The 60,948-nt window shown below is 31.2% G+C and overlaps 2 protein-coding genes and 1 pseudogene across 3 annotated transcripts; 1 reads left to right on the top strand and 2 right to left on the bottom strand.

The window, feature by feature from the left end:
• The first annotated feature begins 14,071 nt into the window (after nucleotides 1-14,071).
• On the top strand, nucleotides 14,072-14,560 carry LOC111286709 (uncharacterized). The gene has a single exon (XM_022876849.2). The coding sequence runs from the start codon at nucleotides 14,072-14,074 to the stop codon at nucleotides 14,558-14,560; it is 489 nt and encodes a 162-aa protein (XP_022732584.2).
• An 880-nt stretch (nucleotides 14,561-15,440) lies between these two features.
• On the bottom strand, nucleotides 15,441-20,879 carry LOC111284276 (uncharacterized; annotated as a pseudogene). The gene is made up of 6 exons (XR_016342767.1): nucleotides 19,361-20,879; nucleotides 18,259-18,450; nucleotides 17,909-18,148; nucleotides 16,931-17,151; nucleotides 16,482-16,728; nucleotides 15,441-15,798 (listed from the first exon to the last, which is right to left on the bottom strand). The product of XR_016342767.1 is annotated as an uncharacterized LOC111284276 (transcript).
• Nucleotides 20,880-21,015: 136 nt separating this feature from the next.
• LOC111285345 (E3 ubiquitin-protein ligase RSL1-like) lies at nucleotides 21,016-25,114 on the bottom strand. Its single transcript, XM_022874752.2, has 3 exons — nucleotides 24,214-25,114; nucleotides 21,977-22,749; nucleotides 21,016-21,603 (listed from the first exon to the last, which is right to left on the bottom strand). Exons 1-3 carry the CDS (start codon nucleotides 24,946-24,948, stop codon nucleotides 21,486-21,488), a joined length of 1,626 nt encoding a protein of 541 aa, XP_022730487.2. The 5' UTR covers nucleotides 24,949-25,114; the 3' UTR covers nucleotides 21,016-21,485.
• Nucleotides 25,115-60,948: the final 35,834 nt, after the last annotated feature.

Raw genomic sequence — 60,948 nt, 5'->3', positions numbered from 1 at the left:
GCCACAAGCGTCTTCAGCAACCCATCAACCTTATACTAACACTTTTGTTAAGTTGTCCTTTGTTCACATGAATATCAATCTCGAGCCTAGTCTTTATGATCCTATTGTGATACCTAACCTAGATGATCCTAAAAAAAAAAGTTAAAAAAAGTACTATAACTAGTTGAGAATACCAAGTTTAAAAGCAAGTACAACTTGTTGGAAAAGAGACTTAGGGTTGTAGAAAAAAAATGGTGTCTTTAGGAAAATTGATGTTAATGAGCTTAGCTTAGTTCCTGACCTGGTTATCTCTACAAGGTTTAAGGTTCCAACATTTGAGATATATGATGGAAATGGATGCCCTAAGATACATTTGACTCGATACTATAATAAAATAGTTGGGTATGCCCATAATGAATAATTATTTATTCACATTTTTCAAAAAAGTTTGACATAACGGTTGTTAATTAGTATTATAGTTTGGAAATAGGTTAAATTTGTACTTAGAGGAATTTATCTCGAGTAATTTTTAAGCGATACTAGCACATGTTAAAAATAACCCCAAACCGATTACCACTTCAAAACATGAAAAAGGATCTTAATGAAAGCTACAAAGAATGTATCACTGGATGAAAAGAGGTAGTATCGTAAGTACGACCACCCCTCAATAATAGGGAGTTGAATTTCTTATTTATGGATACTCTTCCTTCTTTCTTCTATGATAGGATGATCAGTAATGCTTTTTCAAAATTTACAAATTTACTATTTATTATGGGTAAAATTGAAGATGGAAAAAAAAATTATGGATGCCAGTGCAAAGATTCATATTGAAAGGAATGGAGGTATTTCTAGGGAACATGGTCAAGATTTAATAGTTGAAAGGCAAAATGAGGAAAACTTCAGCATGATATATAAAGATTTGGTAGATGGTCATTGGTCACCACATTTGCCCTAACCTTTTTACAATTGACACCTTAGGCCAATGACTTTCCTTAATCATTTCATCCATATGTTCAAATGCTCTTTTCCCAGAATCCTTCACCATAGGTATTCATAAAATGAAAAATCAACTTAGGCCATCCATAGAGCAACAAAAAAAAAAAAAGAGTCAAAATACACAATTTGCTTCGAATATCCTACACAGAGCTTTTCTCGTTGCTCGTCACTAATCATATGATTTTTCCTATTCTTGTAAAGCCTAGAAAGCCTTCTTACCCAAAAGGTTACAATCTCAGTGTTAAATGTGAATATCATGATGGCGTTAAAGACATTCCGTACAAAATTGCATTACCTTCAAAGATATGGTTTAGTCTTTGATCAATGCAAATCCTGCAAAGTTTAAAAAGCTGGTTGACGGCTTTGATAATTGATAGTGGCAGAATTAATGGTCAAAATTCTAAAGCTGAAATGCCAAGTAGAGGATTTTTTTAAGCTTGTATATTATCTTAAAAGTGCTATTAAGAATGTGAATTTTGAATTAGGTTGAATGTTTGCATTGAATAAATGGATATAGTACATCATATTGTCTCATAAATTTGTTGACATTGAAAAATTTTAATTTCTTTCAAGTTTTAAAAATTTTAAGTTTTTTTCAAAAAAATATTAAAAAATAAACAATTTCTTGAAATTGAATAAAGACTTATAAGTCATAAAAATAAAAATGCCCTAAAAAAAGGAACGGCTTTTAATTTTTGGATTTTTATTGATTTGTAAATTTTTTTTCTAACTCTTGTGTGATATAAATTCAAAAAAAATTGATTTGTAATTGTTTAAGAATAAAGTCTCATATAAGGATTTTCAAGATCATTAAAAAAACTTTTGGAAAAAAAAGAGGCCTTTTCAAAAAGAAATATATGTTTTTAAAATGGTGAGAATGTCAAATTAATTGGTAATTATTATAAAAATAAACTAATCCAATACTTTCACACATTTTCTTGACTAATCCTATGTTTCAATTCTTTTGAATAGCTTTACTCACTAGTCATAATCTTTTAAAGGCATAGACTTCAACATGCGAACCTTGTCATCATTTGACATATTGAGATTATAATATTTTCTTGGGCAATGAACAAAAAAGGCCATTTTGAAAATTCATTTTGATTTTCAAAACCAAGCAAGATACTCTTTCAAAATTTTAATTGGTAATTCAATTTGTGTCAAATTTTGTCAATATGATTGAACCATTTAAATTCTTTCAATGACCATAGACATGAAAAATGCTTGAACTTATTTTCTCAAGTAGCCTTTATTCATATCTTAAGACACATTAACTAAAAGAAGCAAAATACTTTCTTGCTTAAGATAATATATTTCATGCAGTAGTACATTTTCTCTTCTTTTTACTAAAATACCATACAATTTAGAATAAAAATGAACCTTTTTATGAACCATGCGTTCAAATTTAGGACATCTATACAAACAAATTTTCACCATCATAAAAACCTTTAGTGAAAAATAAGATAGGGCATCAGTCACGTAAAAACAATTGATGCTTATAACATAAAAATAAAGAAAAAACAAATAAAAATAAGCTTTTTATCTCTTTCTTTGAATAATTTGCTCTTTTAACTAAGTGATTGTGTTTGAAATGATGAATGACCATCTTTCTTTATCCTTTGTATATAGAAAAATTATCCACTTACTACTCATTTGAATCTATTAAATTTTTTATTCCAAAATAAACCTCAGCCAAGGATCATCTTTTACCTTGAGAACAAAATAATAATATCTTTAAGAGATCAACTTTAAGAAAAGTGTTTGATATTGAGAGCGTCTAACATGCAAATCGGAGATGAAAGTTCGAGGTAAAAAGTAAATAAAGTTTTAGTTAGAATTCTAAGAATTCAAGAAAGTAGTTTGTTAAAGATGAAGTCAAATGTTTCAAAATAATAATAATAATAAAAGATAAAAGATAAAAAAAGCAAAAAAAAAAAATAAAAAACAACAACAAAAAATAAAAAATAAAAAGCAAAGAAAGAAAGATATGCACCTTTGATATAGAGTTCAGGGCAAAAAATGAATAAAGCTTCAATTTGAATCCTAAAAATTCAAGAAAGTAGAATACTAAAGTTGAAGTGAAATGTTTCCAAAAGAAAGAGCAAAGAAAGAAAGACACACGACTTTCCATCCAAAGAATGCTTCATAAGATTTTTAGCCTAATTACTTCGAATAACATATTTTGAGCCTATTTATCTATTATTTCAAAATCTTATATCTTAGCCTGCATTATAGACCTTAAAAAGTATATTTTGATCAAATGTAGATACTTGAATTAAAGAGCTCTATCCATGAAATTTTGTATAGACTTGTTATTAATTAGTAAGATGTTACGAAGTTCTTCATTATTAGAAAATATACCTTTAAGGTGAAAACCCAAAAAAGGTAGTTTAGAGCTAGAGACACTCTTAAGGCTATAAAAAAAATTTAAAAGTTTCAAAGTTTTATCTAGAATAGAAAGTCTTGTTGTAAAAACTTTTAAAAACTTTGCATTTCATTAAATAGTGAAAATAAAAAATCAGCCCTTTTTTTTTTCCTTTTTTTTTTTTTAAATAATGGTTAGTTTTGACTGACATTGAAGTGTCATGTTTTCAATAAAAGAAAAGTATTTTAGAAAAATTATCTCTTTTGTGGGTCCAAGAGAAATCTTTCAACCCTCGTCGAGCCTTCATTGAAATAAGCCTACTAGTGAAAAATTGAATTGTCAATTACCCTATCCACAAGTATTTCAAATAGTAATCATCAATTTACAAGAGATTCAAAAGTTATATGGTTTTTAATTTTCTTTATTGATTACAAAAACATTTTATGTGGAACAATTTGTAATTACTTTTGAAAAGTTCGAAGATTATTTGAGTATTTTGTACAGAATACTAAGATCATTTTAGTGAAAAGTAAACATTGAAAATTTAAACAAAGATCTAGCAAAAATAAAAAATAAAAAATAAAAAATAAAACACAAAACACAAAAAGTCTTCACATTTGCATCACTTTCATTCATATTTACATCATGAGAAAAACATTTAACCTGCATGTCGCAAAAACAAAAAAAAAAATTTGCATTTGCATCACATGCATTCATACTAACATGTGTATCATGAGAAAGATATTTAACCTGCATGCTGTAAAAATAAAAAGGACTTTTGTATTTGCAAAAAGTTTTCGCATTTACATCACTTGCATTCATATTTACATCACTTGCATTGATATTTACATCATAAGAAAGACATTTAATTTGTATGCTAAAAAACAAAAAAGACTTTTGCATTTACTTCATTTATATTTACACTTGTATGTGTACCATAAGAAAAACATTAGCATTCATATTTATATCATAAAAAAGACATTCGTATTTGTATCATTAACATCTGTATCATGAGAAAGATATTCACATTTACATCATCTACATCATAACTAAGGCATTCGCATTTGCATAATAAGAGAGACATTTGCATTTGCATTATAAAAAAAGTATTTGTAAGGGTATTTATATGAAAGGAACATTGACATTTGCATTATAAAAAAAGTCACTTGTATTTATTTTGAAAGGTAAAAAAAGATAATGAAGTTTATCATAAAAAAGATAAGAAAGAATTAAGAAAAAGAGAAAATAGTTTAACAAGAGACCAAAATGTAAAAAAGGTTTAAAATGTTAAAAAAAAAATGATCTACAAAAAGCGAAGGGATTATTGAGAAAATGAATGAAAAAAATGAGATATGATGCAAGATAATACTAAGCCCATCAAGCTAGCACCCAAATCAGATTTAAGCCTAGATTAGCTAGCAATTAAGTTCAGATTAGATGGCACCTAAACCCATATTAGCTAGCACTTTAAGACCAAATTAATTGGCATCTAAGCTTAGATAAGTTAACATTTAAAGCTTAGATCAGCTAGCACCCAAGCCTAATTAGTTGGCACTTTAAGCCTAGTTTAGTGAGCACTAAAATCAAACTAAACCTAGTTTAGTTGGCACCTAGATGAAACTAAGCCTAAATTAGCTAGTACTTTAAGCCCATACTAGCTAGACGTTAAGCCCAAATTAGTTGGCATCAACAAGATTTAAGCTCAATTTAGTTAGCACTCGGATTTTAAGCCCAATGAAATTGGCACCAATTAAGAAAAATTTTGTGATTAAGTTTTCTACAAAATTAGTTGGTGGTGATATCCAAAATTCAAGAAATCTTAAAATTTGAATGTTTCCTTTTTTACAAGTAAATTTTTTAAAAAATATTTGTAAGTCTTTTGAGGAAAATCTTAAATTTTTGAATGATTTTCAAATACCTGTGGGCAGAACGTTTAATTTTTTTTTTTTTAAGTTTCAAGGCCTCTAGTAATAGGAACATTTTGATTTGATCATTAAAGTTGTTGAAGTTTTATTGAGATGAGCTTTCTTTATCAAGATTCATAAGTCTTCCCGGTAAAATATTTTAAAATTTCAAAAGTTGTCGAACTTCTACTTAGAAGAGCCTTTTAAAGTTTTCAAATGTAGTTGAGTCTTTACTTAGATAAGCTTTTCAAAGTTTTCAAAAGTTATCGAGCTTCTACTTAGAGGTACCTTTAAATTTAAAAAGTTATCGAGCCGTTACTTAAAGCAGCTTTTTAAATTTTTAAAAAAATTATTTAGCCTCTATTTAGAAGAGCCATTTGAATTCTTTAAAGTTATTGAGTCTCTATTTAAATGAGTTATTTAAATTTTCAAAGTTATCGAGCCTCTAGTAAGAAGAGCATTTTGATTTAATTTTTAAAGTTGTTCAGTCTCTAATGAGAAGAGCTTATTGATTTGCAAAAAAAACCAAAAAAAAAACTTTTGACTTTGATCAAAATTATTGTTTTTGTCTTTACCCTATTCTTGATTTTTAGCAGTGCGTAAAAAAAAGCAATTGTAGTCATTGAACTTTGTCCGAGTTCTCTAGATTAGGCCTCGATTTTGGATTTTGTTTAATTTTATTAAAAAAAATAATATTAAATAAAATATTTAATTAATAAAAAATGAAAAAAAAATAAAAAAGGGATAAAAATCAGGGAGCCGGTGGCAGTAGGTGTCGTTCACGGCACCATTAGCACCTTATCCCTGCACTAATCTCCCATGACTCCTGAGACCCATACTATGCAAGCCCCAGTTAAAATTGCCATAATCCCCTAGTAGCATGAATTACGGTTAAGGAATATGGGGGTTTGTCCTCTGTTCAAGCTCTATAAAAAAGAGCTTCACAAAACCAAAAGAAACATTAAACCCTTGCCAAAAAGACCACAAAAAAAAAGACCCTCCCAATATAAAAAAATCCTACTAGAAAATAACCTAAAAAAAGGAGGAGAAGACTTTGCCCTAAAAAAAAACCACCAAAAAAGGATTCTGCAAAAAAGAAAAACCATCCAGAAAAAAGAGAGAAGAGATTTTGCCCCCAAAAACCCACTAGAAAAACCACAAAAAAAAAAAAACATTCATTAGGAAAAAGAAGAACAAAAAAAAACTTTGCTAGAAAACACAAAAAAACAAAAAAAAAAATCCTATAGCCTAAAACCCACAAAGCTAAATAAACATAAAAAAACCACAATCCTTAGGAATATGGTATGCAACACCAACAAAAAGAGAAATAAAACTAAAAAGGAAAAAATTTTGTTTGTTCCATGGAACCAAAAGCTTTTAGCTTGGATTTAAGGAGATTGAGAGGCTTTTAGGTGAAAATGAGGTTAAAAATAGAAAATGAGAGGTCGAAATGAGTTTTTGGGTGTTTTTTGAGCTTTTTTCAATGATTGGCACGACGGTTGGTGATCACCATTGGTGAACCAAACGATGGACAACGATCGATTTCTAATATACTGTCAATTTTGTGATTTTTAATTGAGAAAAGAAAAGGAAATTTTTTTAGAAGGGGAAGAAATAAGCTAAAATTTTTTTAAGCTTTTATATAGGTGAAAAGGGACTAAAATGATGTTGTTTTAGCTCCTAAGGATTCACGTGTGACTCGTTAATCTAGCTCGAGGTTCGTGCATCCAACCTAACTCCCTTTTAACCTAGGCCCCAATTGGTCTAGCTGAGCCGGCATTGATGGATCATTGACCAATTTGGTTTAGGTAATTTTTTGATTATATTTAGTTTTATTTTTATTTTTTACGCATTTTTAAAATTTCAAATTTGCTAGAATAAAGATTTGTTGTTTTTTATAATAATAATAATAATAATAATAATAATAATAATAATAATAATGAAAACAAAAAACAAAATAAAGACAAATAATGAATAATAAAGTTGAAATTTTTTATAATTTTAAATTAAAATAAACCTTATAAAATAATATAATAAAAAACTAAAGATAATAATAATAATAATAATAATAATAATAATAATAATAATAATAATAAATGGTTTCTAAACCTTTGATAAATTTAAATTTGAAAAAATAATAAATTAAAATAACCAAAAATAATTAAAAAGTAATAAAAATGTAAGAAAAGATATTTTTATCCGACGATGAGATTCTAAGGTATTTAGAGTAGCAATAACTATAAAATCTTTAAGTGAGAAGATTTTTTTAAATACTTCCAATATGTTAGAGTATTTATAAAAAGTTTTTACTACAATAAAAATTTTCCTTTTTTGCTATAAAGTAAAACAAAAATAAATTAAGATTATTAATAAGACTAACAAAAATGAAGGAAAAGAAAATTTTGCTCGATGATGAAATTTTAAGGTATTTCGACTAGTAATACCTTAAAAATCTCTAAATGAGAAGAATTTTTTTTTAGATATTATTAGTGTATTAGAGTATTTATAAAAAAAAAATCTTTGATTTCATAAAATTTCTCCTTTCTTTAAAACAATAATAATATTAATAAATTAAAAGCTAAACCAATAAAATTTTTAAAGGAAAAGTAAAATGTGTGCATCAACATATTATTGTTCATATTGTATGTAAGATCTTACTTTTACAAAAAATAAATACAAGCCTTTGAAGAGAGATTTTAAGATATTCCAAGAAACGATACTTAAGAAATCTCTGTGTGAGAAAAAAAATTCTTTTAATACTACCAACATATTGAAATATTTTTAGAATTATTTCAATAAAAGTGTTTCAATTTATTTTTCTTGAATAATAATAATAATGATAATAATAATAATAATAATAATAACAAAACTACGATAAATAAATGAAGTCAAGGAAATTATTTTTTCAAACACTGAAACTAAAATTGTTTTTGTCAAGATTAAATGATAACAAGTAATTAATTGGTATTATTTTAAAAGAGCGCTATGGGGGTGCTAATCTTTCCCCACGTATAACTGACTCTTAGACCCAAACTGTTTTGTAGGTCTAAAATTATCTTTTTAATAAATTTTAATTAATTTTAAGATTTTATTAAAATGATATATTTTATTAGGAGATCAATCACACTTAGTCAAAACAAGATTAGTGGTGATTTCATTTTTTCCTTGTTCTTCTCAAATTCATTAGGCGACTCCAAAATGGTTACGATAGCTACCTTTAAAAAAAAAAATCATGGTAGTGGTACCTCTTATAATACATCCAAGAATTGTATAGTCATCTTGATAAGTAGATCCTAACACCTTCTTGGACAAATTGGTGGAGTGATTTGTCATAAAGACTCATAAAATTTTGATATTTTGAGTTTTGTAAAACTGATGTAACTTCCTGTAAATCCATATAGACAAAATCCAAAAGACATCGCATGGATAAGAGAAAGATTTGAATTAAAGCTTTATGATCAGTGGTTGAAACCCCAGGAAAGAAATCCAAAAAAAATTGAAGCAGAATTGTTTCACTAGGTTGATCAGCACTTGTCCAGTCCAAGTTATATATAATTATGTGTGTAACTTTGTTCAGTGTGTAAGTCCAAACTCCTTTACATCAGCACTAAGACAAATGGCGTCATCTTAAATCAATTTTATGTCACACTAGCATTATGTCAAGGTATTAGAAGTTAACTTTATGTCAAGTCTATTTTATGTCAACTTAATTAAAGGCACTTTAATAAAGAGAAATGAATCTGATTCTTTTTATGTCAACTTAATTGAAGGCACTTTAATAAAGAGAAATGAATCTGATTCTTTCTTTATTAATTCTTTATTAAAGCTACTTTATTAAAGTTACCTTACTATTTTGTTTGTATTGCTTTGTGTCATAGTTATGGAACCCTTAGATTATGTCATGTCCCATTCATTTGCTTTTCCTCTTTTATATAAATTTGTAACCTATTTTTCATAAGGGTAAAGTATCATCATCTAGTTTCATTGAAAAAAAAAAACTATTGTGAAATATTAAGCATGCATTTCTAAACTTCCTCTCATTTAGCTATTCCTTTCCATTCCCATCTTAATCTTAGAAGTAGTTCTTAACCTCTTTGTTATAATTTGTAGTGATACAAGTTAATATGCTCTGCAATTATCACAGTATTGTAAATCTTCTGCATCAGAATTCTTGTAAAGTTGTAAATAAACTATTGATCCACTTGACAAAGAAAAGTTACTGAACCAAGAAATACTAAAGTAAGCTACTATAACATAAGGCATGGTTCCACAAAAGTCAGGCCATTAGCTCAACATCATGCTATGAAGGCACTTAGTCTTAAGCATTAGTTAGAATACCTTAGTTTTATGCTTGAACTATGGACTACTTATGTTTGGTATCTTCTTAAGGAAGGCAACCAATCCATCAATGAATAGTATCAACAGTAAGAGAAAGTAAAAATTTAATGTGTTATTATATTTTTCTTTATGCTTTTATTACACTTGTATTATGTTTTTGGACTGGTCTAATCCAATATTTAATTGTTGTTTATGTATAAAGAAAATCTAATTTAGATAATGAAATAATTTGTAGGTATTGAGATTTGAATTTAAATTTATTGTATGTCATTTTGGATGATTGTATGAATTAAAATTAATGATTCAATAATTTATTATTTAAAGTTAATGATAATTATTATTTAAAATTGGTCAAATTATAATAATGATCCATATACTTTAACAAAATTGAAATTTAATCTTTCTATTATAATTTATAGAAATAAAGTTCTCATGTTATTTTGATTTGATAATCTTACTTAATCTCTAATACCATTAAATTTTTGTCATTAAAAATACTGATATGGCCATTGACTTGATGAAACATGCATTGATTTTATTGACATGGTATTGATTTTGCTGACCTGACAACATTGATCATAAAATAAATTGTCAAATTGTATAAATGGTTCATGTGCTCACACAAAATTTGAATTTTAATCCCTTTAATATATTTGATAATATTTTTATCCTCGTATAAGTTAAATTTAATAATGTTATTATAATCCTACTTTAATAAAAGGTTAATTATTTGCTTAGTTAGATGTAAGGTTGCAGCAGTACAAGAGAAAAGCATGAGCGAATTTGTGATCACATCTTAGTAAATCTAATAATTTAAAATATGATACGATGATATCATACAAAAATGATATGAAAAAAGACACAAAGTGACATAGGTTAAAATTTTAGCAGAAATCATATATGAATTTAATAAACACTAAACAATATATTTCATTTTTTTCATGTTGACATGAATTATACACTTAATTTTGTGTAAAATACAACAAAAATACACAAATTACAAGTATTTAACAAAATATACAAATTATCAGGTCTGCATTGTTGAATGAAATTATTCTTCTTTTTCTTATTTTCTCATTTATCTAAGGATGTAAACAAACCAAACATAAATGAACATTACTATGTTCGTGATTCATTTGTTTATTTTTTAGGATTGTTCGTTTTCAATAAAAATTCTTTTCACTATGTTCAAGCTTAGTTCTTTTAGATATTAGAGTGTTCAAATTTGGTTTGTTTAAATAAATTAAATGAACTCATTAAAGAGACATATTCACAAACATATAAAATGAACATAAATTAATGACTAAAAAATTGGTTTTGCAAACCAACGACTTTGGCTCTTAGGAGTGAAGGGGACAAGTCAATTTATAAAGAGTTTCCTTTCATATTAGTTTTTCAAGCTATGTGAGATAAAAAAACTATAAACAAAAGTCTCATCTATAACTTGTTTATTGTCCATTTTAGACGATTCAAAACTATTTTTAAAAATTTTTTTTAAAAAAATTATGAAAGATTTTATTATATGTTAAGTGTACTTTTCAATGTATTAATAGTAAATTACGATTAAAATTATTTTTAAAAGATATTTAATCATAAAGTAGTCATTTAGAAAGATTAAAAATAAAGTAAAAACGAATATTTATTGAATTTGTTTACAAACCTTAAACAAACTTATTCATGAATATAAACAAACGAAGCAAACTTTTGTTTGTGCTTAGTTCATTTATTAAAGAAAATTAAAATGTTGTTTAAGATAGCTTTTTAAGTTTAATAAATAAATATAAACAAATAGAAACCAAACATATTTACAAATAATTCATCAAAAGCTCCCTTTATTTACACCTCTAAATTTATCCTTCTTTTCTCTCTCATTGTTCTTCTTTATTATTTATGTTATTTCTTCAAACCTTTTATTGGATTGGTTATATGAAAAAATTGAATGCGTCAAAAATTTCAACCTGAACAAAAATTAGAACTTGAAAATATGTATAGGTATATATTAAAGTTATCTCCAATAAAGCAGATTAAGCCATTTGTGCAATTAAAACATGATTTGGAGATAACGTGTGTGTGGTGACATTAATTATGATTTCAAAGTTAATTAAGATATTGAGTGATATATTTGGGGTTGGTTTAGACTTTTGCATCATAATTTTGGAGTTAATTGTGTAAGGGTAATTCAATTGTCGAGTTGCCCAATGATTGTCATATGACAAGGTATTTTTTTTGTTATTTTCATTTTAGTTTCATTTTTTTTAGTTTATTTTGTTTTATTTTATGTATTTTTTTTATTTTGTTATTTATTGATTTGCTTCTTTATATGTTTTTTTATTTACATGCATATTTAAAATTTTAGATTATGAACATGTTTTAATCATTTAACAATATAAAAAAAATTAAAAATATGGATTAAACAGATAGATTTATAATTTTTTATAATCTGTACCCAACTATTATTTTTGGGTTTTGGAGAAATGAGCTCACATTTGATTAATTAAGATATTTAATTAAACAACACGTTTCTTTAATTATGAGATTTTGATTGGGTTGAGTTGAACGAGTTGCAAGACATATATTGTATGGTTTGGAATTAATTGAGTTCGTGGATGCTATTCACTAATGTTCTTATTTTTTATTTTAAATTACATGAATCTAACTATACATGAATTTAACCTTTCATGAACTTATGTCATCCATGAAATCAATTAATTATGAATGAATGTATTTCATGCTTAGTGTTATTTAAATTTAATATTTTGAGTTTAGAGTTATATATATTATTGAGAAATATAAATAATCATGGATCAAACCCAAATTGCATGAGTCAAACTATTTATGAGTTAAACTATTCATAAATTTATGATATCCATGAATTCAATTAATTACAATAAATGTGTTTAGTGATTAGTGTAATTTAAGTTTAACATATTGATTTGATAGTGTAAATAACCTTTAATCAAATTCAAGTTGTCTTATTTTTGTTTCAGTATAAAAATTCATTAATCAATTTCAAATTGTTATATTTTAGTTTTAGTTTTTTCTTGTTTGAATATGTTGTAAAAGTTTAAGTTCTAGATTTGGATCATTTAAAATTAAGTTTTAATTTTTATTTTATGCATCAATGTAGTTCAATTAAATGAATTTATTGATTTATTCGACTTAGATATTATTGTATAAATACATAGTATTTATTTATATTAAATAAAATTATGACCCGATCGAAGTCGGGTAAATCTTTCTAGTAAATGTAAATTAAATCATATGTATCAAATTGATATTGCATGGTCAGTCCATTCAACCATTCTAATATGAGTACATGATTTTTTATTTTTTAAAATTATTTTTAATTTTTGTTACGTATTTTGATTTATTTTTAAATTTATTTAGATGAACGATAAGATTAATTTAGATGAAATTAAAAAAAAAAAATAAAATTTATCATAGCTGTAATTAAAAAAAAAATATTGTAATTATGATTAAAAAAATTTTTAATAAAAAATTTATATTTAATAAATCTCACTAAAATTAATATTTAAATTCGACTTATGATGATTGAAATTTAATTGTACCTAATTGGAAGTGCATACGCATCCATATGCCCACTGAGACAAATTCATAAATGAGTTTTTTTTTTTTTTAATGCCATAAATAAGTTATTTATGATTTTTTATTAATTTATTTAAAAATGAAAATAAAAAAACTGTTGGGCCAGACAAAGTGCCGTGCCTTGTCTGCCATAAGGCCCATAACCCAATAACCATGCATACCATAGCCCATTACTGTACCACACAGGCCATCGTTGGCACAACCTAACTGTGTCTGGCATTCAGTTAATGAAAAATGATATCTTATTACGATATATTTAAAATAATTAATAAATTAATATAATAAAAACGTTGTAATTGTTAATTGCATTTATGAAGTTTAAAAATTTTTCCAATCAGGATATTATTAGTTCATGAATGCTGTTGATTTGTATTTTTAAATAGTTGAAAACTAAATTTCTTCTTTTAGGAATTTAGTTGTTAACCTCTAAAAGAATTTTAATTTAATCATAATGACTGTAATTTAATATATTAAATTTATTTTCTGTTGTTAAAACTATTCTTATTTTTAAAATTTAAAATTATAATAAATAAAAATTAATTTAAAATGGTATTTTAAAATTTTAATAAAAATTATTTATTTTGATCCGTTTAAAAATTACTAAAATGACAAAAGGCGTTAAAATTATTTCAAGTTAATGACTTTTGCTTTTCAATAAAACAGCACACTTATTATCAAAAAATAAAATGGTACAATTTTTTTTTCTTTTTAAGAATAAAACAGTACACTTATTTCCATTGAGATTTATAAATTTATTTGGCCGTGAAATGATAAAGCTCAAATTCAAAAATTGAGAGAAATAATAACAACCAACTCGGGATTTCTTCATATTGTGAATATATAACTTTCCCCTAACATTCTGCACCATTTAACCGTTAACGTTATGCTGCCAACCCCTGCCCCTCTTTCCAAGCAAATGCAGCTCCAAATGTCCGGCCAAGGTGGATTCCGCTTTCGCTCAATTATCGTCCACTCTCTCTGGATCACCATCATTGGCATATTCCTCTTCCGGCTGGCCACAGCCAACACCCAAGAAGTTATCTACATCCAAATTTTCTCCATATCTGGTGTAGTCCTAGCCACTTCTCCTTGGATCATTCAGCTTCTTGTTTCAACAGCAATCATTTTCTTATACAGGACCAAATGTTATGATCTTACCTGGCTCCTCAGATTGCCGTCTGAGGAGGGTTCTTGTTGCCAAGGTTCAAGGGCCGTTGATGAAGGTTCTAGCACGCAGGTTTGGGTTATTAATGGCAATGCACAAGGAATAGTTGATGGGCATGAAGAGACAAAAGTGATTAATGGTTTAGGCATGCAGCTGCACATTGATGGGAGAAGTGGCCCGCGCTTACAGCGAAGCAGAACTGTTTAATAACAAGCTATTCTATTGCCTTTTTCTAGTTTCTGATGCTTGATTTTCATCCTTTACTTTTGTTCTTTTGTCGGGTCTAAAATTTCCATCGGTCGTTCCATCTAATAAGAATCACTAGAACTTTTTCTAGTAGAAAAAAAAGGTTATATCAATTCGAAAAATGTTCAAGATATAAATAAAACGATTGATCTAGATATAGATTGAATCTGATGTTGGTGCTTTGGATGGTAGGTAACATGGTAAAGTTAACAGCATGTTCCAAACCAGCTGGTAGTTGCTATGCTGGTGACCGTCTATATACATCGTCACAGGCAGCTAGAGACTCATCCTCTGACATAACCAACCCACCATAAACTATCTGAAAACTGCTGCAAATTTTGCGTTGTTTATGCAAAGGAAGAAAAAGGTATGGGGAAAGCCTTTTGATCTGATGATTATGCTATACCACTTTCCTTACCATACCGTATGGCATAATTTACTTCAATACAACAGTTTCCTATTTTTCTACTTTTCCTTCCTTCCAAACATAGCCTTACTGAAGATATTGACAATAGAAAACCACAGAACAAGTCCCTAATAGGTTGCACTTTGCTCAGTTGAAACTAGTTTGTTTCGCAGCAGCAGTCACTCCTCCAGTTTCTCCTCACATTAAAACTGCAGTCACGGCTTGATGCCAGACATTTTAAACAGCAGTTTAAGAAACATAGGCAACAAGAAGCCTTAGGTGACAATTGATTTTCGATGCAATCACAAGATAAAACTACAGTTTCCAGATCAAAATTGAGAGCAAGTAACAGTGAATCAGAACAAATCATTTTTTCTTGATTATTTTTGTTGTAGCTAAAATCTTCAAAAGGTTCTCAATCCCACCGCAAAAATATTAGAAATTTTGTTCTTCTAAATTTTTTACTCACAAGTAATAGAATGAGTGTATGCTATATACACCTTACATGTCAGCCTATTATAGAAAATTTGATATCTCAGTCTGTCCTAAAATCAGCCCGAGTTACCTCTTCCTGCACTTCTATATCATCAGCAGAAGTTTGCTCTTCTTCTATGGTATTGTTGAGAGGGCTTTGTGGGGTTCCAAAATATCTGTCTGTGGCATTCATCACAAAAACAGAAATATGTAAAATGACCCTCATATGGGAGTTTATGCACTGCAGCCCCCGGTAGAACTCTATGAACAAAATCAGTCGTTGAAGATGGAACCACTTTATCATCCATCCCGTGTAAAACCAGAAAATTCAGCAAATAAAATTAAAAAAAAAAAAGAGAAGAAGACAGAAGTTCAATTAATATACAAATTCAATAACCATTCCAAATTAAAATAGTAATCCAAGTCTTGTTCTGCTCTCAAACTACAAAATGAACAGTAGCTTATAGGTTGCAAGGAAATAGGAGTCATCCAATTTTAGATAAAAAAAAATGTATATCTTGGGAATTTAAAAAAAAAAAAAGTTATTTCACTATTATATGCCAGGGATACCTCCTTTAAAAAAGAAAGTTTGATGTATTGAGTTTGAGTACTCAATGAATTGGGCATGGGCATGGATTGAGCAATAACAGAAGACTAGCCTTTTTTTGGTTTCTGAGAGGAGGGTTCTTTGTTATAAAACCCATTACATAGATTTTGAAAAAAATGTTGTTCCAACAATTATATTAGTATGACTGCATGAATCCAATATGTAAAGCAACTTAACTTTGATAACAATTTGTAAGTAATTAACCACAAAAAAATGGGAAAAAGAGAACTTTTAAAGCAAATAACTTCATAGCTATCACATCTCATGACTCCTAGTAAAGAACAAAAGATCACTAAGTCCATCATATGTCTCAAAGAACAGGAAAAAAATGTAGCAGTACAATATAATGCAGTGGAAATATATGAATATGAGTATGGAGGTATACCTGCGATATGTGTATATTGGACTGAGGAAACCAGTATGTTCTTCCTTAGAGCTACTAAGTAAAGACTTAATCAAATTGAGCATGCCTTTCCCTTTCTGTTTCTTCTGCAATTTGAGGTCTGCAAGGCTGAAACCCCAATTTGAGACTTGCAACACAACTTCCTGCACAAAAGGTTTTGCATTTCCTTGTCGGATTGATTCTTCAACATCCCTTTGCTAGAATTCTTCATAGATAGGATCTTCTATCAAAGCCCTATCCTAGAAAGACAAGAAATGCGGTAACTTTAAAGAATCTAGATTAGATGCTTCACAAATGATGCAGCAAACTATTAACTTGTTTACAATATAATGTATTTCCACATTCAAAACCATAGAGTGTTATTGAAAAAAAAATTACATATGAAACACTAAACTTAACTGGCTTCCTGAACCTTAAAGAGTTCACAGTGTTCAGAATCACTTACCCTCCTTCCAGTGTCATTGCTAGCCACTGATCGATCTGACCATGCGTTCCAGAGAGGAAGCTTTGCCAGTAGAATTAAGATAGAGATTTAGGAAATCTTCGAGCCAAAAAGAACATAAATTTCCTTTTCCAGGACCGCTTTTCCCAGGTTCTATATTTTTCTCCCCTATTCATCAGTGAATCGCAGGTATTAACCATTGGAGCAAACATAGCTGCACCTGCAAATTAGCCTTGGTGAATCAAAGAGGATTGCTTCCCTGCAGTACAGTGGGAAGTTTCATTCCTATAAGCTATAACCATGCAAAAAAATGAGAAATCACAGAAATTCTTAAATCACAAACAATTTTAAATGATTAATTCACCAAAATAGCCCATTTGTTTCAGTGCAGTAATATTTAAGTGGAAAGATCGGTGCTTCTGTCAGCTATCTCCTGAATTATCTGAGCTCCCTTGCAACTAGACACAATAACACCTTTTATTTTGTAGAAAATCTCATTTTCAATTTTCACAGTATGATTTCTCCTAAAAGCAAACCAATTGGGCATTCTCTCCAGCTCTTTTACTCACCAAGAACAGAAGATAAATACATGCATCAAAGTATTTCAGAAGCAACCCTGTTTTATTCCTGTTTTCCAGGGAAAGATTTCCATTACTAAAGAGATGCAGCATTGGCAGAATCAAAGTTCCAAGTAACAAATCTTTAGCAGGAAGAGCAAAAGATGACTATCACTTTAATAGTATCATGTTAAAGAGCATAAACTTTCTTGGTTAAACAAAGTAAACTGTTTGAGCATGACATGTGCAAAGTCTTTTTATTTCTAATAAAGAACAATTAATTAATTTCATTATGCAATTTTGAAAGAAATAATTTTTCATATAGTTTTTGTTCCTAGCCAGCCAACATAAGGATATACTAGAGATGATGCAAGAAACTGTTACAAACTAACATTAGTGCAGATAAAATGAAATTAGTACCTGCAAGTCTATCAGGAATATATTTGAGAGCAGCCCAAGCATGCAGGCTACTGCTTGAGTAACCAACTATCCAAAACTTGTCACTAACACCAAGAGCATTTGCTAAGAACAACATATCTGATGCTGATGACTCAAGGTTTCGCTTGGGGTGAGGATCACTCTCACCAAAACCTGGAAGATCATATGTTAACAATTGCACACCAAACTCTTCTAGTAGTGAAGCCTTAAGTCCTGGAATCCCTAGTATTTGGGGGCAGAAAAGACACAGACTGAGAAAATAAGTGTGAATTGTATGAGCATATGTCACTCGGTATAACCAAGTTCTTATATACTCAATTTTGATACCAAACCTGCAAGTTGGGAAGAAAGAAACAAATGCGGAATGATCATTGAACATCTAGCTTTGTCATCTGGAATGCCGTGCTCTCTATATGCCATGTATCGACTATCTGGTAGCATTATGCGATCAGCACTTGGGGGATGTATGTACACTTTCTTTGCCACTGGGATGGCAGTTTCATGTTCTATACTTAAACTTAAGACTGCAATATTGTTTTTTTTTTTTTTTTTTTTTTGGTCAGTAACTGCTCAATTTAAACGCAAGAAAAATGAATGCATTATCCAGATTAATCATCCTATGCAATCAAAAAGAAAATGTAGGCTGAGTGGGTGGCAGTAACAAAACGTCCTGCCTACAGCATGAGGAAGAAGAATTACCAAGGCAGAAACTGCAGAAAATGTTTGATTGATTTTCATTTACATTTACACTATACATCTATACCATATTGATAATAGAAGGTACAAGACATGTTTGTAGGCCGCAAGTTCAGAGGTTTCCAGAGAAACATCCCCATAAGGCTGAAAAATAACCAATCTAAAATTAAAGCAACTGCAAATTACATTCAAGCACAACAGCCATTGTTACAAAGAGAGGCATAAGCAGGCACAAACATTACTAAACAGCTATTGCTTTTAAATGCTGATATGTATAGATGAGAACAAAACTTTCTCAATGCCGAATTTGGTAGTCTAGAGTCTAGACTCCAGACCTTTGAAGGGCAACAAAACGAAATAATTCCACATACAGAAAATATGATCCATAATAATTTTACATTGAAAATGTCAGATTGATACATTCTATTGAAAATGTCAGATTGATACATTCTATGCTACCAAATTTTCTTTATAATTTAGTTATAATAACTAATAATTCACCTTAATTACATTATAGAATTCCCAGATAACTGAAAATCAACTATATTTTTCTTCAAAAACAATCAACTATATTTAGCATAATTCAGATTTCCTCCTCCTATTAGTAAAAAACAGAGTCAAATTAAAAATAAAAAAATAAAAAAACAATTAATGTAATTCCATATATAACCAATCAAACCAACAACAAAATAGGAAAAAATAAAAGTAAAAAAAGAAGAAGAAGAAAACGAACAATACCTGCAAGAGCAAGAACAAAGACGAAGAAGATCACAGACCAAGCATGCAACCGATCCTTATCTTCAGGAACCAAGTACTCATTAAACAACTTTAATCTCCTCAAAGCGTTGTCGTAACCAACCTTAATTTTACGACCAATGTACGAATCCTTACCAAAATTCCTTACTAAAAACGAATCCTCTGTAACTAAACTCTGCTGCACCACATCCCTACACCCTCTCCCGAATTCCACGCTCATGTCAAGCAATCCCCTGATGAATTCACGAACAACATCTTTAAAACTGCTGCATTATCCGGTGCTACGCCGACGTACGCTGTTCTAAACTGCTCCTTCTCCTGCTCACCACCCTCCATCTTTTCTTTTGATGAAAACATATAAGAAAAAATAAAGGGTTGTGGTTTTGAAGTTCAGATAAACAGAATCTAAAAGACTTGAACGTGACGCAGAAGTAAATGGGTATATATATATATATATATATATATATATATTAACATTAAAGTAAGAGACCTGTATATGTGGAAATGAAAAGAAACGAGAAAAAGTTCAAATAGAAAGGCTCGGTGAGAAAAAAAAAAGACCTTATTTAATGGGCTGGTTTTGGTTTTTCCCCCTTTTTTTTTTTGTGAGACTGGAGATTGGACATGGAAGGTGGGAGATTTGTAAGGAGTGCACAAATGGGTATTTGTCAGAGTGTTTACCTATGTCAGAGGCAGTGGAAGTGGTAGGATCGGGCAAAGGGTTGCCTGCTTCATGTATTTTACCGGTAAGAAACGCCGTCACATAATTTTTGGTGCAGGGCTTCGTCGAAATTGATGCATTTTCCTGGCCCCTGCCGTTCACTCCAAGATTCAATCTGTAATTTCAATTCGTCTTACTGTTTGATAAAAACTTGAAGCTTTGAATGAAAGAAGATACACAAGTACTTTGAGTTGTTATTTGGTGGGTTTTCTAAGCATGGGTCCCAACACGATTAATTCGAACTTTGCAACAGCTTCGAAATTACGTTTGCAGAAAAATGTGGCCATTGATGTGAAAACTCTCTTTGCTCCACCATGAATTGGCAACTTTCCAACTCTTACATTGGTTGAAAACAAGATGAAATGACACTAAGCCATTACGCGAGATATATAGAGAATATGTTCATTGGGGAAAACATAGAAAGGGAGAAAAGGGTGGTGGACCAGAAGACAAGGTTGATCCCCCAAAGAGCACATGATTCGTGGCAGATTTGAGGAATGGCACCATCACCACCCACCATGGCCAGAGTGCTCAAATGGTCCTTACAACAACTGCTGCTGCTGCTGCTGCTGCTGCTACTACTACTACTACTTAATTAGTCAATTTGATGCACAAACACTGTTGCAAGATTCACATCCAAAGATTTCTCCAAGACATTGTCTATGTTATTCAGACAAAGAGTCCATGACTTAATAAAGGCACATGGAATCGGCTTCACAAATCACATGGTCAAGCAGCTCTATAGCTTAAAAAATATATAAATATATATATATATATATATACATACATATATATATATATATATATATAGCTAATAAAAGTGCCTCAACTATAGTGAGAGAGAAGAAATATTGTTGAACAAAAAGCAACCTCTTTGTTCCATGCCAGAAGAGGAAGGGGAAAAGGAGAAAGTGTGTGCGTTTTTGAGCAGTAACCTCCATACAAATTGAAAGGGTGTGCAACATACATTACTTGTTACAAAGCTGACATGCCAAAGGTTGCAAGCTTGCTACCAATCCCCATGCAATGTTTTGTGCCTGAACAGTTCTATGCAATTCCCCAAAGGGACCTTTCATCAAAGGGTCTGGCAATATGCAATACCTTGGCAAGAAAATGGCAACTAAATGCCAAAATTTTTAAAAAATAACAATGTAAGCCTAACCTTGCAAGCAAATTTCTAGTTAAAATCCACAAAATAAAATTCTTATCAAATTCCCATAAACTTATCCAGTGCACCCTCAATGAAACAAAAACCTTAAACCCCAAATATTTAGTTTTGAGAAAACGGAGAAGCAGAGCAAGAAAAGGGAAAGCAGGAATTCATGGAAGTAAATTGCCTAAATTCTTCAGTTAGAGTTCATTGTCTTCATATTATTGTACTGCAGATCATTGCCTCCTTCGTGGATCACGTATAATATTTCGCTCATCCCAGATTGGACATGAACATGTTGGTTTCTTGTTATGCCACTGAGCTCCACAAGTGTAGCAAAACTCAAATCCACATCTGCAAAAGGGATACATGAAAGTGTTAGCACGCAAAAATAGTTAATTAAAAACAAAGTAACAGGTTTTAATTTATCATGATCTTGTTTCCAACAAGGAGCAAAGTAAATAGTCATCAAGAAAATATCAAACCCTTGCTTTCTAATATTTATGAAAGCAGACGGAACCACTAAAAGTAGTAAAGACTAGAGATGGCATTTCTTGATCCAAGATTTTAACCACAATCCCTCCATCCCTTTTTCCCTTTCCCTTAACCCCCTCCTCCCCCCACCCCTTCTTTTTTTTACACATACATAGTTTCTTCTTCCTTCGTTAAATCACATGAAATATCACATTGCTATATCTTCCAAGGAAAAAGAAGAAAGGTTACATACCTGCAAGTGATGTGATAGCACCCTTCAGCAAGTTCAACCATATTTTTGCACTTTATACACTGTCGCCATAGTTTTTCAGTAGCAAGAGACTTAAGCATTGCATCTTCTTTAGTGGAATGAGGATTTGATCTTTTGTAATCATAGCAGGTCATATCATAGTGCCAGGGAACCTTGCAATTGATACAGAAAAAGCGATGGCATTTCACACATTTTCTGGCTCCAGAGTGTTCAGCACCAAGACATACAGTTTTAGTATATTGTAAGACCTCATTTTTTGACATTAATGCAGAACACCTTGGAAATGCACAATAAACTTTCTCTGAAGCAGCAACAGAAGCCTCCTTCTTGCGATTGCTAATGCTCTCAACTAATTTAGGATCCAGGAATTTTCCACAGCTATCAATAGTCACCTCAGAATTACAGCCTTCATGTGGGCAACTAGCCACCATTGCATTTAGCAATTTGACTTCTACATGCTGCTTCATACAAGGAAAGCAATACCTGTGAAAGCAACCATCAACCGAAAACATCTGGGTAGCATCAATATCTTCAAAACATATCACACAAGTCTCCTTCAAACCCCTGCCATTGCTAGTTTCTGCAGGCCATGCAATTTGAGAGACTATAGCATCTCTTGCAAGCTTGAACACAAATTTCATATCATTACGTGTCACAAGGGATGTTTGGCAATAAGTAAATTTCTTTTGTAGAAGAGCCACCTCATTAACTATTGTCCCCATCTTGCTGTGTCTTGGTTGCAATCTGCTTGTAAGCTATATTCAGAAGTGGACAGCAAACCATCTCCATTTAGGTATTTATAAAAGCCTAAATATAAATAAAATATAAAAGGCATTGGATCTTAATTCCCAAAGATTGCAAACACTAATAGCTTACCAGTAACAATCCTTTGCCAATTGAAAACCAAATATGACACTGATAAAATTTAGCCTACCCAAGACAAACTAAGAATTACCATTATTTAGCATCAACAAAAGATAAATCAAAACAATCATCAAAGGGAAAGACTGAAGAAAATGAATGTTGAATCAAACGATGCTAAAAGCAATCAGAATTTTCAACTTGTAACCAGCAACTTCTATAACACAGTATACATATAAAATAATTTAGAAAAAGAAACTCAATTAAAGCACCAATAGCCCAAGCGATTTATTGCCTATTTAGTTACAATAATGAGGTGGCCTGACCAAATTAGCGCAAAATTTATTAAAAAAAAAAAAAAATCATATTTTAATACAGGAATAGACTTGACTGAACCAACAACCAACTTAACTAAACGTCTAATTGTGTAAAGGCCTTAAATTCCAAAGAAGGGGGTTGCTTATTTATTAACCATTTTGTCCAAGGATTTCTATTACTTACATCTCCAAAACCATGTCTTTATCTCAGCAAAAATCACCTATCAATGCACCCACATGATAAAAGTAACACAAAGGAGATCTATCAAAGCTATACCACCCTAAAGAAAAGATAAATGACGACTATACATCGTGCGGCCTACAACTAATTCCCTCAATTAGCCATCCCATAATCTTCAAAAAATTCTATATAAGAAATCAACAAAAGAATTCACTACCAAGGCTACAAAAAAGTGCATATATTGAAGCACAAACACCAGAGCCAGAGGCATCAAAAAAGTCATAAATGAAATCCCACCATTCCAATGGTTATAATCCGTTAACAACATACCAAAACATGCAATTGGCATAATTAAAAAATAAAATAAAAAATAATAAACAAAAACTTGAAGAAGGGTGTAACATTTTAGACTCCCATATTAACGAAACCCGAAGCAGAGAATAATTTAGCAACATATAGAAAAACATGCAATTCCCAAAATCCGAAAGAAGGCATGAAATTCTAAATTCACATATTAATAAACCAAGAAATGATCAACAAAAAAAGAAACCCTTTTCAAGTCCAAACTCAAAACTACCCATAATTAAAAACCAAACTTAACTTGAAGAATGGCAATATTGTGAAATTACATATTGATAAACCAAGAAATCATCACCAAAGAAAGAAACTTTTTTCAAGTCCAAACTCATAGCTACCCATAATTGAAAACCAAGTAGAAAGGCATAACATTGTATACTTACATATTGATAAACCAAGAAATCATCAACAGAAACAGAAACCGTTTTAAAGTTCAAACTAAAAGCTAGCCATAATTGAAAACCAACATAAACTTGAAGAAAGGCCTAACATTGTGAACTTACATATTGATAAACCAAGAAATCATCAACAAAAACAGTAACCCTTTTCAAGTCCACACTCAAAGCCGCATTAAGCCCATGGACCACAGCCTCAACTCCAGCCATTTCACTACTCATGAATTCCGCCCCCTCCAACCTTTTCCTCACTTCCAAAACCAAATTATTTCTGAAATCACAGATGGCAACTCCAACACCCCCCACTGTAACTTTCATCTCCCTTACCCTCTCTTCACTTACCAACCCTTTAACATAAACTCTAAAAACCTCACTTGAAACGCCACCGGTTTCAACATTTCCATCATATGGTCTTTCGTAGTTGTCTCCGTAGTTCCTCCATTCTTCTTCGGGGACATTCATGATGTACCTAGCAAAGTTTTGATCATGAATCGAACGGTTGAGATCGTTCCTAAGTTTTCTCATCTCTTCCTCGCTCTCTTCCATGTCCTTACGTTCCATCTCGAACCTGTCTATGTCTTCGAGCATGAGAGTTAAGTAGTCGACAACCATTTCGGAAGCAGGCAATACGGTGACGTCTTGGGAAGTGGATTCGTGATGAAGAGAAAGAGAAGCGGTAACGGCTTCTAGCATTTGGAGTTGGAAAGCAAAGTCGAGGTCGGAGTCTAACGCTTTGGCTTCCATTAGTTGTTGACGTTGGAGAGTGAGGACTGATTTGAGCTCTTCTTTGTCTTCGTCGTTAGTTTGGGTGGCTTCGGCTTTTTCTCGGTTGGCAGCTTTCATTGGGTGATTGGTTTTATTGAAATGAATTTTCTTGGGGAAGTGATGGAATATGAGAGGTTCAAAGGCAAGTCAATGACTCCTTGGCGAAGGGAGAGCGAGAGAGAGAGAGAGAGAGTTAGACTTAGAGCGCACGCAACTTACAGGAGAAGGGTATGGGGTCAGTAAAATGACGGGGATCAGGCTGGTAACTTGGTAAATGTATTGGGATTGTGATCGTGTCGCGTAAGAAAGGGTTGAAGTGAATTTCGGGGGTAATTAGCAGTCGTAAATTAGTAATTGTAATTTTTTGTTTAGCTCATATTATGACAGTTTTTTTTTTTTTTTATTACAAAAGAACAAGTATTGGCGTTTAGTTTCCAAAATTTTTTTATTTTTATAATTACCTAAAGCATATTTGATATGAGAATTTAGACGAAACTATAAATCATATTTTTAAAAAATGCTAATATTTAATAACAAATATTTAAGTTTTTATTTTTTATTTTACTTTTCAATAATTTATAAAATTATTAGAAAATTATATTTTCACATTCTTATTTTTTATCTGGTTTAATTTTTCTAGTTGTTTTATTTTTAATTTAATTAAAAGTATCTTTTTATTTTTTTTTATTTCTTTCACTTAAAATCTTGTGATTTAGTTTAATAAAATTAACTATTTTATTTTTTATTAAAAATATTATCAAATAATTATTTTATATCACTTCTGGTTTAAGTTTGTCAAACAAAATTTTAACTTTCTTTTTATAGTATTTTTAGAATAGATTTACTCGAACAGCATTTTTGGTAATAGTTTCAACTAAACCAGGCAAATTGGTAAAAAAAACAAAGGAAAGAAATGTTAATATATGATGGAGTAATATTTTAGACTTCAATTAATAAAAGTTGTCACAAGATGAATTAAATTCTAATAAATGACTCAGTGATTTAAAAAATCATTACCAAGTGGCTGTTTTTGAACATTAAAAGTTAGATTTTTATTGGTATTAGGGTTTTATTTTTTATCCAATATATTCATAATCTTCTATTTTTTTTTAACAAAAAGGACCAACCAAAAGATTGTAAAAAAAAAAAGAAAATTTGCGAGTGATAAGGTGGAAACCAACATCATGAAAATCCACTTCATAAAATAGATAGACGAACCATTTAAAATAAATTTCAAATTTACAAACCGTACAAGCTTTGTTTCATGAGTATGATGAAATTTGGATCAATATCTTTGAGTTTAATTCATTTATTAAATAAGTCCTAAAATTCTACTTAAACTACGTTTTTATGCCTGTATTTTGCATGATTAATTTTATAACATAAAATCATGAAAAAAAAATTGTCACAACAAATATACACATGAAATTGGTAATATGGTATAAAATTTTGTATTAATAAAAGTATGATAATTTATTCGTTAAAATGTATAATAATTTGTTTTTTCAAGACATAAAATTAAAACATGAAAATGAAACTAAGCTATTTATGAAAATATACTATTAAAAACCTCTATTTATACAATGTTTTTTGTATGATATTTAAACCTATCATCATCTTCTAAAATCACAATTCTTAACCCTGATGGTGAAGCTATATGAGAAAGGGCCATATACAATAGGCCATGATAGAAAATTGGTTTTGGCAAATATAGACCAATATATTTTAATGATTGTCTTGACATTTATTAATTGTCATTGCATAACATGGTTTAATGGATATTGCCTTCATTTTAGAACGAATGACCATCTTGTTTGTTGAGAAGTCATTGATATCCTTCGAAACAATACTTTGGATCCTATATTGGTTTAAGACATTATTTTACTTTCAACCATCCAATCACCTAGTTGAGTAATAATTAAGCACGAGTCGTTACACATTCCCAAACTCGGATTCACATTCCTTAATAGCATAACAAGTATACTAATCTTTAACTTTAACAAATGACAAGGCATACCAGGGAAATCTAAACTATTAAGGAACTAAATTGGATACATATCATTTTGTTCTTCATTTTACATATAACCCTTGCAAATCTCATCACTGCTTCTATAAATTTTGATTTCACCTTCTAATGAATTTATCATACATTCATTAACCTCATGTGTAATTTTTTTAAAAGGAGTGAGAATCACCCTTTCAAAAAGGTAATTTCTATCATTTTGTCTCATAAAAATCTAAATAAGTAGTATCAATTATTGCATCTATTGGTCTTCTGTTCGTGTTGACAATAAATTCTTTTGGTATTTCAATCCAACATAGATCAAGTTCTTCATGTCTACAAATTGCTTGTACTTTGCTATTTCCAATGTTTAATAACCAACGATTGAATCTAACATTCTCTTCATCCATATTACCATTATCATCATAATCTAATACTCACATGCTAGTTTTCAAAGTGAGCATAGTGCAATTTCTCCATAAGTACGATCTATTAATATACAAGACTCTATCACTTCTTGATGCTTACCTTTTAGGATAAGAGGTAATATTTACCTGAAGTCACACACATTTTATTTATTTATTTAATAAGTTTCATATTTTATTAAGTTTTACTAACGTTTAACTTTTAATGTGGAATTGTAATAGACATAACTTCTTGAAACTTTTCAATTATCTCAAAATAAATAGTTAATAATATAGATATATTATTTAACAATTTTAGAAATCAAATTCATTATTACTTTTTTTTTTGTCAAACCATAGTGTATATAGTGTTACAATGTAACTTATTTTCCTAGCTTAATCTTGAATCTTGAATATAAATATATTTCTAATTTATATTTTATTATAATTTATTATAATTTTTTAAAGTTTATGATCTTTCTAATTCCCAAATATAAATATGTTTCTAAGACCTTTATCTTTCATTTTCTTTTTCAATTCATTAATGTTTTTTAATATAATTGCATTATTTATTATCAATATTATGAGAAAAGTTGATATGACCTTTTATATGCCAATCAATGTAAATAAATTAAAATGGTGTTTCATTATTTTATTTTATTATTTTGTTAGACATAGTTATTTTGTTTTGAATAATTATAAGATGAAAAATATGATACATTTAAAGAGATTTCCTTTTGAAATTCAACATACCATATTTAAATATGTCATAACCGTCTTAGGACCGTTAGACGTAAAATTTTGAAAAATCGAGAAAAATAGGGAAAGTTGCTACTAATCTTTTTTATTTGGTGTGTTGACCTCTTAAAAAAATTATCTTTTTAATAAAACAATAAAAATAGTTTTAAAGTTTATTAAAAAGATAATTTTTTATCTATGAAAATAGAATTAAGTTCAAGAGTTGGTTACGCATAAGGAATGATTAGCACCTTTACAGCGCTCATGAAAATTGATACTATTAATCATGCATTATTTTGGTATTGGATAAGATGGTTTCATTTTGAAATTTAATAATAATTTCCTTCATTTTTTAAAAAAGAAATAATTTTATTAAAATTCTTTATTTATGAATATCAAGGAAATATTTAAGTTAAAGAATTATATTAAAATTCTTCAATATTTAGGTAGAATTTATGGATAACTTTTTTCACCTAAGATTTACCACAACATTCCTTAAAATGAAAATAACGTTCTTTGTAGATGATAATTGTTGGTGACTCTTCAACATGTAGGTAAAGTATCAAAAATTATTTCTCTTAGAATGTTAATTTGGTTTTATTTAAAAATCTATTTTTTGAATAATACTTTTCATAAAAAAATATTTTATGCAAAAAAATTGATGATGTTACAATTAACTAAAAAAGAATACTAAAATGTATAAACATGTGAAATGAATGCAAATAATGATAAATAGATGCATATATACCAATAGATGATATGCATAATGATGAAATGCCATTTTGAAATAAGTTCTTAAATACAATGATACCAGCTAAACTGTTCAACCTCTAGACAGAGTTCATATGCAATTATTTATATTCAAAATCTCTTTTTTTATTTTTTTTATTTAATCTGATATTATTGTGGATTAATGACTCGTACGAAAAAACTTAATGAAATAAGATTTCCTAAATACCCTATCATCTAGGCAATATTTAGGAACAAACTACTTTATATGAGATATTTATATGAACCCTTAGAATTTTGAAATAGTTTTTGGTGTGGGCTTAGGTTAAGGTTTTTAGGGTTTGAATGAGTTTTTGGGTGATGATTTGGGTTGTAAGTCAAATTTAAGGTTTGGGTTAAATTTGGGGTTGTGATGGGTTTTTTAGGATTTAAGGTCTCGTTTTAGGGTTTTAAAAATTTTCTTTTGAGAAAAATAAGATAGATCAATAGCCCAAACTTCCTCAATTATCCCTAACATTTATGTGGACTTTTGAAACAAGTTTAGTTTTTGCAATTTCCCTTTTTCCTTGATAGTTTTATTTTGATGCAACATGAAACAAATAAATTATGCAAATGAAAGCTAAAAATTATGATAATCAGTTTAATCAATTTTTGTATATATTTTATTCCTATTTACTTATTCCCATTTTCTTTCTAAAAGTGAAATAATTTTTTTTGTTATTTAATTTTACTTGTGAAATTTTTAGTTTATATTTTAAATTCTAATTTAATTTAACTTAATTTTTTTTTATTTTTGATTTTTTAATTCCCCAACATCTAGATTGAATTAATTTTTTAAAACATGATTTTGAATTCCATCTAACATCTAAGCAAGGATTTTAAAATCTTTTTTTTTAAGAAAAAGTATTTTGTATAAATATTGTTCTATTTTATTTCTAGAACTTCATTTTGCAAAATACATTTTAAAAATGCAAAATTATTTCAATTTATTTTTATTTAAGAGTTTATATAGAATTTTTTTTATCAAGCTTAATCATCCAGAAATAAGTTTATTTTTAAGGTATTCAACATTAAATCAATGCATGCAATACCACAATAAAATAAAATGAGAGCAGAAAATATACCCAAATAGTTTATGGGTTTAAACCCAATATGATCCAAAACAAAAAGGGGGCCCAATTTGGTGGATTTAGAACAGGCTTAAATGGAGTAGGTGGGTTAGATTAGATGAGCAAACCGGGCCTAGAGAAGTTGGGTTATGGGTTGGGTCGATTTGGTCCAGGTCGGGTTCAGGTATGGGTTAGGTCTCAATCCACTCATTTCGCTTGGGTTTCATTTTTTTTTTTTTGCTACATTAAAAATTCTCAAAAATTTTTTTAATCATTCCATTTTCCTATTTTAAAAAAAAAATTCTCTCCATTCAAAGAAAAACCAAATTACTGGCCATTAAACCTAGAAAACGACAGCCGATCGATCTCCTTTCAAACTCAAATTTCACCCAAAGCTTCTTTTTCACCCCCTTTCATGAATCTAAGCTATATTTTCCACAAATCAACTTCTAAAGTTTTGGATATGAATTTGAAACCTAAAATTTTAAATCACTATTTAGCCATTGCCCACCATTTGATTGGCCTGAAATTTCAGTATGTTGATCTCCTTTCTGTGCTCTACCTTTCTACTATTTGGATTACTTAAAACTTTGTGCCACCATTGACCATCATGCTGCTAGTCACCTCGTCGTTGTGCTGCCACTCTAGCTGTCATGGTTTTTAACCCTTTTTCTTTTTCTCTGGGTTCTCTTTTTCTCCACAGTCAAAACTTAAAGCCAATCATAATTTTTCCAAATTGAACCTTACATTTTTTCTTTATTTATGTATTTTGGCTTTTATCTTTTTTGGATTTTCTTTTACTTTTGACACTACTTTTCTCCACACCTAGAGGATGTGTTGGTTTTTTTTTTTTTTTGAAGTTGACAGTGGTTGTTTTTGAAGGGTCTAATGAGTGTATATATGTGTGTGTTTTTTTATGGATTTCTTGTTGATTTTTTATTATAGGTAATTAGGTTAAGATTTTTTTGTGTTGATTAGTGATGTGGCACTGTGGGAATTATTAGTGGTTTAATGGTGGTTGTCATCTAAGTTGAGTTGGTGGAGGTGTTAGGTTATTAAAAGGGTGGTTGAATGGTGGGTAAAGGTGAAGAGGGCTCGAGCTGGGGTTGGTAATTATGGGTCTTTTTAGTTTGGGTTTTGACAAAGATGATTATGGTGATTGTTAGTGGTGTTTGCGGTTGAATGTTTGTGGTTGGGGCATGGTTTAGCTAAGTTAAAGAGCCTTGGATAGGTTGTTGGCATGAAAGTATTTGATGGAAAATGCTGGAAAGGAAAAAATAAGAATAAGAGGTCCTTAATGGTGCCAATTCATGTTCCCTTTTCTAGTTCTTGAACTTTTTTTTTATTAAGAAGTAACCAAAAAAAGCTTCTTGTAGATTAGAGATTTTGGTTTTTTCTTGCAAGTGGCAATGATTGATTTCATGCTTAATTTTAAAGGCATTGAGATGTTGATCAATTCTTATAAAGGGGTTAAGGGGTAAAAGTAAAGGTGAAAAGTGCAAAAATAAGAAATGGTGTATATCATTAGGAGCAGGGAAAGTTAGCTGCCATGGCAAGCCAGCTTCAGGCTTTTTTTTATTTTTTATAATTTATTAGTTAATAAAAGTAATTGAACCTAAAATACATATATATATATATATATATAAATTTGGGCCTTACAGTCAAATATTATAGTTGCAAGTTTTGGGTTTTAAATTCAATCTTGAACTTTAGGCTTTCGAGCTCATATAGCCTAATTTCAAATTGATCAAAACTAAATTGGACTAGTTTGGCCCATACAAAAATGATCCAAAAGTGAATAATTCGGATCAAAATTCGAATGAGTCCAATTAGAACACTTGAACTAGCTTGAATCAAAATGTTCAAATCATTTGTAAAATCATATAAACTTGAATTGATTGAACAAAATTATGTGTCTACAATTATCTTTCTTTACATATTACTAAGAATCAAGAATAAGGTAAAGATATAGATAACAATTTTATTCGAAGAACTTACAAATCTTGCCCAAAAGATTTAGAGATAATGCCCAGAGGTCTTACAAATCTCGATATCTATAAATGCTCTTTTAAAAAGAGGCATTGTAACTTTAAAATTTAAAATATTTTATCCGGAGGACTTACAAATCTCGATATCTACAAATGCTCATCTAAAATGAGGCCTTAAAACTTTAATATTTAAAATATTTTGTCCAAAGGACTTACAAATCTCAACATTTACAATGTTTCTCTAAAAAGAAGTCTTGAAAATTTTAAAAAGTTAAAATATTCTACTTGGAGGACTTATGAATCTTTATCTGAAATGAAACATTTAAATTTTGAATACTTTTTTTAATTTTGGGTATTATCATCAAAAGGAACTCAGTCATCACCACCGAGTGAATATACAAATAATAATCAAACATGATTACTTGGATATCATCATGGAGAAAATTTAATGATATGCAAACATGAATACTCAAATATCACCATTGAGTAAAGATGCAAATTACTTCAAATATCACCACCGAGTAATTTTGGAGAAAACTTGATCACAATATTTTTCTTAATTGGTACCAATTTTATTAGGTTTAAAATTTGGGGTCAGCTAAACTAAGTTTAAAGTGCTAGCTAAGTTGGGCTTAAATTTGTGTGTTAGTTATTTTTTGCTATTTTTGCTATTTTTCTCTTTTTTTTTACAAACTTTTTCCTTGATAATTTCCTTTTCTCTCTTTTTTTTTTTTTTTTCAAAACTCAAAAGAGCTTCCACATTTTTTTTTTTTTTGCTATTTGTAAAATTTACAAATGAAATTATAATGCAGATGTCTGATCCCAAAATAGATGATAAAAATATAAATATCTCTACAATAATGCAAATGATCATAAGTGCAAGATTCATTTTTTGTGATTGGAAAACATATGACTTTCCACGATGCAAACATACTCTACAAAGATACAGATGCCCAACTTATCCTTGTAATGTAGATGTCAGTAGTTTTTCCATCTAGATGCCCTTACAATGATGTAAATGTAAATTTTTACATGACACAAATATGTCATAACGGTTTTGGGACAACTAAACTTTTAATTTTAAAATTGAAAAAAACAGGGGTTTTGGGATCGCTAAACATTTAATCATATTTGTTAGGTGCAATTAGCCAAAAAAAGTTTATCTTTTTAATAAAACGATAAAATCAAGTTTAAAGTTTATCGAATAGATAATTTTCGGTCTACAAAAATAAAAATAAAAATAAAAATGAGTTCGCAAGTTGATTACGCGTGAGAAAGGATTAACACCTTCACAACGGCTATGAAAATTGGTACCAATTACTTATGCATTATTTTTGGTGTTGGATAAAGTGGTTTTGATTTGAAATTTAATAATAATTGCCTTTAGTTTTTGAATAAAAAATTAGTTTTATTAAAAATTTTCATTTAGGAATATTGTGGAACTCTTTAAGTTAAAGAATTATATTCAAATTCTCTGACATTTATGTAGAACTTTAAAGATAACTCTTTTTGCCTAAGATTTATCACGATATTTCTTGAAAAGAAAAATAACATTTTTTGCAAAAAGTAGTTGTTGGTGACTTTTTATATCTAGATAGAATACTAATAATTATTTTTTTCAGGATGTTATTTTTGTTTTATTTTATCATTACCCATTTTAAATTTTACATTTTTTAAAACATTTTATTTGAAAAATGAGGGTACAATTATCTAGCAAACGACAATGAAGGGTAAACATGTGAAACGAGTACAAACAATAATGATTAGATGCATATATGCCAATGGATGCTATGCAAGATTATGAAATATAATTTTTAAATCGGGTTCTTAAATATAATAAGACCATCCAAACTCCCCAACCTCTAAGTAAAATTTGTGTCTGATTATTTATTTTAAAATCTCATTTTATTATTTATTTATTTTTATTTAATCTCATTATTATTATGGGTTAAGGACTTGTATAAAAAATTTGATGAAATAAAATTTTCTAAACACCCCATTTTTTAAGCTATATTTGGGAACAAATTACTTCATGTGAGATTTTCATATGTATTCTTAAAATTTTGGGATGATTTTAGATATAGGTTTAAGTCGATGTTTTAGGATTTGAATAATTTTTTTGTGATGGTTTGGAGCTATGAGTAGAAATTAGGGTTTGGGTTAAATTAGGGATCTTGATGGATTTTTAAGATTTAGGGTCTCATTTTAGGGTTTTAAGGTTTTAAAATTTTAAGTTTTAGGGTTTAAGGTTTTGAAGGTTTAGGGTTTTGAATATTTAAGGTTTAGGTTTTTGTGGGTTTTAGGGTTTTGAGTATTTGAAGGGTTTTAAGATTTTGAGATTTTAGGATTTTGAAATTTCAGAGTTTAAGCGAAGGTTTAGGGTTTTAATTTTAGAGTTTCAAAATTTTAAGGTTTCAAATTTTGGATTTTTAGGGTTTTAAAAGTTTTAAGGTTTAAGATTTTGAGGTTTTAGGGTTTTGGAGTTTACGGTCTTAAAATTTTAGGTTTTCAAAATTTTAAGGTTTCGTAGTTTTGGATTTTTATGGTTTTAAGTTTTTTTTTTAAGAAAAATAAAAATTATCGATAACTCGAACTTTATCAATTATTTCCAACATTTAGATGAACTTTCGAAGTAAGTTCAATTTTTGTAATTTCCTTTTCCTTTGATAATTTTATATCGATGTAATATGAAGCAAATAAATTATGCACATAAAAGCTAAAAAATAAAATAGAATAACCAATTTAATTGTTTTTTATTATTTTATTCCTATTTGCTTTTACCATTTTTTTAAAAAAAGTGTAATAAATTTGACTGGTTTTTTAATTTACTTACGAAAATTTTAACCTTATATTGTAAATCGTAATTTAATTTAACTAAATTTTTTAATTTGATTTTTAATTTCAATTCTTTAATTTCCCAACATTTAGGCTGAATTAAAAATTTTTTGAAGGTGATTGTGAATTCCTTCTAACATTTAGACAAGGTTTTCAAAATTATTTTTTCCACTTTAGAATATCATTTTATCTTTGTTTCCATGAAAATATTTTTCTAAAAAAAATCATTTTCAAATCATGAAATTACTGTCTCTCACTTTTTGTTCAGTATTTATTCTTAATTTATTAATCTTCCTTGAGCAAATTAATCTTCAAGAATGTGTTTGCATTTTTATTTATTACTACAATCACCATTATTATTATTTTCACAAGTGCTAAAATAATGATTAACACACATAAATAATAATCAAAAGTTCATGAAAATAAATGGACAAACAAGCAAAAAAGAGAGAGAATTTACTTTAAAAGAAGCCTTTAAAATTAGACCCAAAACACTAAGCCTAGTAGCCCAACTTTAAAAAACAGGCTATGCACTGGATTTGGGCCAAAGGAGTAGCAGGCTAGTTGGGCCAAGGTAGCAAGCAAGTTGGTTGGGCTAAGGTAGAAAACAGGCTGATCGGGTTATGGGTTATGCCTAGTGTTGGGTGAAGGTAAGGTAGACCCACTGGTATTTTTTTAAACCTTAAAACATAATAGAAATATCAATTTTTTTTTATTTCATTTCACCTTTTCTTCCTATAAAAAAAAAAAAACTATCTTCTTCGAACACAAAAAACCTATAATCTTAGCTGTTGTCACCCTTTTATCACTAATGCCATTACCGGTCGGTGGCACTCTCTTTTTTTTCTTTTTCTTCCTCTCTTTTCCTTTTTTTTTTTATCTTTATTTCTTTCATTTTCTTTTTATAAATTGAAATTGACTTTTTTTTTCTTTTTGGGTCAACACTGCCCCTCTTTTTCGTTTGCTGCCACCAATCCACTAAAAACTTCGCTGTCATTTGTTGCCACTGTGGGTCTCTGCCGCTGGTGTCACAAACCAACTTGAAAATGGCCCACTTTTTTTTTTTTATATTTTTTTCTTAGGCAAAACCAAAATCAGACTCCTTTCTTTTTTTTTTTCTTTTTTTAGGATGGATACTTGGCACTAGGTTTCCCCATATCCAGGGGATGTGTGATTTTTTTATAGATTTTTTTAAAGGTTGAACATTGTTTTTTTGGGTTTTTTTTTTCATTGATAGATGGGGTGGTGTTGGGGAGTTGCTGGTGGATGATCATGGTGGTAGGGTGGCTTATGGGTTAGCGGTGGCCATTAGTGTAGGAGCATGTGAAGCCTAGAATTTAGGTTTTTTTTGGTTGCTTTGATGGTTTTGAAATGGGTTTTAGGTGATGGATAGGCAATTTAGGTCGATTTGGGACGTTGATAGTGTTCCTTTGGTAGTGTAGTTTGGCTGAATTGAATGGTGGTCGTGGGGCATAGTTTTAGCAGTAGGCTTTAGCATTTTATGGATGGGGGTTTCAGCTTACTTAGGTGGATTATTTGTTGTTTGTTTTTTTTTTTTTTTGGGTAGGTTTTTTGTTAGTTTTCGATTTAGAGATAGGTTGTCTGGGTTGTTTTAAAAGGTGGTGATATGGGATGAGTGGTGAGTTTCAGTGGAAACCTCAACAGTGAATGAGGGCAGTGGCAAGGCTAGTTTTGGGTCTACCTTTTAGTGGTGAAGAGGTTGGTATTCTTTACTATAAGTGTGGTTTGTTGGGGATGTGTGCTTTTTAGGTTTTGCAAAAATAGTGAAAATTATATGACTATTGATAAATAGAGGAAAAAGCTCTGCATAAGACATTAAAAGTGAATAGTATATTTTAACTCTCTTTCTTTTATAGCTCTATGGACAACCTGGGTTGATATTTTGTTTTTGGAATCTCTATGGCGAAGAAGTTCGAGAAAATAACATTAAGGCATAAGGATAAAATTATTGAGGAAAATTATTGGCATGAGGTGTTGAATCATAAAAAGGTTGGGATAGACTACTGACATGTGGTAACTAATGAAAATGAACGTTTATAAGATCTTTTTGTATCACGTGAAGGTTTCTTTCTTTTTGCCCTTTAACAATTGTTTTTTGGGCTTGTTCACTAGAAATATTTCCTTTTTGTTATTACTAGCATCCATAATTCTTTTCCTTTTTATCCCATCATCAATTAAGCCCACATCAAATAATAAATCTATGAACTTATATTACTGATCAATTTATCATAATAGGGAGAAAGAATGGTATCTACAAACAGAAAATTTAGCTTCTCATTAGTAAAAGGTGGTCGTACTTACGATGACATCTTCTTCCATCTAGTAACATACTCTTTGTAGCTCTTATTGAAGTTCTTCTTTATACTTTGAAGGGTCAATTAGTCTAGGACTAACTCCAACATATGCTGGTATTGCTTTAAAAATGCTTAAGATAAATATCTCAAAGTTTGAATCTAACCACTTTCCAACCTATAATACCATTCGGCTATTACCCCTGTCAAACTTTCTTGAAAAATATGACTGGGTAACTTTTCATTATGAGCATACCCAACCATTTTGTGATAGTATCGAGCTAAATGTTTTTTAAGACATTCAGTTTCATCTTATTTTTCAAACATTGAAACTTAAACTTATATGGAATGACCACATCTGAAACAAAAAAAAGTTCCTTTGCATTATAAGATTTACCCTCACTTTTAACATCTTAAATCTTTTTTTTAGGAGACTGTACCTTTTTTGCGTATCTAAATTGTATGCCATTTTTAATGGGTTCTTGTCTAAAGGTTCTGAACTAGGAATGCTAGTATGATTAGAAGGATTTATCCTTTGAGTTGGACATGATTGTAAATGAGTCACATTGAAAGCCTGTCCTTGAAAATATTTTTTCATAATCCTTTCCATTCACCCTATATATTTTGCTTCATATGACATTTTATTTTGTTCTTGTTCCATTTCATCCAGCTAGGCAATATGACTTTTATCAATTCAATATTCTCCCAATCCTAGAAAGAAATTACCAAAATTAATCCCAAAAAAACTTTTTCTCTCTAGGGCCCATGTAAATTAGATTTTATTGAGTGAATATTCAAATGTATGAATGAATGAATGAATGATAAAACCTTCAATAAAATGCACATAAATTAGGATAGAGACAAGACTTAAAGAAATTTAAGATCATAATCTATATGTTTAAATTGAAAAGGATAATACCATATTTAAAACAAAATATCATTCTTCTTAAACATCTACAAAATAAAAGAATTTAGGGACTATCTTTTTGCAAAACATTTTATCTCCTTAACAACTTATTGTTAAATTTTTTTTTATTATTAAAAGGAATTCCATCAACGTTCACCATCAAGCTAATCATTTCTCATCATCCTTAGATCTCTAGCCCGTTATTGTCACTAGATTAAACCATTTTGCATCTATTAGCACTTGCATCTTATGTTTGAAAGCTTTGCAATCCTTAATAGAGTGCCTCATATTTCCCCTATGGTATTCACATCTTGCATTTGAATTACACCATTTAGGGTATGGAGGCTTTAAAAGCTCTGAAGGCATGGGAACAACAAGTTGTTCTTGAATCAAATAGGAAAAAAGATCTTCGGATGGGATGGAGATAGGATCTAACTATATATGTTTTTTTTTAATGGTTTTTGGAGAACAGATTAGCTAGAAGCACAAGTATTTGATGGTGGTGCAAAGCTTGGGATTAAAAAATTAGTTGAACAAGTGGTTGGAGAATGGTAGGCTGAGGATATGAGTCTAGATATGGGATTTTTAAAGACTTCATAAGGTTTAAGGGCCTAGCCTTAAGCGCTTGAAAAGAAGGTTGAAAGCATACATGAAAAGGATTCAAGTGTATATTTGGATTTGAAACAGTCTGTGAGGGTTGTATGAGACTTGGTGGTTTCGTTTTGAAAATTAGACCTTTAAGCTCGGTTATTTGTACGGTTAAATCGTTCATTTCTTTCATAACCTTATCCATACTTTGATCATTAATTGAACCACTAAAGGCCTTAGTATGCTTCAAAAAAATGTTGGACCTAGTAGGAATCAGTTGATCATGACTCCACAAGCTTTTGAGACTTGATTGGCCTAAAATCGATAAAGACCCTTTAAGATAAACCAAATTAAATTCTTTGAATCACTTAATCATTTTTGTCAACTTGGTGAATTGCTACTTCATCTCTCAAATATCATATCCAAATTCCTCATGATTGCTTTCTAGAGCACTAATTCGTGTCTCCAATTGATTTTCCATATTTTCAACTTTTGATGTGAACCTAAGCAAAATGTCTATCCTCTTATGGAATTTTTTTTAAAAATGAATATAAAATAACATAAAAATAAATAAATAAAATTCAATCAGACCTAGCTTTCATGATATGTCCATATATGCTTGATGCGATGATAATGTCAGAGAATATCGTGAAATGCAAAGGTGCTTAAGACAATGGGTTTTTATATGTGCAAGGCACGAATGGGAAAAACCATATCACTCGTAAATGCGTATGCGAGAAACACAATCTTATTGCAAGGATGGTGAAATGTGTTCACATAAAAACCAATTCATACAATGCAAGTTTTATCAAAATCATATTATTTGTTAATCCTTATGCATGAAAAACAATGACATACCACGTGAGTAATAAGATTTATGCATATGATTGATGAAACACCCTTATATGCAATGCAATGCATTAACATGTTGTATGTTTTCATAGAGTAATGCACGTGATGCAAATCCAATGAAATTGATACTACTATTCAGATATTTGTGCATGAAATGAAGTGTGTATAACCTTATTATTTTCAAATACAAAAAATAATGAAAACAATTGTAGAAAGATAAAATAAAGATAAAAATCTTCTTCTTCTTTTCTATAGAAAGAAATAAAAATTCAAGAAAATATTTTCTGTAGAAAAACAAGCACATAAATGCCTAAAATAAAAAAATTTTCATGTTTATGCCTTTATCTAACCAATAAAAAAATTAAGAAAAACCTTTTTTTTTTATTTTTAGAAAATACTAAATTTTTTAAAAAAAACCTTTTTGAATACACAAATTTTAGAGGATCACTAGACAAATTGAACTACTTGTCAAAAAAAATTATTGAAAGAATGTTTCTCTTTTATTTTATTTTTTTCTTATTTATTTATTAATTATTACCCCTAAATACATGTTGGATTAAAGTGTTTCCTATGTGTCTTAATTTGAGGAATTTTTACAAAAAAAGTTGACATAGCTCTACCTAAAACTAGTCCTTTAAGGTTCACGATATGTTGAGTTGGGAATTTACACATCTAAAAGTTCTCAGATTGTTTCTTATATCATCGTCCATTATAGACTAGTAAGGCATACCGATCTTCACTCATTACAGGCTATAAACGAAAAGAGTTCAATCTAAGTGAAAATATTTCGTTAGAAAATACAAAGACTATCACCTCATGAGAGCATAGTTACTTAACTTCCTCCTAATAATGACAAAGCTCAGATCTTGAGCTTATGTATGCAAGTACCTATACAAAGTGTGTGGGGAAATATAACAAATAAAATAATATAAGCAATAAATAAATAAATAAATAAATAAAAGTATGGATTTAACTAACATGCACTATTTTCAAAAGAATTCAAATGAAAGGAATTCAAATTAAATATTAATTAAACATTAAATCCAAAACATGAGATAACGCATGATTCTTTTTTGGCCTAACTCTCAAAAGTATCCCTAGTGGAGTTGTCAAGCTGTCATAACTATCTTAGGACCTTAGTCATAAAATTTTGAAAATTCGAGAAAAACAGAGAGAATCGCTATCTTTTTTGTTTGGTGCAATTGGACACATAAAAATTTTATTTTTTTTAATAAAATGATAAAAATAGGTTTAAAGTTTATCAAAAAGATAATTTTCGGTCTATAAAAATATAATTGGGTTCATGAGTCGATTATATGTGGAGAAAGATTAGCACCCTAATGTGCCCATGAAAATTGGTACTCATTAATCATGCATTATTTTTGGTGTTGAATAAAATGGTTTCAGTTTGAATTTTAATAATAACTCCCTTAATTTTTTTAAAAAAATAATTTTATTAAAATTGTTTATTTAGGAATATCAAAAAAATTTTAAGTTAAAAAATTATCTTAAAAATTTGTCAACGCCTAGGCAAAATTTATAGATAACTCTTTTCACCTAAGATTTATCACAATATTCCTTAAAATGAAAATAAAGTTCTTCGTAGATGATAATTATTGATGACTCTCCAACATCTAGGGAAAATATCAAGAATTATTTCTCTTAGAATGTTAACCTAGTTTTATGTAAAAATCTATTTTTTGAATTATACTCTTCATAAAAAATATTTTATGCAAAAAAACTGATGATGCTATAATTAACTAAGAAACAATAATAAAAGACATAAACATGTGAAATGAATGCAAGTAATAATAAATAAATACATATATGCCAATAAATGATATACATGATGATGAAATGTCATTTTAAAATCAGGTTCTTAAATACAATGATACCACCTGAATACCTCAACCTTTAGGTAGATTTTAGGTGCAACTATTTATATTTAAGATCTCATTTTTTTATTTAATCTTTTTATTATTACAGGTTGAGAACTCATACAAAAAACTTAATAAAATAGAATTTCTTAAATACCTCAACTTCTAAGCAACAATTGGAAACAAATTGTTTCACATGAGATTTTAATACGAATCCCTAGAATTTTGGGATGGTTTTAGGTGTGGGATTAGGTCGAGGTTTTTAGGGTTTGAATGATATTTTGGACAATAATTTGGTGTTGCGAGTCGAATTTAAGGTTTGGGTTAATTTTAGGGTCTTGGTGAGTTTTTTAGGATTTAGGGTCTCGTTTTAGGGTTTTAAAATTTTTCTTATAAGAAAAATGGAATAGGTCAATAATCTGAACTTTCTCAATTATCTTAAATATCTAGGTGGACTTTCGAAACAAATTTAGTTTTGTAATTTTCCTTTTCCTTTGATAGTTTTATATTGATGCAACATGAAGCAAATAAATTATGCAAATGAAAACTAAAAATTAGAATAACCAATTTTGTCTATTTATATATATATATATTATTCTTGTTTACTTATTACCATTTTCTTTCTAAAAGTGAAATAATTTTTTTTGTTATTTAATTTACTTGTGATAGTTTTTACTTTATATTTTAAGTTCTAATTTAATTTAATTTAACTTAACTTATTTTTTATTTTTTAATTCCTTAACATCTAAGCGAAATTAATTTTTTAAAACACGATTTTGAATTCCCTCCAACATCTAGATAGTATTTTGAAATTTTAAAAAAAAAAAATTATTTTGTATAAATATTATTCTATTTTATTCTTAAAACTTTATTTTTCAAAATACATTTTCAAAGTGAAAATTATTTCAATTTTTTTTTATTTAAGAGTTTATATGGAATTTTTTTTATTAAGCTTAATCATCCAAACACAAGTTTATTTTTAAAGGTGTACACCATTAAATAAATGCATGCAATACCACAATAAAATAAAAATGAGAGCAAAAAATATACCCAAATAGTCTCTTGGGTTTAAACCCAACATGATCCAAGACAAGAAGGGAGCCTAATTTGGTAGATTTAGAACAAGCTTGAATGGAGCAAGTGGGTTGGATCAGGTGAGCAAATTGGGTTTGGAGAGGTTGGGTCATGGGTCGAGCAGGTTTGTCTGGTCTAGGTCAATTTTCGGTATGGGTTGAGTCCTAGTCCACCCAATTCACTTGGGTTTTTTCTTTTATTTTTTTTTTTTGGTTACACTATAAAATCCTAAAAAAAAAATTTTTTTGATCATTCCATCTTCCTATTCTAAAAAAACTTATTCTCCATTAAAAAAAATCAAATAATCGACCATTGAACTTAGACAATGACAACCGACCACCACTTTTGTCATTGGCACCGCCATTCGTACATCTTATCTCAAGTTCAAATTTCACCCAAAGCTTTATTTTTCACCCCCTCTTTACAGATTCGAGCTTTGTTTTTCACAAATTAGCCTTCAAAGTTCTAGATTTGAACTTGAAACCCAAAATTTTAAATCGTTGTTTAGTTTCTACCCGTCGTTTGATCAGCCTAAAATTTTAATATGTTGATCTCCCTTTTGTGCTCTACCTTCATGCCGTTTGGGTTGCTTACAACTTTATGCCACCATTGACCACCATTCCGTCAATCACCTTGTCATTATGTCACAGCTCTAATCGTCGTAATTTTTTACCCTCTCTCATTTTCTCAATTTTACTTCTCTCCATAGTCAAAGCTCAAAGTCAATCATAATTTTTCCTAAACTGAAACCGCATAGTTTTTCCTTTATTTATGCATTTTTGCTTATATTTTTTTAAAGATTTTTTTTTGCTTTCGGTGTTGCTTTTCCTTGCACCCAAGAGATGTGTTGGTTTTTATTTTTATTTTTTTTGGTGTTGACAGTGATGGTTTTTGAGGGGCCAAATGGTTGTGTGTGTATGTGTGTAGGTTTTTTTGGTGGATTTCTTATTGGTTTTCAGTTATAGGTAATTAGGTTAAGATTTGCTGTGTTGATTGGTGGTAGGGTGCTAAGGGAATTATTGGTGGTCTGATGGTGATTGTCAGCTAGGTTAAGTTGGTAGAGGTGTTAGGTTGTAAAATGGGTGGTTAAATGGTCAATAGGGGTGAAAAGGGCTCGAATTGGGCCCATTAATAGTGAGTTTTTTTATTTTGGGTTTCAACAAAGCCAATTATGGTGATTGTTTGAGGTGTCTATAGTTGAATGTTTATGGTTAGGGTGTGGTTCGACTCAGTTGGAGGGCCTTGGGTAGACTATTGGCATAGAGGTGTTTGACGAAAAGTGCTGAAAGGAAACAAATAAGAATTGGGGGTTCTTAGTTATGCCAATTGGTGCTCCATTTTTTTAGTTCTTAAGCTTCCTTTTTATCAAGAAACAACCAAAAAAAGCTTTCTATAAATTAGAGATTTTGGCCTTCTTTTGTTGGTGGCAATGATTGATTTCATGCTTAATTTTTGGGGCATTGAAATGTTAATCAATTCGTATATAAAAGGTTAAAGGGTAAAAATAGAGGTGAAAGTGGAAAAGCAAGAAATGGTGTATGCAATTTGGGAACTGGGAAAGTTGGCTAACATGGCAAACTAGCTTCAAGGTTCCCCTCTTTTTTGTTTCTGTTTTATTTTTTGGCAATTTATCAATTAATAAAAGTAATTGAATCTAAAAAAAGAAAAAATATATAAATTTAGGCTTTACAATCAAATATTGAATTTGCTAGTTCTGGGCATTAAATTCAATCTTGGAATTTGGGCTTTCAAGCCCATATAGCCTAATTTCAAATTGATCAAAACTAAATTGGATTGGGCTTGGCCCATACACAAACAACCTAAAAATGAATAATCTAGATCAAAATTCAAATGAGTCCAACTTAAACGCTTAAATTGGCTTAACCAGACAAAATTAGGTGTTTGCAGAACACAATGCCAAAAATTCAACAAATGACTTTACAAGACTAATTTTGAGGTTGGTTTTGTATATTATACATTAATTTAATGAATTGATTTGTATTATTCCTAATTTTAAATGTAAATTATTCTTTATTGAAAAATTTAGCAGCAAAAGGTTACTCGATATGGAAAATTTATCCAAGCTTATTTCCTAAATGGATTTTATAACTTATATTAGAAAAGTGAATGAAATTTTAACCAAGGAGAAAGAAATTTTTATCATTTTATATGAGATTGAAGCATCCTATAACACTTTTTGTTTTTGGTTTGCATTCATTTTGCTATGAAGATAGTTTTCTTGAAGGAAAAGCATGCCTTGCCATTGGATATGAAGTGAGAAATAAGCTTTGCCAACATGGATATAGCATTTGCTTATTATCTTTTCATAATAGCCATGGGTCTTTTTTGTTGGAACAATTATTTAACTCAATTTTAAGAAATGAAATTAGCAAGTATCGATCTTTAGTTAGAATGGTTACATTGGAACCTTTTATGCATTTTGAATTTGTTTTATACTCTTTTTGTCAAGAGGTTGGTATTCACCATTGGTAGGTGGATGATCCAATTGCACCAATACATTTCGATAACTATATTGCATGTTCAAGTTGTATTGCATGGCTAGAACTATATAAGATTGTAAATCACATTATTTAAGTAGCAACTATATTGGTAATATCAATATTTTCTTATTATTTATCAAATTTTGTTTCATTGTTTAATAAATAATACAAAAAAAATGTTTCATTATCTAATATTTAATTATATGTACTATTTTTTCTTTGTCAATCTTTGATGCATAAATTCAAATACATAACAAATTTATTATCAAGTAACTTACATTTATTACATGTTGTCGACTACTTAATTGTTTTCTAAATTGTTTTCCCACTCATTTGCCAAAATAAGAGTCCACATTCATAAACTTGCATTATTTAAATTTAAATTTTTTCTTGAAATTCAACTTTGATTACCACAATGAGTAATTTGTTCAAAAAATAATTTCATAAAAAATCAATCATCCATCACAATGATAAAGAGTAATTATTTTTTCTTTTTCATTTAATTGATTTCATATTTTTTTTATTGTTTTAACATTGGGATATGAAAATTCCAGCAATATTCATGTCTTACTTTTTTTTTAATGATATAAAAGTTTCAAATTTTGAATGAAAAAACTCACATTCTTAATAACCAAAATTAGAGTTTCACATAAGTAATGATTTCTTTTTGTTCAAATAAGTTGTCTTTTCCTTAAAAACTAAAATCATGAGCGTTCAATTTCAAAATAAATGGTACCTCATAATTGGTATAGTCCAAAAATCTTTACATTAATGTAGACACCGATTTTGTCCGGGTCTACTATTTTATTTTTTTTATAATAATAATAATATTTAACAAAATAAAACAAAAAAGAAAAAAAACAAAACAGAAAAAAACAAAACAAGTAAACAAACAAAAAAAAAGGAAAGAAGTCAAGGAGTTGGTGCGATGCCGAGCTACATCGACCAACTCCTTGACCAGCTCCTTATCAGCAACCCAATCAGCCCTCCCGACTAGCTTTCTGCCAGCCACCCTACAGCTACCAACTAACCACCCTACAGCCAGCAAAATCCCACTTAATTGAAACTCTATAAAATCAACACATAAACTCCAAAAAAAAAAGAAGAAAGAAAACGAAAAAAATTTTTTCAGGTGAGAGCTCTAAAACAAAAAAAAAAAAAATTTTCCAGCTTGAGGGTTCAGGAACGAAAAATTTCGATCTACCCACCCAAACACCCAAAATACCCAAACACAAAAACCAACCGAAAACAACCATAAACAGAACCGCCACAAAAAAAAAACATAGTCCTCGCCTACGGCGAGGAACCTCAGCGCCAAGCTTCCTGCACGAAGAAGAGAAAGAAAGGTCAGCTTCAAAAAAAAAAAAAAAAAGAAATAACGTAGAAAAAAAAATTTTTTTTTTTGGTCGAAACTTTGAAGACAAATCTAGGAATTTTGAGACTCCTTTTGGTGAAAAAGAGGTCAGATCTACGCTCAGGGGGTCGAGAAGAGCTTGTGGGAGAATTTTAGAATTTTCCAACACCGGAAACGGCGGCAGGAGACCGGCGGTGACGACGGACGGCGGCGGCACCAACGGCTGACCGGCGATCTGCTGAAGAAGAAGAAAAAAAAAGTTTTTTCTTTTTTTTCTGGAAAAATGAAAAACTGACCAAAAAAAAAATTTGAGCCTTTTATATAAACTGCCAAAACCAAAACGACGTCGTTTCATTAAAGGCCCAAAACGACGTCGTTTTAAGCCCGAAGATCCGCGCGTCAACCCGCGACCCGACCAGGGATCCGCGCGCCAGACCCGCGACCCGCTTCCTTCATCCGTTCTGCCCGGTCTGACTAGATCGGATCGAACCGCCAGACAAAATCGAACCGGTACTGAACCGTCGAACCAACCAGACCGAACCGAACCGCCGATCCAACCGCCGAACCGGTCAGACCGCCCAGACCAGCGTTGACCGGACCGTTGACTGGTCCGGTTTAGGTAAAAAAATTTTTTTTTAATTTTCTAATTTTTTTTATTATTATTATTATTTTTTTGTTATTTTAAATATATTTTTATATTTATGCATGATAAATTTATAAATTTGTTAGAATAAATGTTTAATCGTTTTAATAATAATAAAATTAAAAACAAATAATAATTAAAATATATTAAAATGCTTTAAAATAATAATAATAATTTTCCCTGCCTAGATGTTGGAGGGAATAAAAATATTTTTCTAAAACAGTAATTCTGCCTAGATGTTGGAGAATTATTGTTAATAATAAATAAACATAAGAAATTTTTAATTAATTTTCAAAAATTATTAAAATCGAACTTGCTTCAAAAATCCGCCTAGATGTTGGGGATTTTTAGAGATGTTCGTATTTTCTTAAAAAAATGAAACCTTAAGCGCTATTTCTTAATCCTAGGTTTCTAAAACCCTTAAAAATCCAAAATCCATTAAATTCAAAACCGCTCGAAATCCAAAATCCTTGAAGTCCAAAGTCCGAAAAATCCTAAGGATACGTGTGAAAATTCTATTGGAAGCAATTTGTTCCCGAATGCCGCCTAGATGATGGGGTATTTAAGAAATTTTACTTCATTAAGTCTTTTCACACGAGTTCATAATTCATATTAATAATAAGATTAATAAATAAAAAGTATAATAAAATTGGGATTTTAAATATAAACAGTCGCACCTAAGCTCTGCCTAGATGTTGGAGAGTCGGGGTGGTCTCATTATATTTAAGAATCCAACTCTTAAATTGCATTTTATTAATAATAAGATTAATAAATAAAAAAAAGTATAATAAAATTGGGATCTTAAATATAAACAGTCGCACCTAAGCTCTGCCTAGATGTTGGAGAGTTGGGGTGGTCTCATTATATTTAAGAATTCAACTCTTAAATTGCATTTCATTTTACATGACATTTATTAGCATACATACGTTATCGTATTATCATCAATAATTGTCTGCATTATCCTCTCTTTAATTTACTCATGGTACTCTGCCTAGATGTTGGAGAGTCATCAACAATTTTCTGTAAAGAGTGTTATTTCATTTTAAGGATTGTTGTGATAAATCTTAAGCGAAAAGGGTTACTTTAAATTCTGCCTATATGTTGGAGAATTTTAAGATAATTTTTAACTTAAAGATTTTCTCAATATTCCTAAATAAAATTTTAGCAAAAAAATATATATTTTAAATAAAGGAAATTAATGTTAAATTTCAAATTAAAACCATTTTTATCCGACATTGAAAATAGCGCATAGTTGAATGGTACCAATTTATGGACGTTGTGGGGGTGCTAATCCTTTCCCACGCATAACCGACTCCCGGACCCAACCTGATTTTTCGTAGACCGAAATATAACTTTTTGATAAACTTTAAACAACCCGTTTTTATAGTTTTATTAAAAAGATAAACTTTTGGGTGGCCAATCATACCCTAATAAAGATTGGTGGCGACTCCCTCTTTTTTTATTTTTTTCAATTTTAAAACAACTCGTTTTTACGTCTGGCGGTCTCAAAACCGTTACGACAGCTTGGCGACTCCACTGGGGACTTATTTGAGAGTCAGGCCAAAATTTTAATTATGCGCTATTGACAATGGTTGGATTTAATTGATTTTATTTGATATTTAATTTAATTTCTTTTATTTTAATTTTTTTTTTCTCTGAAAACAGTCATGTTAATAAATGAAATAAATTATGTGCTAGTTATTACTTCATTTTGATTTTGGTTTTTGATTTATTACCTTGCACACATTTTGCATATTCACTTGCATACATGAGCTCTATACCTGGGCTCCGTCCTTTTAGGAGGAAGTGAAGTAGCTACGCTCTCGTGAGGTGATAACCTCCGTATTTGCTAGCGAAACACTTTCACTCAGATTGAACCCATTCCGTTAGTAGCCTGTAATTGGTGAGGATCAGGGAGCCTTACTAGTCTATAATGGACGATGATGTGAGGAATAGTCTGGGAACCTTTAGACATGCAAATCTTAACCCAACATATAATGAGCCGTAAAGTCCAACTTTAGGATAGAGCCATACTGTCCCTTTTGTGAAAAGATTACCTAAATTAGGACACTATGTATATTCTGTTATGCTTGTTCATTCATTTACTCAGTTTTATTTATTTGTTTTATTTACATTATTGATTTGTTTTATTGTCTTCAATTTTGTTGCATGCATCATATAGGTACCATTTTTAAAAGGGTATTGTTTTGGACCAATCTAAAAAAAAAAAAACTTTTAAAAAACCTAAAGGATGTCATCTGTGTGTAAGAGCTACTTAGAGGTCAAGAGCCATTCAGAAGGTATTCAGAGGAAAGAAGGAGATTGCTTAGTAGATGGTCACATATCGGTGCTACTACAGTCAGTGCATGTGGATCTCAGCCAGAATAATATATCAAAATTGGAAGCCATTTGGAAACAGTGGAGAATAGAGAAAAAAGAATCTTTTTCCAAGAAATACGAGGATGTGGCACTGCTTATGTCTGTGAAGGTTGATGAACAGCTAATGAGAGCCGTAATACAGTTCTGGGATCCATCTTATCGATGCTTTGTATTCAACCAAGAAGACTTGGCTCCCACGATCGAAGAATATTCTTCTTTACTCCGGATAGAGTCTACCAATCAAGACAAGATCTATTGGAAAGAGCATAAGACCACTGGATATAGAAAAAAATTAGCCAAGATCATGCAAGTGGAGGTTGAAGAGATAGACAAGCACAAGAAAGAAAAAAATAGGGTTGACATCATTCCATCAGCTTTTTGCTCGAGTACATAAGAAAGTATATTGATACCGATCAGGGATCGGATGTGTTTACTTTGGCCATCTATGGATTGATGATATTCCCTAAGGTTTTAGGACATATAGAAGCATCAGTGGTTGATTTCTTTGAGCAATTAGATAAATGTATAAACCTTTCACCAACTATTTTGGCAGAAACTATTAGATCACTTAATTTTTGTCGAAGAAAGGGTGAAAGACGATTTATGGGGTATGCTCAGTTACTATTTATCTGGCTCAGAAGCCATTTTTAGGGAAAAGAGAAGACATCATTTTGACCATTCTTCGTGCATTTCAGTCCTATCAAGGAGTTTATGACTAAAGAATGGAGAAAAGATTGGACAAAAGGTCAATGGTTGGCATTCTTTTTAAAGCTCACTAGCAAAGATGTAACATGGAGGGCACCATGGATGCTTCCGATGGCTATCTTATATAGTTGTGGAGACGAGTCATGGGTACCTCTATTAGGAATATGGGGGGCAGTGAGTTACGCGCCCCTTATGGTTCAAAGACAATATGATTCACGATAGTTCATCCCTATGACTCACAGGCTTGGTTCACTCGAGTTTGAATATGGAACACCCGGTTATATGAAAAGGGTTCGTGAAATCATCAAAGCATGGAAGCAGGTTAACCGAATGAGCCCAGCTATAGTCGCTGATAATGTTGCTGAAGGTTACCTTGCGTGGAGGATGAAAAGAGTTAACGAAATTAGGCCTCTACCAGCTGATGTTTCAGAGAAGTTGTCGGCTCCTGTTTCAGTATCGGTATTGTCGACTCTTGAGATCGCTCAACGAGAGTTTGAGATTGAAAAAAAAAGGTTAAAGAAAGAAAAAGTGGCTATGATGGATCAGGTTAACCAATTAAAATATGATTTGATGATGAAAAATGATGCAGTACAGAAGTTGACTAAAAAATGAAAAGTATTGAAAGAGGATCTGTAAGATTTGCATCAAGAAAATAAGAAATTAAGGTTGGATAGTAGACCTTTGAAGGGATCCAAAAAGGATGTGGAAGAACTACGAGACATGGTGGAATATTGGAAGAACAGAGCTCGAGAGAACAAAGAAATGATCTTCACACTCACCAAAGAGCAACATGAATGGAAAGAAAAACTTTCAGGGGCCTCTGAAAAGGTAACAAGGCACCAAAGAGAAAGTGAAAAGCTAAAAGCTGAGCTAATGAGGGAACAAAGCAAGAACTCCGATTTGCAAAGCAAGAAAAAAGCCTTAGAGCATGAATTAATGAGTTTGGAGCTTCAATTGACAAGCAATCAGAGGCACATAAATGAGATTTTGACTGAGTGGCAAGATAGAGAAGATTATTGGGCTCGCACTTGTAATATGGAGGTAGATGCTCGAGAAATGTGGAGAGCAGAAAGTTTAGGAAGGCAGCAATACATCGAACACCTGACTGCTCAAATCTACAAGGCTGTTCAAAAAGTAGGCAACATGGTTGAAAAGGCGAAAGCCCTGGAACGAGAGATTGTACCAACCCAAGGCCACAGTCAAAGATTATTGCACTTTTTTCATGAAGCTAAGGAGCAATATGCTCAAATCAAATGTTTTTATGGCTTTAATGCAAGAATGATTGGATGATGTGTAAAGACTCCCATGGTTAATGAAAGTTTCTTTTTATTTCGATCGATCCAAGATAATACCCTAATTTGCATTTCATTCATTTCATGCATGCATTTTCATACTAACAATAATATCAACGACATTATATCATGCGATCTAATTCGTGGTTGATAAACTAAGGTTCAAGGATAGCAAAGCCAAGGAATCACAACCCGTCAATTTTGCATAGATATAATACTCGTTCTCAGACTCGAGCCATGGTAGAAGAGAATACAGCTAGGTTTGAAAGGGTCGAAAGGGTACAGGAAGAGATACAAGAAAGAGTGATGGAAATACAACAAAGAATTGAAGCATAAATGGCTGAATTAGGACAACTGTTGATTGGATCAATGAAAGGAAAATGAGTCGCTAGTGTATCTAGGACAGGAGATGAGATTAATGTGGAAGAGCCATTATACCCTCCTGGATTCACTCCACCTCAAGTTCAGATTCAAGTTCCTCAGGGTATACACATACAACCACCAAGTACGCAGCCGTACCCCTATGTCAATCATTCTGCAAATCAGCAGCCGACCCACTTGAATGCCAATTCGGGACCCATCCGAGTCGATCCCATCATGGTACCAAATCTTGACGACTCTGTTGAGCAAGAGAAGTCTCACGAAATGTCAGAACCTGTTATAAATTCAAAAATTCAAGACAAATATGACCAGCTTGAAGAGAGGCTTAAAGCGGTTGAAGGTAATGACACTTATGGGGTTATTGACGCCAACGAGCTTAGCCTAGTGCCTGACTTGGTTATCCCACCAAAATTTAAGACCCCAGATTTCGAGAAATACGATGGGACAAAGTGTCCATCTGCTCATATCACCATGTTTTGTAGAAAGATGACGGGTTATACCCATAATGACAAACTATTGATACACTGTTTTCAGGATAGTTTGACTGGTTCAGTAGCTAAATAGTACGTGCAATTAGATCGAAATAAGATCAATTCATGGAAAAACTTGGCCAAAGTTTTTCTTGCTCAGTATAAGCACGTCTTGGATACAGCCCCTGATAGACTGTCATTACAAAATATAGAGAAAAAGTTGACGGAAACCTTCAAAGAATAAGCACATCGGTGAAGAGATGCAGCAGCCCAAGTACAACCACCACTGACTAAAAAAGAGATAACTGTGTTATTCGTTAATACACTGAAGGCCCCGTATTATGACAGATTGGTGGGAAATGCCACGAAAAACTTTTCTGACATGGTAATTTCAGGGGAGATGATAGAAAATGCTATCAAAAGTGGTAAAATTGAAGGGTCTGAAAAGAAGATAGCTACATTAAGGAAGAAAGAGCATGAGACACATGTTGTCACTCACACAAATCCCCCACACCATCCTTTTATTTCATATAACCCACACCCCCATTACTACTCTACCATAAACCAAATCTCTCAACAACCATACCATTACCGAGCCCCCCAACAATCGTTACCCAGATCAAGTTTTAGCCCTCAACCATCCAATTACACCCCAGCACCTCTAGCTCGACCATTTACTCGACCAACTTACCCAAACAGCAATCAAAGAAACTCACAGAATAATAACAATCGAGAAAGACCTCATTTTGACCCAATTCCCATGACATACACAGATTTGTATCCTCGACTTGTTGAAAAACATCTGCTTGCTCCTGTTATTATTGAACCTTTGAAACCTTCGTTTCCCAAATGGTATGACCCCAATGCACATTGTGATTATCATTATGGGAATCCAGGTCATTCCACTGAGCATTGTATTGCTTTGAAGCATAAAGTGCAGGGGTTAATCAATGAAAGAGTATTAAATTTTGATACCAGCCAACAAGGGACTCCAAATGTCAATGAAAACCCTCTACCAAATCATGTCAGACCATCAATAAATGCTTTGATTGATGGGCAAACAAGTTACGTGAAAAGAGGAATAGAAGAGGTCAAAACTCATATGGCTAAAGTGTTTGAAACCTTGGTCAAAGCTGACATGCTGAAGTCGATAGAACCTCAAAATTACTCTAAAACGGTTAACTTAACTGAAAGCTGTCATTATCACAGAGGTGCTCTGGGGCATTCTATCAAAAATTGTCACCAATTTCGTCAAGAGGTGCAAAAATTGATGGATGAAGGTCGAATAGAGTTTTACCAAGAGAGAGAAGAGTTGGTGAAAGTGTCTACCATTGATTCAAAGAATAAGTTTGGGCGTAGACCAGTAACTATCTATTATGATGAGAAGCCAACATCGAAGCTAGAAAAACCCGTCTCTCGACCAGTGGTGACAATTAAAGTTTCTGGCCCTTTTCCATATCAGAATGATAAAGTAGTACCTTGAAAGTATGATTATGATGTCATAGTCAACCCAGATACTGCCAACATAACGGGTGTAGGAGGCATAACTCGAAGTGGGAGGTGTTATACCCCAGAAGCTCTAAAAAAAGCTAGAAAGGAGAAAGCCAAGATAGGAGAAGAAAATGAAAGTCAGAGTGGTCTTGACACAACCCTAAAAAAAGAATGGCAAAAGCCAGTATCTGAGAGTGAAGCAGGTGAATTTTTAAAGTTAATAAAACATAGCGAGTATAGCGTGGTAGAACAACTTAACAAGATGCCAGCTAGAATTTCGCTATTGTCATTATTGCTCAGTTCAGAGTCACACCGTAATGCTTTGCTGAAAGTGTTAAATCAAGCATATGTGTCTCACAATGCTTCTGTTGAATATGTGGAACAGCTTGTTGGCAATCTGACGATTTCAAACTATATCTCTTTCAGTGATGAAGAGATTCCTCTTGAAGGTAGAGGAAGTACCAGGGCTCTTCACATTACTGTGAAATGTAAAAGTCATATAATGGCTAAGGTTTTGATTGATAATGGCTCATCCATCAATGTTATACCTGCGACTACTCTGGCAAAACTCCCTGTTGATGGATCTTATATGAAACCTAGTCATATGATAGTGAGAGCCTTTGATGGAACTAGAAGAGAAGTGTTGGGAGATATAGAAGTGCCATTACAGATTGGCCCATGTACTTTCAACGTGAAATTTCAAGTTATGGACATCTCTCATTCATATAGTTGTTTATTGGGTAGACCGTGGATCCATATGGCAGGTGCTGTCCCATCCTCATTACATCAAAAAGTTAAATTTATTGTTGAATGGAAGCTAACATGTGTGGCAGGAGAAGAAGATTTATTGGTAACTCAACCGATAAATATTCTTTATGTGGAATCGACAGATGAAGCTTTAGAATGCTCTTATAGATCTTTCGAGATTGCCAATGCAACATATATAGCTGGAGGATCTAAATTATATTTACCACACTTATCTGTGACTACTAAAATGGTAGTCAAACAGTTTACCAAGATGGGATGGCGACCTGAAGTCGGACTTGGGAAGAACCTGCAAGGAATTACAAAGCCATCGGCCATATATGAAAAGAGAGACAGGTTTGGCTTGGGATATAAGCCAACAAGAGGGGACAGAGTAAGAATGATGAATGAGAAAAGAGATAAGAGGATAGCTAATCTTAAAGGATATGAGCTGGAGTCAGAGCCGATAGTCATTCCATACCTTTATGATTCTTTTCACTCGGGAGGATACATTTATTCAGATTTACCAAGAGCCCCAAGTGCAGGATTCATGGAAAAATTTTCAGAGCTGGCCATTCAAATAGTGGATGATGGAGAAAAGAAGAGTCAAAGTGAAGAGCTATTCGTGTACCCTTATCCTTCAGATTTTGAGTTAGATAATTGGAAAGTTACAGAGCTGCATGTCGCCTTTAAAACTTTGGAAAAGTAATGTGAAACTTAAAATCTCTAATTACTTTCTACGAGTATTAGGAGATCTTTTATGGTGTGTTTATGTTTGTCATTTTAATAAAAGACTTAGAAGATGCATCCGTATTTTTTCTGTCATTTTTATCTTTGTTTTACCTTTCATCCTTTTCTTTCCTACATTTTCTTGCCATTCCATTTTTGTGTGCCAATATTCTCTTCATATTACCCTTTGCAGGGTCTCAAACAATGAACATGAGGATAATCATAGCATTAATCTCGGATTTGATTTTGAAAACTTAATTCATGTTGATGAACTTGATAATGAGGAAGATTCAGATAACTATACACTGCCTCTTGATTTGTTAAAATTAATAGAACATGAAGATAAGCCAATTGAACCCCACCAAGAAATTATTGAATCAGTAAATTTGGGAGATGGTGAGAATAAAAGAGAGGTCAAAGTTGGTACATCTCTTTTACCAGCTGAAAGACAGAAGCTAGAAGAGCTGTTACGAGAATATGTAGATGTGTTCGCATGGACTTACCAGGATATGCCAAGACTCAGCACTGATATTATAGAGCACAAGTTACCTTTAAAACCAGGATGTAAGCCGATGCAGCAAAAGCTAAGGCGCATGAAACCAGAGATGGTGCTGAAAATTAAAGAGGAAGTGAAGAAACAACTCGATGCTAGATTTTTAGAAGTGGTAAAATATCCTGAATGAGTAGCCAACATAGTGCCAGTTCCTAAGAAGGATGGAAAAGTGAAAATGTGTGTTGATTATCGAGATTTGAATAGAGCAAGCCCTAAGGATAACTTTCCTTTACCTCACATCGATACTCTAGTGGATAATACTGCTAGGCACTCCACATTTTCCTTTATGGATGGTTTCTCAAGCTATAATCAGATCAAGATGGCTCGAGATGATATGGAAAAAACTACATTTGTGACCATGTGGGGAACATTCTGTTACAAAGTCATGCCTTTTGGGTTGAAAAATGCTGGTGCTACTTATCAAAGAGCAATGGTGACTCTTTTTCATGACATGATGCATAAAGAGATAGAAGTGTATGTAGATGATATGATTGTAAAATCTCGTGAAGGAAATGATCATATAGTCAGTCTCAAAAAGTTGTTCAACAGGTTGAGAAGATTTCAGTTGAAGTTGAATCCTGCCAAATGTACATTTGGAGCCAAATCAGGAAAACTATTGGGCTTTGTAGTCAGTGAAAAAGGAATTGAAGTTGATCCAGATAAGATACAAGCCATTCAAAATTTATCTCCTCCTCATACCTCAAAAGAAGTGCGAGGTTTCTTAGGGAGATTAAATTATATTGCTCGCTTCATCTCTCAACTCACTTATAAGTGTGATCCTATTTTCAAGCTTCTTAGAAAACATGATCCTGGAGAATGGAATGATGAATGCCAAGAAGCTTTTGATAAGATCAAAGAATACTTGTCAAATCCACCTGTGTTGGTGCCACCAATGCCAGGAAAACCTTTGATTTTGTACTTGACAGTGCATGAAAATTCAATGAGATGTGTGCTGGGGCAAAGAGATGAAACTGATAAGAAAGAACGAGCAATTTACTACTTGAACAAGAAGTTCACTGATTATGAGTCAAAGTATTCACCATTAGAGAAGATGTGTTGTGCATTAACCTGGACAGCTCGAAGGCTTAGACAATACATGCTTTATCACACTACTTGGCTCATAGCAAAGCTGGATCCTATTAAGTATATCTTCGAAAAGCCCTCATTGACAGGAAGAATAGCACGGTGGCAGGTTATGCTTTCAGAATATGATATTATTTACGTGACTCAAAAAGCTATTAAAGGGAGTGCAATAGCTGAATTTCTTGCTGATCGTGCAGTCGAAGATTATGAGCCAATGAAATTAGATTTTTCTGATGAGGATGTGATGGCCATTGAAGAAAATGAACCTGTTGAAAAATCATGGAGGATGTATTTTGATGGAGCTGCTAATGCTTTGGGTCATGGTATTGGGGCAATTTTGATATCTCCTGATGGATATTATTACCCCATCACAGCCAGATTAAATTTTAATTGCACAAACAATGTGGCTGAATATGAGGCCTGTGTTATGGGTCTACAAGCAGCAATTGAAAAGAAGATCAAAGTGTTAGATGTGTTTGGAGATTCAGTTTTAGTCATTTATCAGTTACGAAGAGAATGGGAGACAAGAGACTCTAAACTGATTCAGTACCATAAATACATCTCTGAGTTAGTCAAGCAATTTAAAGAAGTTCAGTTTGAGCATCTACCTAGAGAGGAAAACCAAATTGCTGATGCACTGGCTACTCTAGCTGCAATGATCAAAATAGATGCAAATACTGAAATCCAACCCATTAAGCTGGATGTGAAAGATGTACCAACACATTGCTCAAGTGTTGAAAAAGAAATTGATGGAAGGCCATGGTATCATGATATCATGCAATACATTAAAAGCCAGCAATACCCAGAACATGCAACTGAAAATGATAAGAGAACTATTAGAAGATTGGCTATGAATTTCTTCATTGACGGAGATATCCTTTACAAAAGAGGTCGAGATCAAGTGCTCTTAAGATGTGTAAATGCAGCTAAAGTAAAAAAGATTATTGAAGAAGTGCATGATGGAGTTTGTGGGGCACATGCAAATGGTCATATGATGGCTAGACAAATTATGAGGGCTGGCTATTATTGGTTGACAATGGAGAGTGACTGTATTGATTATGCTAGGAGATGTCATAAATGTCAAATTTATGCTGACAAGATTCATGCTCCACCATCAACATTACATGTTTTAGCTCCTCCCTGGCCATTCTCAATGTGGGGCATGGATGTCATTGGTCCCATCACTCCAAAAGCTTCGAATGGGCATAGATTCATTTTTGTGATGATTGATTACTTCACCAAATGGGTAGAGGCTGCATCATATGCTAGCGTGACCCGATCTGTGGTATGTAAGTTCATGAAAAGAGAGATAATATGCAGATATGGGCTTCCAGAGACAATTATTTCTGATAATGCCAAAAATTTAAACAACAAAATGATGAATGAAGTATGCACTCAGTTCAAGATCCGCCATCGTAATTCGACACCATATCGTCCAAAAATGAATGAGGCAGTGGAGGCTGCGAATAAGAATATCAAGAGAATCCTGGAGAAAATGATTGAAACTTACAAAGATTGGCATGAAAAGTTATCTTTTGCCTTGCATGCTTATAGAACATCAGTCAGAACGTCTACTGGAGCCACACCGTTCTCTTTGGTATATGGTATAGAAGCTGTGCTACCAGTCGAAGTGGAAATTCCCTCACTGAGAGTCCTGATGGAGGTGGAGTTAGAGGAAGCAGAATGGGTCCGAAATCGCTACGAGCAGTTAAACCTTATTAAAGAGAAAAGACTGTCAGCACTTTGTCATGGTCAATTATATCAAAAGAGGATGATGAGAGCATATGACAAGAAAACTCATCCCCGTTGCTTTAGGGAAGGAGACTTAGTGCTAAAAAGATTCCTTCCAAATCAACATGATAATCGGGGGAAATGGACACCAAATTGAGAATGCCCGTATGTGGTGAAAAAGGCTTTTTCTGACGGGGCATTGATTTTGGCAGAAATGGACGGAGGTGATTTGCCTACCCCAATAAATTCAGATGTTGTGAAGAAATATTTTGCTTAAAAAAAAAGAAAAAAATGATGACTTATCTAAGTTGAAAACCTGAAAAGGTGGCTTAGATGTGAAGCAAAAGCATCATCAAGAAAAGATCTCACAATGCAGGGGCAAGTGTAGTTTGATGAACTTTGAATAATCAAGGAAGTCATCTGATTTAGTTTTAGAGAAAGAATCTGAGAATATTTTGTTCATGATTATCTTGTGATCATTCTTTTGACACCTTTATTTCAATTCAAACACTTTGACATACACTTGTTATCAGCCATAAGAAATACATTATCCTTCATTTGAAATAATGCCTATCCTTTCCTTTATCCTTATTTGATATTTTTTGTCCATCAGAGAAATGTGTGATTGCATTTTATTTGTCTTGAACTTAAAATGATGAAAAGAAAAACAAACATGAAAGATCTCAGCATTACTTTTAACGTTGACAAAGGCAAATGAAAAAGGATGAGAAAAGCATGACAAGACATTGAGGTTGTAGACTTTTGAAAAAAAAAATATTGTGGTCAGATGTTGAAGACAGATTGGTCATATAAGAATTTGGATAAAAGAAGCTGAAAGCGAGAGATTTTGAGAACCCTTTTACTACAATGAACGATTTTGATTGCATTACATGCATTGCATCATGAGCACTCAGTACATGCATCCATGAGAAGTTGTAACAAAGATAGAAATTTTCCTTTTCTTAATGAAAAAAAATAAGATTTTGGTAAAGACAATGATCAAACAAAGGAATTCAAAAGAGAGGAATTTACTTGTTCAAGGATGAAAACTCAAATTTGAAAACAAATGAGATTTTTAAAGTTGTTGAGCCTCTGTTGAGAGGAGCTTTTTCAAGAAAAGAATTTTAAAGTTGTGGAGCCTCTGTTGAGAGGAGCTTTTTCAAGAAAGAATTTTAAAGTTGTAGAGCCTCTGTTGAGAGGAGCTTTTTCAAAATGAAAATTTAAAGTTATGAAGCCTCTGTTGAGAGGAGCTTTTTCAGATGAGATTTTTAAAGTTGTGGAGCCTCTGTTGAGAGGAGTTTTTTCAAAATGAAATTTTAAAGTTATGAAGCCTCTGTTGAGAGGAGCTTTTTCAAATGAGATTTTTAAAGTTGTAGAGCCTCTGTTGAGAGGAGCTTTTCCAAGATGAAAATTTTAAAGTTGTGAAGCCTCTGTTGAGAGGAGCTCTTTCAAGAAAGAAATTTTAAAGTTGTGGAGCCTCTGTTGAGAGGAGCTTTTCCGAAATAAGAATTTTTAAAGTTGTAGAGCCTCTGTTGAGAGGAGCTTTTTCAAGAAAGAATTTTAAAGTTGTGGAGCCTCTGTTGAGAGGAGCTTTTCCAAGATGAAAATTTTAAAGTTGTGAAGCCTCTGTTGAGAGGAGCTCTTTCAAGAAAGAAATTTTAAAGTTGTGGAGCCTCTGTTGAGAGGAGCTTTTCCGAAATAAGAATTTTTAAAGTTGTAGAGCCTCTGTTTAGAGGAGCTTTTTCAAGAAAAAATTTTAAAGTTGTGGAGTCTCTGTTGAGAGGAGCTTTTCCAAGATGAAAATTTTAAAGTTGTGAAGCCTCTGTTGAGAGGAGCTTTTTCAAGAAAAAAATTTTAAAGTTGTGGAGCCTCTGTTGAGAGGAGCTTTTTCGAAATGAGAATTTTAAAGTTGTAGAGCCTCTGTTGAGAGGAGCTTTTTCAAGAAAGAATTTTAAAGTTGTGGAGCCTCTGTTGAGAGGAGCTTTTCCAAGATGAAAATTTTAAAGTTGTGAAGCCTCTGTTGAGAGGAGCTTTTTCAAGAAAGAAATTTTGAAGTTGTTGAGCCTCTGCTGAGAGGAGCTTTTTCGAAATAAAATTTTAAAGTTGTGGAACCTCTGTTGAGAGGAGCTTTTTCAAAAAGAAATTTTAAAGTTGTTGAGTCTCTGCTAAGAGGAGCCCTTTTCTGTAAAACCAAAAAATAACACGATTTATTTTTGGACAAAATCGTTGTCTTTATCTTTGCCCTATTCCTGATTCTCAGAAACGTGCAAAGAGGGGCAGCTGTAGACACCAATTTTGTCCGGGTCTACTATTTTTTTTTTATAATAATAATAATATTTAACAAAACAAAACAAAAAAGAAAAAAAAACAAAACAGAAAAAAACAAAACAAGTAAACAAACAAAAAAAAAAAGAAAGAAGTCAAGGAGTTGGTGCGATGCCGAGCTACATCGATCAACTCCTTGACCAGCTCCTTATCAGCAACCCAATCAGCCCTCTCGACCAGCTTCTTGCCAGCCACCCTACAGCTACCAACTAACCACCCTACAGCCAGCAAAATCCCACTTAATTGAAACTCTATAAAATCAACACATAAACTCCAAAAAAA

Source organism: Durio zibethinus, chromosome 6 (assembly GCF_047325235.1).
Source record: "Durio zibethinus cultivar Kanyao isolate XHJ-2024 chromosome 6, ASM4732523v1, whole genome shotgun sequence".
Classification (NCBI taxonomy): domain Eukaryota; kingdom Viridiplantae; phylum Streptophyta; class Magnoliopsida; order Malvales; family Malvaceae; genus Durio; species Durio zibethinus.
This window is presented reverse-complemented; position numbering and strand designations above follow the sequence as displayed.

Bases quoted from the DNA above. Each gene is read 5' to 3' on its own strand.
- LOC111285345 (XM_022874752.2), bottom strand. From the start codon at position 24,948: ATGAAAGCTGCCAACCGAGAAAAAGCCGAAGCCACCCAAACTAACGAC. The intron at 22,750-24,213 runs GTAAGTTCACAA...TTCTGAATATAG, and splicing joins ATTTCTTGGTTTATCAATAT to CTTACAAGCAGATTGCAACC. The intron at 21,604-21,976 runs GTATGTAACCTT...TCCCTTTTGCAG, and splicing joins TGCTATCACATCACTTGCAG to ATGTGGATTTGAGTTTTGCT.
- LOC111286709 (XM_022876849.2), top strand. From the start codon at position 14,072: ATGCTGCCAACCCCTGCCCCTCTTTCCAAGCAAATGCAGCTCCAAATG.